Source organism: Haemaphysalis longicornis, unplaced genomic scaffold (genome assembly GCF_048455015.1).
Source record: "Haemaphysalis longicornis isolate Haplotype H1 unplaced genomic scaffold, Haemaphysalis longicornis Haplotype H1 scaffold_10, whole genome shotgun sequence".
NCBI classification, from domain to species: domain Eukaryota; kingdom Metazoa; phylum Arthropoda; class Arachnida; order Ixodida; family Ixodidae; genus Haemaphysalis; species Haemaphysalis longicornis.
This window is the reverse complement of record NW_027526204.1, coordinates 77,994,864-78,066,952: the sequence shown is the minus strand read 5'-3', so window position 1 is coordinate 78,066,952 and position 72,089 is coordinate 77,994,864.

Here is a 72,089-nt window from a genome sequence, read left to right as displayed (position 1 = left end):
GACCCTACCAGATTCTACGAGGTGTTGGCCAACGTACCTACGAAGTGATCGCCGATGGTGACTCCGGCACATCACGACAACGCACGCGGCCTGAAGTCGTCCACGTGGTTCACTTAAAACCATTCTATGGACGATGACGAACTTTTATTTTCATATGTTCGGACTGTCGCTTATGTTAGCATCGGGTCGATGCACTCTTAGAGGGGGGGGGGGTTGGGTAATGCCGCGAACCATACATTGGGTTTGTTTATTTGTGTTTTGCTTTTACTGCCCGGCTGCGCCGGTCTGTCTTATCTCTGCGCCAAGGGAAGCGCGTGTTCCATTCTTTCTTTCTTTGCCGCATGTGTTATATATTGTGATAGGGAGATCATTCCAATCTAATGTGAACAGCCCAGAATTATCTTCTTGGATCTACTATGTTCTCGATGCGAATCGACGTTTCGAGGACCACGCGCGCCAAAAGATAAAAAGCCTGCAGTGCAGACGCCGGGGCATTCGATTCGATGACACTCGCCTGTGCGAGTCACTTTGTTGACCACTGCTTCGGCGCCTCTGTAATTCTTTTGAGTTGTTAGGGGAGCACAAGTTCGCTCCAATAAACGTGTTTCTCATTCAAGACAACTGCATCGTCCTTGTCTCCGTGACAATATGATCCTAACGAGGCAATAATTTGTATGAACCAAACTTGTGTTTTGTCAGCATGGCGCCTTTAAAGGGACACTGTAGTGATTCGTAAACATTGCGGGATTACTAGCGCAAATTGTAGTCCGGAGTCCATAGACCATGTTTCAACCACTCTGAGTGCGTTTACGCGAATTTATTTAGTAGAAAAATCGATTCGAAAATGCTGTCCTCCTCTCTGCATCCTAGCCCATTTTCGGTGGCCTTTTCGTAAGACGTCATGGTGATGCCAGGAGGAAATGACTTGGCTTGACTGACCTACTGCACGGCTCGCTGACCTTCCGACATAGTCAGTCGGCCCAGCGTTTAGTCCGCGGGCCGCCGACGGTTCGTTGCAGTTCTTTTGCTCAGTTGGAACTGCTTCTGTAGTGACAGGAAAGAAGTGCTGTCTGCAATGTGCTTTGATATATACACTATTTTTCCCAGCGCATGTTCTGAGACAACCAATAAGCCACGACACATTTGTGAATGGAAAAATGTGCCTTACTTTGTTAGTTTGTACACTGTATCAAGCTCCAAGTCCAGGTCGCTCCGCACAAGCGCTGCACAAGCGCACATGCGGCGCTTCGCTGACTGGTACGCTAGTAGGAAAATCTAAGGCCATTTGAAGCCGGGAGAAGAGTCAGCGAAGTCAATATAGGCACCGGTCACTGCTCAGAGGGCGCGACGAATAAGTACACCCAGCGCCGCCCCGCGGAACCTTGAGCAAACTCTGGGTCGGTGAGAGCCAGATGGCCGCCGCGCCATCGGTGAGAGCCACAAAGCCGATACAGAACGGAAGGCTACGAACGTGCCTTATATCCTTGACTCATTCAACCGTCGGCCAGAGGTGCGCCCTCTCCCCCGCGTCCTCCTCGCCTTCTCTCCGCTCGCAACGCCCTCTCTCGCCGCGTTCGGTTCGGGCGCACAACAGGTGGGGACGTGCGCAACACCCTCTCTCGCCGCGTTAGGTTCGCGCGCAAGAACAGGTGGGGCGCTCGCATTGCGTTCTCTCGCCGCGGTCGGTTCGCGCTTAAACCACATATGTCGTTCGCGCGCGCTGCGGTCGCTAACATCTGTGGCGTGATCGTGACGTCAGCATCACGCGTTCGCGTGGTGGCGATTTCGGCGCTATAACACCCTCTCGCGAGGGGCATTGGATTGGATTCGATTGGATTGGCTTGGATTGGCTTGGATTTGGATTGGATTGGATTAAAGTGGATTGTGTTGGATTGTGTTGCGTCATAGCCGCGCCACGTTGCGTCATAGCCGCTCCACGTTGCGTCATAGCCGCGGCAGGGGGTTCACGGCACGTTTCACCATCGACTTCATCGACAATGTCTACGCTGGAAGACAACAATTACAACAACAACAACCAATACGTAATCCATACGACTTGCAGGCACGCCCCCCCGCAGAAACGCTCTGCATTTGATCGTGCCCCTCGCGAGGGGGATGTTTTTTTCTTTTTTTTAATTCGGGCTATATAAACGAAGTTGCATGTTGCCAGTAAATTTTGATGGTCGCCTAGCAAATCACTTTTGGCTTGACCAGATTGCCATTTTCTGCGACTTTATTTAGTGCGTTTATTTCATCGTAGCCTCTCCTTTGGTTGTGCGACAGTGATCATGAAAAATGCTGCAGGCACGTGAAGCAAACGTTCGAAGCTGTAACATCATTCAGCGCTAGACAATGGGCAGATGCCCCGCCACAGTAGCGTCGGCAGAATAAAACCACAGCCGTGGTTGCGTGCTGATTAAAGGGGTAACCACATGCAGCTACAGCGACGCGGAGAACGTAAAACGTAACTCAGAGTACAGCATAGAGGGCGATAGTGACGAGGGAAGAAAATCTACATATGGGCCACCGTACCAACCGCAGCGAAGGGCCGTCGCCGTCGCTCGTGTTAGGTTGGCCCGAAGCAGCAAACAAGCGATCGAAACCAACGGAGTGCATTGGCGGGTTGTGTACAGATATTCTTGCTCGTTGCTGTTACATCAGCTGGAGGCTCGCAACTGTGGTGCGAAGCAGCAACGCCGGAAATTGTGCTGGCTCCTGCACTGTTGTCCAACCCAGACACCCGTTAAAGTCCAGCTTACAAACAGAGTGTATGCTCACCTTCCAGTTTGCCCCCTTCTTCCAGTGGGGTATTGCTGGTTGGTATGCACTGGCACTGAGATGTAGGGTGATTGGGCTGCGGAAATGGAGGGCTGGGCGAGTTGGTACACTTTGAAAGGAAAAAGTCAGTGCGAAAACTACCAAACACCAACAAGAGAGAGCGAACGGTCAGTGCACTCTGTTTGCTATTATATCTACGTTGTCGTTGTGTTCTTTTCTTTCATTAAATGTGTAGTAGTTGTTGCACTCCCATAAGGGCTGAGAAATGAATACGGACTTGCTCATGGCCTTCTGGAGGATGCATGTCACAGTGAACACAGGGCAGGCACTCTGAAAGTCTGTTCAGGCATTGTTGGTTTAACAGAGCACCAAGCTGCTGCGACACCACCAGGCACCACAGACATCTGCCACAGTGGCTCAGTGGCTAAAGCATTGCGCTGCTGAGCACAAGGATGCGGGTCCGATTTGCAGTCGCGGTGGCCGCTTTTCTGATGTAGGCAAAAAGCAAAACCTGGCTCAGTGGCTAAGGCACTGCGCTGCTGAGCATAAGGTCGCGGTTTCGATTCTCGGCCTCGGCGGCCGCTTTTCTGATGGAGGTGAAAAGCAAAAACGCCTGTGTGTACGAGATTTTGCCGCACGTTAAAGATCTCCAGGTAATTACAATTATTCCGGAGCCCTCCACTACGGTGCGCCTCGTCGCCTGTGTTGCGTCTGCGCGTTAAACCCTACTATCAATCAATCAATCAATCAAAAACCACCCGTGTGTTCGAGATTTCACCATGTGGTAAAAATAAGGCGCGCCCTCCACTATGGCGCGCCTCATCGCCTATGAAGTGTCAGCACGTTAAGCCAATCAATCAAGCACCAGAGTGGGTGACACTGAGGAATGTCCACCGGCTGTGGGCATAAGGGCTTTTTTTGATCGGCTGTTTTTGAGAAGTCTTTGTCACCTAGAGTATTAGTTTAAACTAGAAATTTCACTTCGTACGACCATCGATCGGTGAACCTGCGAGTAGCAGACGCCGTCATGGTCCCGGCACTTTCGTCAGCGCTGTAAACGTGTTTAGCGCTGCAAAGCCTTTTTCCCTTAATGCCAAGATGATCGCTGAAATAGATCGGACGCGTCGGGGTGAGCTGGTGACCAGGTCAAAAAATAATCGGGAGCGTCGAGCTCATTTTGCTTCTGTCAACACGGGATTCTATGGGACCCGCGCAGCTTTGTACTACCCGGAAGTACTGCCCGGAAGCCGCTTGCGCAGCTCCCCCTGGGCAGCGCAGGAGGCCTATAGCTCCTGATCGGCGCCCATCGGAAACGCTACCCCAGACGCGGAACGCAGGGTACAGCGCAGTGGCGGGCGGGAGCGCCTAGCCATTTATACATGCGAAATGTAAGCACCACGCTCTCGTCCTCTATGTGATTTAAAATGTCTGAGGATCCCACACTGAACGTAGCTACACTCAACGTCAGGGGCTTGTCGGGGAAAAGGAAACAAAGCCAAGTGCACCGATTGATAACGGAGCACGACGTGGATGTGTTAGCAGTTCAAGAAACTAAACTTCACAGGGAGGAAGAGACTGAGAGCAGGGTGCGGCGTTTCACACCAAGGTAAAAACAAAACATAAATAAACAAACCAAATACAAGGTTCGCAACAATATATATATATATATATATATATAAACTCTAGCGTGTAATCGTGGCAACACTTGCGCGGAACGAAAAGACACGTCATAGCCCACAGCCGTTCAAGGTGATGTTCAATGATGATTAGCACTTCCAAAAAAACTGACTATAAGCGTTGCTTACACTTATAGCAACAATGACAGAGTAAGAGTCGTTGCGGCAGTGCAGAAGCAAATCGGTTGGAATCGTAGACTCAACGTTCGTGATGGTCGTGAAGGTTTCGTACAGCTTCGCTACCTTCAAGACTTACCCATTAGTGAGAGCTTCCTTTATTTATCACATACACTGATGTGCAGTATATAAAGGCTCAATTCGCTAACCTTTTTGGGAAAATGGTACGCTTCGATCTCGCACTCAGCTCGGCGTCAAAAGGAGAACTAAAAAATCTGGAAAAATTCAGAGAATAATGCGCAGCATTCTTATGCCACTTGTCGGGAGTGTGAGTTCATTACAGCCAAATATGACTGTATTTTGAATACACACGCTTTCTGACGTTCTTTTGCGGACTTCTTTTGCGTACTGTTCGGTTTTGGGGGAAATGTATAGGATGAATATGTTTGATCTCTTTGGGTAATTTTTGTAAAAAGCTTGTTTTCTGTTTTTTATGTTTTTTCAAAACTCTGTCCGACAGATTATCTCCATTTACGCTATTATAACGATTAGAGGTGGAACTTCCGCCAAAATTTCGTCTTTATATATGGAAATGCAGGGCGTTACATGGTCCTGGCTGTGGAGGCACAGGCCAATTATTAGCAATGTTTTTCGCCCTTTCCTCTGTAGCCAGATGGGCAGGCAGGAACTCAGTAACTGCATGTCTGTTCGCACGAAATTTTTCGTCACTCACAAAATGCCAAGTCCATTTCAGCAGCCCACGACACGTAAAGCGAAAGCGCACTGCTGATAATGCGGTGAGCGTCCGTTCCCTGTCGAACGCCCTCCGACCACTTCTCCGACTGCAGATAATGATGATGATGATCACTATTCATTTCCCTTTTGTAGCGGGATGATGACATGTCATCTTACCAAAAAGGACTAATATACCCATGTTTTACGCTCTTGGTTTAATACTAGCGCTGCTTAGGGCAGGCACAAAAGCTTACTATGCACAAAATACCTTTTTTTCCTGTTACAGGTGGCAACTGTCCTAGGCAATATTCCCCTTTCTGCTTTTCGTCCACCAGCATTCTTATCTTCTTTTCGTCCCCTCGACAGCCTCTGATTTAACTTCCTCTGTGATACCCTTAAATCCTAGGGCTTCTGGAAGCCCAATATTCCCTTCATGTAGATTTGGATGGATACCCTCACATTCTAACACTATGTGCTGCATAGTTTGTTTCTTTTCCGCAGACCACGCATACCCCATCATTTTGTGAATACTTCCCCACAAAACTCTTAGTTCGCAGGCAACGTGCTCTAGCCTAAAAAAGCAAAGCACTGCCCTGGGAATTATCGTAGAAATTTTGCTTTCTGATGTTCAATTTCTCAGCCCTGTACATCTCTATACGTATATCGGTAACTACGATCACTTAAACGCCGCGCCGCGGCTTCCATGGGCAGCACACCAAGGTCTCTTACAGCGTGACGGCGGAGATTCATGACTAGAAAAGCATTGAAGGACTGTGCGTCTAGTCATGAATTCTAGAACTCTAGAATCCAGAGCCATTGTGCCTCCCAGGCTCGGCTGAGAGCATCGCTCTGCCTGTTCGAACTGTCATGTTGTTACCACGCCAAAATGCCACTACCCCTATCAACGCTGTCGTCTGCTCGCCATGCATTATGCAGTTTTCTCGTGGCTCTCTATCGTCTAAACGGAGACAACTCCCCCCGCAAGCCGCTCATTCATCGCGCTATGACTGTATAACGGACGTAGATTTTTTGGGCGCCTTCTGACTATGGAACGCTAAACACAAACACAAAAATCTGTTAGATAAAAGACTAAGTGGGCGAGTTTATTTACCTAAACTATAATACAACAGAGCCCACGCTGTGTCACCAATAGTATTCAGGTGCTGAAGCAACAATCCTCACAAAATACAGCCAAAATAATGTTGAACGCTCGCAGAGGCGCCGATAAAAATGAATTACATCAGCATGATTTGTACGAAATGCCCTCCTATGCGAAACTCATTTATCTCGCTTCGGGCGACATACCGAGTGCGTGCACACAAAAAATGCAATTCACCAAGAGAAATGTAGTACGTCTATATCATTCTCAATGCTATCGGGGGGTTGGGAAATCAGATGCACGGATAAGTGTCACGCGTCAGATAGAACAGTCGCTGACAAAAGAAAAGTAACTATGGAGTGCGAGTTCTGCGTTTCTTCGGAGTGTTCTTTGGGGATTTCTTGTTAAGACGCAGGGGTGAGTGTGAGTTAGGAGAATTTTTTGGGGATTTCTTGTTAAGACGCAGCGGTGAGAGTGAGCACTTCATCGCATCTACCGGGCTCATAAATCGTCTGCTGTCCATCGAAGTCGCGGGTGTGGGGTCCGCGTCTGCCAGCCTCGCGTAGGTGCCGTACTCCTGCGGCAAGTATTGGAAGCAATAGGCCGCAGAATACTGCATTGATGCGATAAGCACAAAGGCAAGGTCCTCACGGTGGATTCGTGTGAGCAATGACAAAAAAAATCCGACTGTACCACCCAACCGAGCGCCTACAAAGGACAAGCACACTGCAACTGCACGAATAGGGGTCGGGAAGAGTTCGATGACGTAGACAATGTTCAGAAATACCGTGGCGTTGGAAGTAGCCTCCGCCAGGACGAGGACGACACTGCCGACGACGTGTAACAATGATACCCAGATGGCGGCGAGCGCAGCAATGCTTCCAAGGAGAGACAGGGTGCCGATGTTCAGGAAGGCTATGGTAATGAGCCTTGTCCTGTCAGTCAAGTTACCAAACTTCAACACGAAGCAGTATGCAAGGCCATTGGCGCACATTGAAGCCCAGTCCATCCACGGAAATACTGTGCTCTTTCTGACTCGTAAAAGAAGCAACGAGCGGTATGCTACGACAACGCAAAACAAAGACAAGAACATGATCGCCGCTCGACGTCGTGCAACTCTTGCCATGTCCGTGGCCCGTGCTGTCCTTACATCCATGCCAATTTCGGTCTTGAGTCTGCGTTCAACCCTTTCCAGAAGGAGAGTGACGCCGTCGCTCTGGACACGATTCAACTCTGCGGCTCTGCGCATGACGCGACCCGCCGCTTCGAGCCTTCGGCTGGCAATAAGCCATCGAGGAGACTCCACCGCGAGAAGTAAAATGACTGTGACGAGAAGGGTGGGTGCCAAAATGAGCAGCTGAATGTGAAACCAGTGAAAGGGCTGTACCCATTTGAGGATAACAATCCAGGTATCGGCCAGCGACTGGCCCATCAGGAGGGCCACGGAATATAAGTTCGATCGTCGTGCACACGAGGCAGCCTCTGCCAGCATGGTACCTGTCACTGCGCAAAGCGAGATGGTGCACCCGGAAAGGAGGAACCTGGTCCCTAAGTACACGGGGTATGACGGTGCAAAACAACTGGCCAGGGTGGCCACCATCAAAACAGTGGCAGAGCCCAGGACTACCGGCAATCGGCCGAAGGTGTCTGCGATGTAGCCCGAAGGCAGAAGGAATACAATGGAACCGGCCATGAATGCCGCGTTGCCGAGCAGCTTCACTGAACGCCGGTTGCACACCATGTTCCACTCACTGACGATACTTGTATGGACCCGTTCGAGGTAGTAGTCCCAAGCATCGCACTCCATGACTTTGGTGTCGTTGGGGTCTCCGGGGTAGGCGTAGACCGTGCATTGGCTGTACCGACCATCCGGCTTGAGGGGAATGGCGATGCTTTTCCACGTATTGGCAGAGAGGTTCCAGCCAGTTGGCTGCCTGCACCAGTGGTCGACATCGGTTGAGATGAGCGGGAAGGCAATTGCGTGGGTAAGCATGACAAAAGTGGCGATGGCTGTGAAGAGTACAATGCGGTTTTGGAAGTGACCCTTTCCGAAGGCCTCTTCGCAGTCAAAACCTTCGCTGGTTTCGATGTCGACGATCATGAAACTCTTCGGGGAAAGGCACGGGAACGGTTTCTTCTCGGTCGGTTGAGGCATATTAGTTCGGGTAGCTAAAAACCAAGGACCATGGGCATACGTTCGTTTTAGTCTGACGCTGCTTCTTCTGTGCGCGTGCCTTACTTGGTGATGATGATGATAATCTTCATGTTTCACCGATGACACATTCTGAACACAGAATACGTCAGTTAGCCTGGTTGTTTGACATAAGTTATGAGTCGACGTTATAGGAACGCCTTACAAAAAGTTAAATGGCCGACTACAGTGATAAGTCGGAAGAGTTAAACGGAGAAAGAAAAGGACTGGTGGCAAGGGAGAAATGCGGGCAAGAAATTCTTCTCTTTCTCTTCCGGCTACACCTCTCACCTAGCAATAATGTCACTAAAAATAGACGAACAGACGTACAGCACAGCAGTTTGGACCCAACCTCCAGCGGAGATATTTGGCAACGGCAGGATGTGCATGATAGAGACCACGCAGTCTGCACCTACCCGCTGCTGTTTCTTTTGCGGGGAGAGTCTGCTTGCACGTAATTCCACGCAAGTGGTGTATAAGAGTTTTAAACCTTACTTTGAATTAGTGTACAAACGCGATTTCAAAGACTAACCGAAGGCCTGACCTAACAAAGCCTGACCTAACGTAAACAGGAAATAAAAAAATCTTGCCTAACCTTTTGTTGTTTGACTCAGCCTTTGCTAAACTAACATTTCCAGAAAGCAAACTTTAAAAACTCCTAAAACTAACCTGAGCCAAGAAAATTGTTTCTATAACTCAAGATAAAAAAATGAAGGTTGCTTAGCCGGCACGAACCACCGGCATTGGCACCTGCAAGTTAAAGGAGAACCTCTGCAACATAACGGCAGACGCTGTGCCCAGTGCTGACAAAGTCTTAAATATTGGGATATCGTAGGACGGCGCCCTAGCTGTGACTCCAGCCCTGAGCTAGAGCCCCGGCGGACAGTACTCTAGACAGTTCTCTTAAAAAAAGCAATTTATTATCAATAGGCGCTTCGGCAGAGTCCTTGGCCATACGACTTCTATGATAAACGTGCGAACTCGTATATACTACAAAGGGAGTCCCCGGAAAGAATATTTGTGCAAGGTTTTGTTAACGTTATAGGTAAATTGAGTTTTACGAACATTTGACTGTGATTCTTTCTTAACGCAAAGAGAAGGAAGCAATAAAGAACTAATTTCATCACCGGTTACAATCATTCATCCTTCGTGTGTACAAGCCACAACGTTCAGTTGGAAGAAGAAGAGGAAGAAGAGAAAGATGAAGAAGTAAGAGGAAAAAGAAGAGAAGGAGGAAGAAGAGTAGAAAAAGTAACGAGGGGAGGAAAAGGGGAAGAAGAAGAAGAGAAAGAAGGAAGAGGAATAAAATGGATGACTTTTATACGAGGGGGCCAATGGCCTTGTTTAGGGACGTGGGAAAAAGGGTTGTGGAAGATGGTTCATATAAAGTCTTTTCACTGCAGTGTGAGCGTTCACTTAGCACGATATGGACAGTTGAAGTTGTGGCGAGGACACTCTAATACGACCATCATCGGGGTATCCAAAAGGAGCCGTTCAGGAGCCACAAAGGGTGTGCTTCTGGGGACATCTAGAGAGTGGGTGAACGATCCACTATCATACTACTTTATAGAGACCTGTTTCGAGACCAAATTCTGTAATTGGCTGTAAAATTTGGCGGTTGTTCCTGAGATGTTGGACATGTTCTTCAGAAGTCGTCGGGCGTACTTGAATTGTAAGTAACTGGTCGCGGTCTGTTGAATAAGATGAACATGCCCAGACGAGGTGGAAAAGCTTCGGTGTATTGTTGCTGCCACAGTAAGGGAACAGATGACTACCAAGGTGCTTATGCGTTGTCCATTTGGAGATGCGTCCGGAGTGTATGCCGAGTCAGGGTAGAGTTTATTGCCAAACATTTCTGCTGTTCTTGGTAGGGACTGCAGAGGAGCAAGAAAACCAAGTGGTAAGGCGTCGGCAAGCCGTTGCTGGCTGAGGTTCTTAATTCGACGGTATTTTAAGTGCAATGCACTTCTTAGGCGACCCTGAACCTGCGTCCACCGGCGATGTCCGCATAACATACCCACGTGGGGTATTGGCAACTTAAGTGCGAATGCACTTCTTAAGCGACCCTGAACCTGCGTCCACCGGCGATGTCCGCATAGCATACCCACGTGGGGGATTGGCCAGGAATCTCCTCGTCTTCCTTGGCAACGGGGGGAGATGGGCGCGCGCTGCCTGGCCGCCGACATGGCACATACCCACGTGGGGGATTGGCCAGGAATCGGGCGTGAGAAGGGCTAATGCACCCGCTTAAAGGAGTACTGACACGAAATTTCAAAGCTGAGATCCGCTCTAGCAATCAAGTACAACGACAACACAAATAGGTGTCTGTGAATAAATGCATCTTTCTTTCTTTGTAGTTGTGTGTGTGTGTGTGTGATCTCTCTTTCGCGAACATTACCGAACCGCGCAAATTCAACTCGTGCATTCGCCTTTCACATTCTTTCCCTCGGGGAAATGCGGGGAAGTTTTTGCTGCTAGTGCAATTCGCGTGCTTGTTTGGGTTAGGTCGTTCTTGGATGGACGTGGGAACCATAGGAGGATTGTTGAAACACTCCCGGGCAGCAATATTCGCCGAATGGTTTGCGTCCCCTCCATGTGTGTGAGCAGTCCAGCCAGACCACTCGTATCTTGAACCCTTCGTGACTGAGGACTCGAATTTTGTAAAGAATATTGGTAGCCATAAAATTGGGCGAGAAGGTCCTGTTCAGTTCCTGTAGAGCTACACGGGAGTCAGTGATGACACGGAACTAGTTGGTGGTAATAAATAATGTCGTACTTTTTATGGTCTGAACGGAGCCGATGATTCTGAAAATTTGACTCCATCAGTGAGACCGTATGTGTTTGTTATGTTGCGAGAGCCATTAAGCTGGGGGATGTCAGGGCAGGTCGAGGCAACTGCTGCTGTTGTGCCGTTCATGGCTTCGTCTGTAAAAATGTCGATTTCATCCGAAGCTGTGTCATTGGCGAGAGTGCGGAAATATTGTCCCCGCATGGCGCGTTTACGGTGAGAAATGGGTCGGCGTCTGAGGTGGCCCAGGGCGGGTCGCTGCCAGGGTGGAACAGCAGGTGGAAGAAGTCAGCATTAAAAGTACTGTTTAATGTGTCCCACTTCAAAATAGATTGTCCTTGAGGTACGTATTCAAGGTTTTTCTGAAAGCGGAGCGTCGCCTCCTCTATAAAGTTAGCGACGGGAGGAAGCGAAACTGCTTCCGATAGTACATGTCTTTTGGTATGCAGCGGAATCCCCGTGATAGTACGGATTACATGTCTTGAATATGTTCAGCTCGTTTAAATGGTGGGGACGCAATTCATAAACGGGGAAGCCATAAGTCAGTCGTCTGTGCGCAGCGGTAGACGTTCGCGTCACGCCCCGGGGGTTCAAAAGAAGGTCCCCTTCTCCCCTTGTAGTCTGAGTGGCGCTGGCTACCACCCTCAAGCGTCAGATACAGTTGTAGTAAATATAAGTACCCCAGAAAGTGAAGGAGAACACAGTCGCCCAGATAGCCGAATTGGTAAGGCATTCGAGATCTAATCGAAAGGCGTGGGTTCGGTCCCCGCTCTGGGCGCGTGTTTTTCTTTCTTTCTTTCTCACGTAACTAATAAAAAATAATGTAACGTCACTAACGGTAAAAAATAGTCTAACCATTCCTCTATGCCTTTTTTGGCGTTGTAGACTGCCGGCATTTCTTTCTGTATTTCCTAACGAGCTTCTCACTTCCAAACCCTATATATATATATACATGCAACTGTGCCTCCTTCTCATTTGCAACTTTCCTCTCTCCCTTCCTCTTTTCTTCCTTTGTCCCCACCTTCTGTATAGTTACGACATGTTTTTGTTACTATCGCGGTCTTTTACTCTCCCCGAGTGTTCTGATTGGCGAGGCTGAGGAGAAAGGGAAGCCCTCGGAGGCAAAGTGTGTAAAAGCGTTTTTCTGTCTATTCTAAGCTAACCCCCGAAGAAAGGTCCGCCTTTCGAAACTGTTGGGAACAATGAACACTGCGGGTTTCGTTTTATTTTTGCTTTCGTGCTCTGTTGTTTTCTGTGTCTTGTGTGTTTTCTCCCACGCGCAACGTTTGCGCTCATTACCGGGATTCGTTCGGCGTTGCTCGCGCGCTCCGGCGAGTGGACGCGTTCTTGTGGTACTGATCATTAAAGACGATAGTCTTTCTTGGGCTACTTAAAGCCTGAAATTTTCGTCTGACTGTATGTCTGTCTGTCTGGCTGTCCGTCCGTCTGTCTGTCTGTAACTCGATTGAGCCACCCGGCCAAAGCAAAATTGATATTGCGCAGTAGTCTTTTGTACTCACAGCTAAATGTAAACGTCGAAGTCCGGTTTATATGTTCATACTTGTCCACTTTGTTGACAAGTATGAACATATAAGCCAAAAAATTAGTACACAAGGGATATTTACAGTGTTCCTTTATTAAAAAATTCATGCATGCTTTGTTTTTCAATAGCAAATGGTATTCTACATTTACGGCAGAGAACCACCGCCTCTTGGCGGCATATGAAAAATCACGCGGCAATAGCAACGGAAGGTTCCACTAGCTAGGTCCCACGTGTTGCTTGGAACACACGTGGATCACGGCCACGTGGTCCTATAAACCTTGTAGTTGGCCGTCTGCATTCACGTGCGTCTCCGCTGTACTTACGCGCTGGCATCGAGGAACCCGGCCTGTAGCAGTGGAACGCGGTAAATTTAAATCGCCTTGCGCAAACCTTTAGTGTGTTTACCTTGGGATGAGCGCAACGGTACAGGAACAGCATGAGAGGGGAGCGGGAAAGGAAGGGGGGCATTTGCTTGGCAAATGTCTACAAAGACTATCGTCTTTTGGCGACATTTGAAACGAAACGCGGCCAAATGTTTTTTCTCCGAACCTGTTTTTGCTACAAGCACGCCGAGCTTTTCTTTCACACTTGCATTTCGACTCTCACATGTGGTTTTGGTTCTGCTTCTCCCTTTGTGTTCCTATAAGCGCCGTAGACATTAACCCGACGACCCGCCGCGGTGGCTCAGTGGCTAAGGCGTTGCGCCTCTTAGCATGTGGTCGCGATTCGATTCCCGGCGGAGGCGGCCGCTTTTCTGATGGAGGCGAAAAGGAAAAACGCCCGTGTGTACGAGATTTCGGCGCACGTTAAAGATTCCCAAGTGGTCAGAATTTTTCCGGAGCCTTTCACTACGGCGCGCCTCATTGCCTGCGTTGCGTCGTGGGTTAAACCCCACAATCAAATCAATCAATACATTAACGGGGAGCAGAATACCGTACTTGCGCGGTTCGAACGCGCCCCAAATCGTAACGCGCGGGTGAGTTCGCGAGTGAAAATTCGAAAAAAAAAACAATTTGACACTGATGGTACTGCGCAGATGAAAAAGACGTGACACCACCTGGAAGAGGGAGATCGTATGCAGCTGTGGAAGCCAAAAATGATTGTGCTTTATAAGGTTGCTCATCGAGCCCCTGCTGAAAATAAAGTTATAGCGGGGCGCATTAAAGCTGTTTGAGATTTCAAGTATTTTGATCTTCATAATTTTAGGTGTTATGGGCTAATTTCAGAAGCACAAAAAAAAAACATGCAACAGCTGACCAAGGTACGCGGCATGCCATTGAGGAGTTAGTGCGGTGAAATTCATTAACATGGTGTTGACGGATTGTTTTTATTGGATTGAGTTTGATTTTGGGGGGACTTTCAGTCCGCCGCATGGCAATGTTGCTGGCCACTTTAAAGCGTATTTTGGTTTTGAGACCAATTATAACACGCACACAAATATTTAGGCTCCCTTTTAGCAAAAGAAGCTGCACATTAGAATCGTGAAAATACGGTAACTCTTTTTCCAGGACCCCTCCTCTTCCCTCACCTAGATTTTTTGAACGGGGTTCATATAAACGCTGGAGGGGTCAAGGTAGCTGAACCCGCCAATCGACTCGACCTTTCCTCGTAGAGTCCATGTATCCGGGGCTGTTGTCTATAGTTAAGCGCTCCGGACGTTTGGCACGTGCGGCGGCCGCGGCGGCCGCTTTTCTGATGGAGGGGAAAAGCAAAAACGCCCGTGTGTACAAGATGTTGGCGCACTTTAAAGATCCCTAGGTGACCAAAATTAATCTGGAGCCCTCCACTACGGCGCGCCTCATCGCCTGCGTTGCGTCGGCGCGTTAAACCGTACAGTAGAATGAGAGACAGCAGGGGAGTTAGAAGGGGTTCATATTCAAAATTTAACTGCGCGAAAGACGGATACAAGAAAGGACACGGATGAGCGCTCGTCCGTGTCCTTTCTTGTATCCGTCTTTCGCGCAGTTAAATTTTGAATATGAAAGCGTACAGTCAGTGAGTCAGTCAGTGAGTCAGTCAGTGAGTCAGTCAGTCAGTCAGTCAGTCAGTCAGTCAGTCATTAAGTTGGTCGGTCGGTCGGTCGGTCGGTCGGTCAGTCAGTCAGTCAGTCAGTCAGTCAGTCAGTCAGACTGGTAATTATCTACAGTTCGGTAAGCGAACACCTAGAATAAACAGATAACACAATGACATTGCCTCCCCCCTGTGAGTCGCTGCACATAATCCTTATAGGAAATCGAAACCAGCTAGCCCCCGCACATGATCTTGGTTTGTGAAATTGTAAAAGGAGCCTAGCAGGATCTACACTTATGTAAATTTTCTTGGTTCTTTGTTTTAATTGTTTGTAACGTGAACGTAACTAATTAAATGTAAATAATCTGCAATTATTTTATGTTCATGGGTGTTCAGTGTGCAAAAAAGCGTGCAGTTTGGAAATGGTCACGCAGTAAAATGATGCCGTGTGGCTTGGTGCTTTTCTGTGAATTGCGGTCGCGAATTTTGTATTTGCACGCTTTTCGGTGCCTTGACTGAAGTTTTAAGACATCTGTCATGTGTTCTGCGTGGGTAAAATTTGGATAAAAAAGACAACGTAAACGTTTGCGTACGCGTGGCGACACAACACGATAGAAAATCATCAAACAACGAAGAAAAAAAAATTCCCTCGCACTTCCCCGAGGGGGAGAGTGTGTAAGTGCGAATGCACGGTTGTTGATTGCGCGATTACGGTGGATATCGTGATCTTACTGAGTAGTCGAGAGATTACACACACGCACACAACTACAAAGAAAGATATTTCACTCGTTATTGCTGGTACCGTTGCCCGGTCCGCCATCATCGTTATCGAGATGCAGGACCAGCGACCGCTCTCGACGACGGCGCGTGCTCGACTAATACCCTCCCGCGCCACGCGGCCGCTACACGAGCGCCCTCACGCGTCGGAATGCGGAGCTCCCGCTACGCGAGCGAGAGCTCTCCCGCCCGAAGTGGAGAGGAGGCGCCCAACACCCGCAGTCACTGAGCGGAGAGAGGAGGAGGAGAGTAGCGCGCGCCCATCTCCCCCCGTTGCTAGGGAAGACGAGGAGCGCGCGCACCCACAGCTGTTGCTATGCGGACGACGGTGGCGGACGATTCAGGCTCGCTTAAGAAGTGCATTCGCACTTAAAAGTACCCGCACGATAGCCTCGATGGCTAAAGCACGGCGCACGCGGTCTGCTCGGTTAGCCAATTTTGATGAAAAAATGAGCAAACAGTAAATACACGACGTAGGTACCTTTCCCATAAAAAGGTTGGTACAGTAATAGCATTATCTACTATTTTTGCAAGAAAAAAGAACTGCTCTCCTCAGAGAGAGAGAGAGAGAGAGAAAGGATCACCTTTTATTGAGCCCAATAAGGTATTGGCTAGTGCACGCAGGCACCGTGTGGGGTGGAACCCTCTGGGATGGCAAGAGCCTCATCGAAGACCTGAAGGTGAAGTATCTTAGTACGGCGCGCGGGCAGTTCCAACTTCCCACTGCCGCAGGATTCAATAAGGGGGACCCGAAAATCCGGAGCTGTACGAGCCCTTTACAACCACAGAACTACTGACGGCCATCGACGAGAGTAACAAAAAAACTAAAACCTCCCCTCGCGGTCACCCCTGTGTAGATGCGACGCATAGGTGGTTCACGTTACAGCGTTGGACAGCGGAGGAACGGCGCTGGAACGATGGAGCGGAGCGGCGCAGGCAGCGCGTTTTATAGCGCGCATAACGGTGAGGGGACGCGCCGGCGCCAGTGCGTCTGCCGCGGCTATGACGCAACACAATCCAACACACTCCACTTTAATCCAATTCAATCCCAATCCAATACAATCCAATCCAATCCAAGACAAGCCAAGCCAAGCCAATCCAATCCAAGCCAATTGAATCGAATCCAATCCAATGCCCCTCGCGAGAGAGTGTTCGCTGTTGGAGAGGAGAGGGGGTGAGTCGCGGAGAGGAGAATGGGGGAGGGGCGGGCGCCGACAACAACGACGCTGACGCCGGATGGAGGGACAAGGCGGGTGAATGAGATTCGTGGCATCTAAAAGAGCGCACCCGGCACGAACGCCTTTACCTACCGATTCCTGAACAACATGAACGACGCGGCGACGCCGAGCTCCTGGAGCACGTCAACCTGGCATGGCAAAGCTCGGAACTACCCATGGAATGGAAGGAAGCGGAAGTGAAATTTATCCCCAAGCAGGGCAAACTGCTGACAATCGAGATCATGCCTCCTATCTCGCTCACGTCTTCCGTGAGCAAGGTTGTGGAATGCATGGTTCTTCAAATACTCCTGGACGGGACGAACCAGATGCCGGCTACTATGTACGGGTTCCACCAGCACCTGTGGACCCAAGACGTCCTCCTCCAGCTAAACAAACTGGTGTTCAAGAAGGGCACGAGACACTCGCCCCGCGGGACACTTGCGTTCGACCTCAAGGGGGCCTTCGACAAGGTGTCCCACGGAAGCGTGCTCGAAAACCTACGCAAGACAGGCTGCGGCCGCAGGACGTACGGCTACGTCGAGAACTTTCTGACCAAGCGTACGGTGACCATAAGTATAGGAGAGGAACGGTCCGACCCGATCGAGCTTGGAGACAGGGGCACACTGCAAGGGTTGCTCTTGTCGCCGCTGCTCTTCAACCTGACCCTCGTGCCCCTGCTCAGGTTACGCCAAGAGATTGAAGGCGTGGACCGAGCGTACCCCGCCGACGATATTATGGTGTGGACGTCCCGAGCAGGTTCCGAAGCCGGGGTGAAATAAACCCTGCAGAGGGCGGCGACGACCGTCCACGAGTACGCCAAGACCTGCAGGCTGAGCTGTACCCCGCAGAAGCCGGAGCTGTTGAGGCCAGTCGGAGCCAGGTAGGCCCAAGAAGGAAGCACCGCCAAACGTGATCGTCACGATCAACGGCAGGAAGATCGAGCCGACGCCGCAGGTCCGCATCTTGGGCCTGTTGCTGCGCGACGACGGCAAGGCCATCGCGGCTACACACAAGATCAAGACCGTCTCCGAACAAATCTCGAGAATGATCAGAAGAGTCACAAACAGGAACCGAGGAATCAAGGAAGAAGACATCCTGAAATTGGTGCAAGCGTTCATCGTGTCCGGCATCGCTTACTCCACCCTGAACCTCCAGCTGACGAAGGCGGACCGTGAGGCCGTGGACACGGTGGGCAGAAAGGCGACGAAGCTCGCCCTGGGAGTGCCGGTGCATTCGTTCACACAGAAACTGCTGGGCATGGGCAGGCCCAACACGGTGGACGAAATGGTAGAGGCCCACCTCTCTAACCAAAGGATCAGACTAAGTCAGACCGAACACGGACGGGCCGTCCAAGTCAGACTGAACACGGAAGGGTCGTCCAGCGCAAGGTGGGACGAAGCATCGAACCGCAAACAGACCCCGAGACATTACCTCCCGAGTGGAGGGACGTCGTAACCACGAAGCCCCTTCCCTGGAACATGCAGCCCGGGAAAAAGGAAGGTAGGCGGTCCGCAAGGGCCATGGCGCTGGCTCGCCAGCTCGAAGAGGACCCCGACGTCCTCTACGTGGACGCGGCGTTTTTTTCCCCCAAGTATGGACCTAAGGCTACGGCTGCGGTCACCACCACAGACACCCTGGTGACCTGCGCATCGGTCCGCACGACCCAATCGATCGAAGCAGAGGAAGTTACCGTGGTCTTCGCGCTAACACATCCGAGGGCCGGCAGTAGAGTCACGGACTCTAAGAAGGCGTATGCCAGCTTCCGAAAAGGGAGGGTGCCCCCGCGGCGCATCCGATATTGTCCAAGCGAAGGCCCCCGAGGCGAGCTTTACTGCTTGTGTGGGTGCCGGCTCACTCGAAGTTGGAAGGAAATGAAAACACCGGCCACCACGCCTGAGAGTTATCCGTCCAGGCCGAGGACGAGCCGGCGTAGCTGCGCCTCGTCACGAGCTATAGATAAATTACTGAAATGTACAGAGAGCGTAGATGCAGCTTTCCCAGGACTCACCCTTTCCTCGGAGACTAACCCGACGCTCGCCTGCCCGCCGCTTTCCGTGGCGAAAAAGCGCTGGGGCGGGGCTTACGACCGCCACCGCATGGTGTTGAAACTAAGTTCCTCACTTGGAGGCGGCCTCTTTTTCCACTACCCAAGTATTCTAGTTCATTCTAGTTCAATGTACCTCAGACAAGTGGAGTCATTGCGCCTAGCAGGCTCGGCTGAGAGCATCGCTCTTCCCGTTCGAACTGTCATGTTATAAGCACGCCAAAATGCCGCTACCCGTATCATCGCTGTCGCCTGCTCGCCATGCCTTATGCAGTTTTCTCTTGGCTTTCTATCGTCTAAACAGAGGCAACTCCTCCTGCAAGCCGCTTGATCATCACGCTATGACTGTATAATGGAGGTAGATTTTTTGGGCGCCTTCCGACAATGGAACGCTAAACACAAACACAAAATTCTTAAATAAAAGACTAACTGAGCGAGTTTAATTCCCTAAAAGATTATACAACAGAGCCCATGCTCTGTCATCAGATGTATTCAGGTGCTGAATCAACAATCCTCACAAAATACACCAAAATTCTGTTGCACGGTCGCCGAGGGGCCGATAAAATGAATTACATCGGCATGATTTGTACGAAATGCCCTCTTATGCTAAAATAATTTATCTCGCTTCGGTGGAGATACCAGTTGCATGCACACGAGAAATGCAACGCACCAAGAGAAATGTAGTACGTCTATATTATTCTCAATGCGCACGGAGTGTTCGGAAGTAAGATGCACGGATAAGTGTCACGCGTCAGATAGAACAGTCGCTGCAAAAATACGAGTAACTATGGAGTGTGAGTTCTGGGTTTCTTCGGAGACTTCGTTCCGGATTTCTTGTTAAGACGCAGTGGCGAGATTGAGCACTTCATCGCATCAACCGGGCTTATATATCGTCTGCTGTCCATCGAAGGCGAAGGTGTGGGGTCGGCGTCTGCCAGCCTCGCGTAGGTGCCGTACTCCCGCGGCAAGTATTGGAAGTAATAGGCCGCAGAATACTCCACTGAGGCGATAAGCGCAAAGGTAAGGTCTTCGTGGTTGATTCCTGTGAGCGATGGCAACAAAAATCCGACAGTGCTGCCCAAACGACCGCCTACATAAGACAAGCACACTGCGACGGCCCGAATTGGGGTAGGGAAGAGTTCGATGACGTAGACAATGTTGAGAAATATCGTGGCGTTGGAAGTGGCCTCCGCCAATATGAGGACGACACTGCTGACAACGTCTAACGATGATACCCAGATGCCGGCCAGCTCAGCGATGCTTCCAAGGAGACACAGGGTGCCGTTGTTCAGGAAGGCTATTGTAATGAGACTTGTCCTGTCAGTCAAGTTGCCAAATTTCAACACGAAGCAGTATGCAAGGACGTTGGCGCTAATTGAAGCCCAGTTCATCCACGGAAAATCTGTGCTCTTTCTGACTCGTAAAAGCAGCAACGAGCGGTAGGCTACAATAACGCAAAACAAAGACCAGAACATGATCGCTGCTCGACGTCGCGCAACTCTTGCCATGTCTGTGGCCCGTGCTGTCCTTACATCCATGCCAATTTCGGCCTTGAGTCTGCGTTCAACCCTTTCCAGAAGGAGAGTGACGCCGTCGCTCTTGACACGATTCAACTCTGCTGCTGTGCGCATGAGGCGACCCGCCGCTTCGAGCCTTCGGCTGGCAATGAGCCACCGAGGAGACTCCGTTGCGAGGAGGAAAAAGACTGGGACAAGAAGCGTGGGTGCCAGAATGGCCAGCTGAAGGTAAAACCAGTGGAAGGGCCGCACCGATTTGAAGATAGCAGCCCAGGTATCGGCCAATGAGTGACCCATCAGGAGGGCTACGGACAATGAGGTCGATCGTCGTGCGCACGAGGTAGTCTCTGCGAGGATGGTACCTGTCACAGCGCAAAGCGAGATGGTGCACCCCGACAGGAGGAATCTGCTCCCCAAGTACACGGGGTATGACGGGGCAAAACAACTAGCCAGGGTGGCCATTATCAAAACAGTGGCAGACGCCAGGACTACCGGCAATCGGCCGAAGGTGTCTGCGATGTAGCCCGAAAGCAGAAGGAATACTATGGAACCGGCCATGAACGCAGCGTTGCCGAGCAGCTTCAGTGAACGCCGGTTGCACACCATGTTCCACTCACTGACGGTACTTGTGTTTACACGTCCGAGGTCGTAGTCCCAAGCATCGCACTCCACGGCTTTGGTGTCATTGGGGTCTCCGGGGTTGGCGTAGACGGTGCATTGGCTGTACCGCCCATCCGGCTTGAGGGGAATGGCGATGCTTTTCCACGTGTTGGCGGAGAGATTCCAGCCAGTGGGCTGCCTGCACCAGTGGTCGATATCTGTCGAGATGAGCGGGAAGGCAATTGCGTGGGTAAGCATGACAAAATTGGCGATGGCTGTGAAGAGGACAATGCGGTTTTGGAAGTGACCGCTTCCGAAGGCCTCTTCGCAGTCAAAACCTTCGCTGGTTTCGATGTCGACCATCATGAAACCCTTCGGGGAAAGGCATGCGAACGGTTTCTTCTCGGTCATTTGAGGCATGGTAGTTCGGGTGGCGAAAATCCAAGGACCATGGGCGCACGTTCGTTCGGGTGGGCCGCTGCTTGTCTATGCGCGTGTCTTACTTGACGATGATGATGATAATCTTCCTGTATCACCAATGACACATTCCGAACACAGAATACGTCAGTTAGCCTGGTTGTTTGACATACGTTATGAGTCGACGTTATAAGAACGCCTTACAAAAAGTTGAATGGCTGACGATAGTGATAAGTCGGAAGAGCTAAACCGAGAAAGAAAAGGACAGGTAGCGTGGGAGAAATATGTTGTTGTTGTTGTTGTTCCTTAATATTGGCGCATACCCAATCAGGGGATCGGCCAAACATCAGTCGTTAATTCGAATGAGATTGCTGCCTAGGTGGATGATTCAAAGAAAATTAGAAAAATTTGGAAGCTTTTTTTTACTTGTGTTGGAGTAATTGAGTTTGGAATTTGGTCAATATTGAAACAATAAAAGGAAATAAATAAATAAATAAATAAATAACTAAATAAAGATAAATAAGAAGAACAAGGAGAAGAAGAAGAAGAAGAAAGGGAGAGGAGGAGGAGAATATTAATAAATGATGATGAATGATGAATAAACTTTATTGGAGACCAGGTGCTGATGTTAGGGCACCCGCCCGGTGGGAGGCTTCCTTAGTCCGGGATGCCTTGGGCTATGCTGGCCATCCGTGCCCTCTCCACCAATCGTCGCTGGTGTGGAAGGTCGGAGCTGGTCAGCAGCTCCACCCACTGCTCATAAGTAGGGTTGGGGTTAGGGGTGAGGGAAGGGGGATTGCTGGCACTCCCAGACAATGTGGTACAGGGTGCCTGGGTGGGGGCAGGAGTTGCATGTGGCAGGGTATTGGGTGGGATACATGGCATGTAGCAGGGTGTTATGTGGGTAGGAGTTTGTCTGTAGGCGCCGGAAGGTAGTAGCATCATCGCGAGAGAGGTTCGGTGGGGAAATGGGTATTTGCGACGCTCGTTCCTGTAGTGGGCGATGGTTCTTAGTGGGACTTAATAAATAAATAATAAAAAACAGAAATGGATGCTTTTGGTGGGCTCAGGTGAGGAGCCAGAATAAGATGCGAATTAGGTTGTAAATCTTTTGGAATTTTCTATGAAACGCAGAAGAGCAGAACAAACACCCCGGCGGCAATATCCCGTTTCTGAAGCCCCAAATGATAAGAGAGAGAAATACGGGCAATAAACTCTTCTTCCTCGTCCGTCTCCACGTCTTATCTAGCAATGTTGTCACTAAAAATATATTAACAGACGTACAGCACAGCAGATTGGACCACCCTTCAGCGGATATGTTTGGCAACGGCAAGACGTGCATGATAGAGATCACGTAGTCTGCGCCTACCCACTGCTGTTTCTTTTGCAGGGAGAGTCTTCTTGCACATAGTTCCGGGGAAGTGGTGTATAACAGTTTAAAACCTTACTTTGAATGAGTGTACCAACGCGATTTCAAAGTCTAACCGAAGGCCTGACCTAACAAAGCCTGACCTAACCTTAACAGGAAATAAAAAAATCTTGCCTAAACTTTCCATATTTGACCAAGCCTTCGCTGAACTAATCTTTCCATAAAGCAAACTTTAAGCACTCTGAAAACTAATCTGAGCCAAGAAACTTGTTTCCCTAAGGTTGCATAGCCGGACTCGAACCACCGGCATTGCCATCTGCAAGTTAAAAGAGAACCTGTGCAACATAACGGCAGACGCTTAGTCCAGTGCTAACAAAGTCTTGAATATTTGAATATCGCAGGACGGCGCTTTAGACACTTCGCTTCAGAAAAGGCAATTTAATATCAACAGGCGCTTCGGCAGAGTCCTTGGCCATAGGGTTCTATGATAAACATGCGAACTCGCATATACTACAAAGGCAGTCCCCGAAAAGTATATTTGTGCAAGGTTTTGGTAAAGTTATAGGTAAATTGAGTTTTACGAATAGTTGACTGTGATCATTATTACTTAAAGAGAAGAAAGCAATGTAGAAATAATGTGATCGGCGGTTTCGATCAATATTTCTTCGTGTGCACAAGCCACAACGTGAAGGTGAAGAAGAAGAGGAAGAAGAGAAGAAGGAAGAATTTAGAGGAAATAGAACAGAAGAAGGAAGAAAATATAAAAAGTAACTTGAAGAAGAAAAGCGGAAGAAGAAGAAGAAGAAGAGGGAGAAGGAAGAGGAATAAAATGCATGACTTTATCATACGAGGAGGCCGATAGGCCTTGTTGCGGGACATGGAAAAAAGGGTAGGGGGAGATGGTTCATATAAAATCTTTCTACTGCAGCGTTCTCTTAGCACGATATGCACAGTGGAAATTGTGCGAGGACTCGCTAATGCAACCATCATGGGGTATCCAAAAGGAGTCGTTCAGGAGCCACAAAGAGTGTTTCGGGAGACATCTAGAGAGGGGGTGAACGATCCGCCACCATACTACTAGCAGAGACCCGTTCTGAGACCGAATACTGTAATTTGCTGTAAAACTTGGGGTTGTTTCTGAAATGTTCTTCAGGAGTCGTGGGTGTTGCGACGTTGTCATCCTACCGCTGACAACCCGGTGCTGCGTACGGGAAGGCCGACCCGAACCGAACTCCGTCGCACGTAGCTCTAGCGCAAGTAGCCGAGCTCCGGCGCACATAGTGGAGGCTTCGCCGCACAGCCGAGGAGTATTGAAACAAAGGCCAGTGGCGTGCTCATATGTAACAGCTTCTCAGCCGGGCCTCCGAGATCCCGATGGATAAAGGTCTTCAACCGTTGTCCGGAGGGATGCTTCCGTAGAGAAGTTATCGCCAGATGATCGACTGCAGTCCTGGACTGTACGACACCGTGCTGGAGCTTCAGCGGGGCCTGACGTTTCGCGGTCTCCCTGCCTATCCGCTCAATGCATTCCGACAGCTCGTCATCGTCAGTCCCAACAGCGAGCATAGCCTGTATCAGCTCTGGCTTTCTCAGAGCGTCCGAAACATCCAAGCGCAACTCTTTCGCAAGCACCAACATCTGCGTTTTTTTCAATGCCTTCAAATTCATGGCCGGTCTAGAGTACTGCTTCCTTACTGCTATAAAAATGTTTTGCGCGAATAACCCCAGCGACAAAATGCACGCCCTACCAGCTATCCTGAGTAGCCTGGTAAATTTTAGTGAAGAAAAGTCCGGCACTCACTCTTGACCGCCGTGAATTCTTCGAAGTCCGAAGCCGCCTTTACGTCCGTGGTGTTGGATCTCGTACCGCTGGCTGCAGGTGTTACGAAGTTGCCATCGGACCGCTGCCAACCAGTTGTTGCGACGTTGTCATTCCACCTTTGACAACCCGTTGCTGCGTACGGGAAGGCCGACCCGAGCTGAGCTCTGTCGCCCTCGACATACGTTTGGAAGCGTGGTTTAAAGCGAGAGGCCAGCCAATGTTGCAGCCGTGAGGAAGTTCAGAAACCGAAGGCAAGACGTAACTTGTTTATTTCATAGCGAGAGATGAGCCGAAGCCAAAAAACAAAGCCCCGACGGGCGAGGTTATAGAACAGAACTCGAGGAGAGTGACAGCATTGATTCACTGCTCAAACAGGAATGAACTAAAACGCTTTGAGGGTTCTTATTTATACCCAAAGCGCCAACGGTCGAAACAAGCGTATCCTCTAGATTGTGCACACGATACGAACGGCACAGACACACACACCACTCTTTCCAGAGTTCGTGAGCAGTCGATAGTGGCGGCGCACACTGAGTCCGAGAGAGGGGAAAGAGGAGGTCTCTGCAGCGTACGCGGGGCTTTTATGTCCTTGGGGCAGGTCTCTACGTGTTGCGTCGGCACGCCATCGAAGGTTGATCACGCCGATAGATAGGCGCAGAGTTCCAGAAAAGTCTAGACGTGCAAGCGTGAGTCAACGACAGGAGGGGCCTGCTCGAAAGGCGCACGTATTGTAGGCTTCGATCACAGCCGAGGAGTATTGAAACAAGGCCCAGCGGCGGGCTCATTCAAAACATTGGGCGTACTTGCGTTGTAAGGAACTGGTCGCGGTGATTTGAATAAGCTGAACATGGCCAGATGAGGTGGAAAATGTTCGGTGTATAATTGCTGCTGCAGTAGGAGCACCGAGGACTAGCCTATGCGTTGTCCATTTGGAGATGACGTCCGGAGTGTTGGCCGAGTAAGCGTAGACTTTATTGGCAAACATTTATCCTGTTCTTAGAAGGGACTGCATAGTGGCAAGAAAACCAAGTGGTGAGGTGTCGCCAAGCCGTTGCCGGCTGAGGTTCTTCATTTTACGGTGTTTTTGCTGCCAGTTGAATTCGCATGTCGGTTGGGGTCAGGTCGTTCCTGGATAGATGCGGAAAGCACGGGAGGATTGTGTAAACAATCCCGGGCAGCAGTATGCGCCGAATGGTTTCCGTCCGCTCCATGTGTGTGTGAGCAGGAGTCCAGCCTGACAACTCGTATCATGAATGCTTCGTGACTGAGGTATCCAATTTTGTAAAGAATGTTGGTGGCTGTAGAATTTTGCGAGAAGGTCCTGTTCAGTTCCCGTAGAGCGACATGGGAGTCAGTGATGACACGGAACTTGTTGGTGGTGATAAATGAGGTCGCACTTTGTATGGTTCGAATTGCGCCGATGACTCCAAAAAGTTCGACTTCATCAGTGAGAGCGTATGTGTTTGTTATGTTGCGAGAGCCATTAGGCTGGGAGATGTCAGAGTAGGTCGAGGCAACCGCTACTGTTATTCCGTTCATGGCTGCGTCAGTGAAAATGTCGATTTCACCCGGAGCTGTGTCGTGGGTGAGAGTGCGGACATATTGTTCCCATAAGGCGGAGTTACGGCGAGAAATGGGTCGGCTTCTGAGGCGGCCCAGGGCAGGTCACTACCAGGGTGGAATAGTAAGTGGAAAAAGTCCACATTAAAAGTACTGTTTAATGTGTCCCACTTCAACATATATTGTCCTTGAGGTACGCATTTAAGGTGATTCTGAAAGCGGAGCGTCGTCTCCTCTACCAAGCTAGCTACGGGAGGAAGCGAAACTGCTGCCGAAAGTACGCCTCTTTTGGTATGGAGTGGAAGCCCGAGATGGTACGGATTAGATGTCTGTCGAGGATGTTCAGCTCGTTTAGATGGCGGGGACGCAATTCATAAACGGGGAAGCCGCAAGAGAGTCATCCATGCGCAACGGCACGAGCAAGCCTAATACATGCATTCTGACGTGATCCCCCCTATTCTCAAGAGATGCGAGTCATCAAGTGTAATGTGGAGCGCAAAGTAGTTCTTAAATGGCGAATCGATGGAGCGTGACTATTACAGCTAGTTATCTGCAAAAGCAGGAGCTTAATAACCCATTTTTAGAGGTAATAACTTGGTTAGCCACTTGAAGTTCAATGTTTTCATCCGGGTTCGTCCCGGATGAAAACAGCACTTCTCGTCCACGCTGAGAAATTCTGTCTTATTACGAGATTATTGCAGATTGAATGTAGCGAGGGGGCGCTCCAAGCTGAACACAACAGCTTGAAGCTCAATTTGCATACTTTCTTTGGAGTCTTGGCCGGTAGCTCCTGTTCACACGACGATATCATCTGCATACATGGCGAAGCAGGCAGCACAGTCTTTTTCGAGTGTGCGAGCAACGCTGTTTATAGCCAGGTTGAATAGTATGGGGTCAGTTGAGGCGTCGAGGCGTGAACGAGTGCCGTAAAAACCCGCGTATATTACGAGAAGTGCGCTGAGTATACTGAACCCCTATATATAGCCTTCATAGATTATGAGAAAGCATTTGACTCGGTCGCAACCCTAGCAGTCATTCAGGCATTACGGAACCAGGGGGTAGATGAGCATTATGTAAGAATACTAGAGGATATCTACAGTGCGTCTACAGCTACCATCATCCTCCATAGGGACAGCAGTAAAATACCTATAAGGAAGGGTGTCAGACAGGGAGACACAATCTCTCCAATGTTATTCACAGCATGCTTACAAGAAGTATTCAGAACGTTGGATTGGGAACAGGTGGGAGTAAGGGCTAATGGAGAATACCTCAGTAACCTCAGATTTGCTCATGACGTTGCCTTGCTAAGTAACTCGGGGGACGAATTGCAAAGCATGCTTTCCGCACTGGGCGAACAGAGTAGAACCGTGGGCCTGAAAATAATATGCAGAAAACTAAAGTAATGATCAATAACCTCGGGACAGCACAGCAGTTTGAGATAGGTGGCGAGGCAGTGGAAGTGGTAAGCGAATATATCTACTTAGGCCAAGTTGTGACCCCAGATCCCAACCATGAGGCAGAGATAATTAGAAGGATCAGAATGGGGTGGGGTGCATTTGGCAGACATTCTCAGATAATGAATAGCAGCCTACCATTGTCGCTGAAGAAGAAAGTGTATGACAGCTGGATCTTACCGGTACTCACCTACGGGGCAGAAACTTGGAGGTTCACTAAGAGGGTTCAACTTAAATTGAGAACGACTCAGCGGGCAATGGAGCGGAAAATGATAGGTGTAACATTAAGGGACAAGAAGAGAGCGGAGTGGGTCAGAGAGCAAACTGGTGTTAAAGACATATTAGTAGAAATTAAGAAGAAGAAATGGACGTGGGCAGGGCATGTAATGCGAAGGCAAGATAACCGCTGGTCATTAAGGGTAATAGAGTGGATCCCTAGAGAAGGCAAGCGTTGCAGGGGGCGGCAGAAAATTAGATGGGCAGATGAGATCAAGAAGTTTGCGGGGATAAATTGGTCACAGTTGGCACAGGACCGACGTAATTGGAGAATAATGGGAGAGGCCTTTGCCCTGCAGTGGGCATAGATAGGCTGGTGATGATGATGATGATGATGAATACGAGGTTTTGTTCCAAATTTTAATATGTAAAATTTGTGCCTCGTATTATATGCGGATCCCAAAGTTTTCAGCCAAAAATTTGCACTTTCGGTTTCGGTTTCATCGGGGGGTGGGCCATCTTGCGGTGGCATTAGCTGGCTGCTGCTTCTCTCAGCCGGCGCCATTTTGACTGTTTTGACCACGCAAAGGATCGGCACGTTCACCGCAAGTCTATCACGATGTCGGTTGCATGAAGGCAGTATTCAGCGGCAATTAAAAGAAAAGGTATTTTATGTGCCGAGACCATCAGGAATTCCGCCGCAGGACGGCAGTTCGGCATCACGGAAGGCAGCATTCGCGGGTGGAGAAAGCAAGTGGTGCTTGACTGGATATGCTCTGTGTGGTGTCGGCGGCCTGGAGCACTGTTGGGGGTTCCCGTCAGTGCTCGTGTCTGAAGCCTTTCGCTGCCACCTGGCTGCTTCCGTGAAGAAGTTGTTGCGCGAACCCCGCATCGAACTCATTGCTATTCCAGGAGGAATGACATCCCAACTGCAACCGCTAGACGTTTGCATCAACAAGCCTTTCAAAGGCTGCATCAGGTCCTGCTACCAAGAGTGGATGAGGTCAGGAGACCCGTAAGTGACAGCTACCGGATGGCTGACGCGAGCTTCTCCAGCGGTGCTTTGTGGCTGGATCGTGAATGCGTGGGCAGCATCCCAGAGGAACTGCTCAGTCGCTCTTTTAAGAAATGCGGCATCCGGAACGCCCTTGATGGCACTGAGGATCATTTTCTGTGGGAAGACATTTCCAACAAGGTGACTTCAGGAGACAGTGGCTGCGAACCTGACAATGGCTGAACGGACGTCGGGAGATAGTGCCAGCGAAAACTGACAATTGCTGAAGGGTAACTGCAGTGCAAATAAATGTTTCCGGTGCTCTTTACCTCGTATTATATGCGGATGAAAACTTTTTTGTGACTTTGCTGTCCCCAAATTACACCTCGTATTATACGCGGGTCCGTATTATACTCGGGTTTTTACGGGTACTGCACATGATCGGTGATTGAATCGAAACAACTTCGTCGAAAAACAAATACTGGTATCTGTTTGCAACGTTTCTCTCACCAGTTAGAAACAAACAATAAAAGGAGTCACATTTGGCAGCTTTGAGTCTCCGGAAAGGTCAGTGTTTCACGACACCAGCGGAGACACTGCAGTGCTTTCGTCGATACATGGCACCATCATCAAAACATTTAGCGCGGGCACCCGGCTAACAAACGAAACTGCCAGTGTAAACAAAACTAATAAAAGTTTGGATTTGAACTTTGATAATGCGCTGAAACCGAATTGTTACACGCTAGCTGGCATGTTTCTGCGCCTTCCTCTTACGGTAGCGTTATGTTTTCCTTTTCTCTCACAAACACAGGATAGGTCGGTCGGCACAGGGCATATTGGCTTTGCCGGCGTTCATGTAGCGCTCAACACTGCTTTTTGCGTGCCAGTTCCCTAGCTCCCTGCTTTGCCACGACACCTCGCGGTGCCTTTCTTTACATACGTCTCTGCAGCTCACAGCGAAGCAATAATGGTTGCTCGAACCTCCCAACCTCTTTTCGTGCATGTCTTAAGTGTTAGAAGAAACAGACGGCCGAAACACATCGAATGCGCACCGTCTTCCCAGAGGCAGCCGTAGGAGAACCCGCGGGCTGCGCCTACTCGATTCGTAAGTGTAACTTCCCTTCCTACCGTTTATAATGGTCGCCCTTTTTGTTCCAGTTTTGGTTTGAAAATAACGTTTTTATCTTCGTGTACGACGCTGCGACGCATATTTGGGCATCTAAATTTTGCAGGTAGCAATTTTAATGTAATGCTACCAGAAAATAGTGGAGTAAAGAGCCGACAATTTTGTTGGAGCAGGCGTTGGTTTTCACTTCGGCTGAGTTGCAATATACCTTGTCTGTGTAGTTAGGGAGTTTTGGATTTCGGACTTTAACCCTCCGGCATTTTGCACATTGATCGTTGACGCTCACACTTTGACTTTCCGACGGTTTTCAGTGCGATCGTTGACGCCTTGACTTCGATTCCAGCGGCTTTGACTATGGCAGTTTGCCATTTGTGTTTCGCACTCAAGTAACCTTCGCAGACAGAAGAGATTTTTACTTTTTGCATGGATATTACAAGTTTCCAATCATTAACAAGCTTGGAGTATTTGTGAATGCTTTTCGGGATTTGCTGATGCCCTAAATCTACACTACATAGTATTGTTTTGGGGTGAATGTTATGCAAAAATTATCTTTTGGGCGCATGTATCGTGTTGTATTTATTTCAGCGCGTTGTATCTTTTTCAGAAGCATTGAAGAGAATATGAAGGCCGGTTCGGCAGGCTGGTTGTCAAATACCGCGGTGCGAATTCTTCGATTTTTCTATATGTGTTCCACTTTCTGTGCCGTCCTCCTTCGTGCTCTCTCTCCTCCTAGGCTTCCAGGGATCACCAGGGGGTGGGGCCACCGTATTATGCTGCTTGCCTGCGGTTGTGATCGGTCCCTGTGGCACAGCGGGGTTCCGCCATCGCCTCTTCTTCCTGCCGCCATATTAGAAAACCTCTGAAGAAGCGTGCCACGCCAGTCTCCGCCGGCTGTGCCATGCGACTTCTTTGTGGACCCCCAGTGCTTGGAACTCCACAGGACTCGTCCAGGTCTCGTGAAGTGGTCGAAATGGACCAGGTGGCTTTCACTCCGCTCTCGTTCAAGAAAAAGCGAACAGCCAGAATTCCTGCTGTGTTTCAATCAGCCGCAGCAGTACGGTCATTGGGGAAAGTAAAACCATCTTGGGCTCCGATGCCATAGCAACCGCGCAGGACCATATCCTAACGCATCGGCGGAACAATACGGCTGCATTATGCTAACCGTATCATCTCTTACTGCTGCGAACCCTTTTCTCCAGACCTTCAGCCTTGCTCGTATAGCCACCGAAGCTCATGTACATCACTCCTGCATGGCGACCTATGGTATAACACAAGGTGTGACCATAGAGTAGACGGACCGGGTCCATGAAAACTACCTAAGCAGTCAACGTGTGATATCTGCCTGTAGACAAGTTTTCTACTTCGGCATGACGACAGCGTTGTGACTGAATGAGGCGGGTGATCTGTGATCTTAGAGTTCTGTGATCTTAGAGTTTAAATATGACTCCCCACTGCCAGAACGAGTGTTTCTTGGTTCTTGCAGTTTCCCGGTGGCAGAATACATCGGATAAGCAACGCAATGTTTTAAACGTCAGAGACATGGACATATCGCGAAGAATTGAAGAGAACGAGTGCATTGTAAAATATGGGCTGGCGCTAATTCCTACAAAGATCCCACCTCTATGACCTAACCTCAATGCGCGAACTGCCGAAGCGCGCAGCCGCGTTCTATAAAGCTTGCCCTAAGAAAGAGGCTGCTACTGTTGCACGCAGTGTCGAGCAAATCCGGGAAAACCTCTCAACTGACGCTTACCGCTGCGAAATACCGAAGTTGTGTTTACACCATTTGCATCCTCATACAAGTAGCCCACCGCTTCAAAGTTCACTACCAGTGAACAGGTCCTATGCAAGAGCCGTTGAAGAACGGACACCACCCAAAAGTTCTCAGAACACGGATTGTCCTCGTCGGGAACATGATAGGACGGCCCACCTGTCCCCCAAACCAGATGTTGTGAGTTTTGTCATAAACATGTTCTTTGCGGCTATCATAGCCCTGCTACGAGCCAACCCCTACCGTGAAAGGTTTCGTGAAGTCCAGACGGTTTTGGCTCTGTTTCCCCTGGTATCATGTTTCTTCAAGGCGTAGGAGCATGAATTTGAGCTGCAACAGTGATTACTGATTTTGCAACCCCCTCCAACAGTGTCTCTAAACGCCAATCTCAACAACTGCAAAATATTTCAAGGTAAGCCCGCGGTTCGCGCTAAAATTAGCATTTTGTTCAATAGCACCGCCTGACCGGAGTTAGTGGAATATTGAATTGTTTTCGCAAAGATGTACAGGCTGCAGCGGTTGTCATCCGGGTCGCTGTCATCCGTGTCTAAGTTCTGGCATCCGTTTTCGTCTTCTGGATTGCGTGCCCCGGCCACGCCGAGTGTACAGATTAGGGCGATGTACAATGCCGCTGCGAGGGCCACAGCAATGGCCGTGAGCTGCAGAAACCACATGGTTATCCTGCGACAGGGAAGAAATGTGACACCAAAATAAAATGCGAAATGTTTGTCTCATTGGCTCTTTCTGGGCTCGAAATCCCGGCATAGAAGAAAGTCCATAGGAATTTAGACCATTCATTAAATCGGCTGTTACACCTCTTTATTCTTGTCGCATTACAAGAATGGCTGCACTGCCATGTTGTTGCCTCACCAACTAAGTGCGTCATCCTCGAGAGTTATCCCAGCAATACATCATTACTTATCGAGGGGAAACTCTAAAAATACTATGATGATTTTCATCTAAACGTACGCGTGAGGAGAGTCATATCTATCGGGGGACTGCGGGCGCTGCAAGTTGTTGGGAAACGGAGCTGCAAAGTCCTGAATTATATAACTGATAATGGCCTGGTGGTTTACGGCAGTAAACCGAGAACTTTAAAATCGGCAAAATCGCAGTGAAAATAAATGAATTCTGAGCAGCGTGCTTTCCCATCTGCTTTGTGTGTCTTTTGCTCCTCTTGGACTTGATTTTGGGAATGTAGCAGCTGGGAAAAAGGATGATACGGAAAAGGCCATGCTTTTATAAAGAAAGAACTGTAGTGGAGCATCATCATCATCTGCTTGTGGTGCCACTATCATCATTATGAACGGCTGCCTACCATCATTATCAGCCGTCTTGGTACTCGCGCGTCAGCATGCCACGCGAGAGAAGATCGAACACGACTGCCCAGCTGGACGGCAGCTCTTCTTCGTCGCTCTCCAGTTCCGGCCGGGCTTGCGGACTCGAATAAATGTATAAGGCCACCTCTCACCGAGTCTACTGCCCCTTTCCTACTCAACAAATCTGCCAGAAGCACCTTAAACTGGTTATATGCACTAATGTGTTAATTTTTCACAGCAAAGCTCTTTAGCAAATCGTAATTTTTTGTGTCTTCAATTTAAAATACGAAGAAATTGCCGAGCGTGGGCAGGTGAGCGTGGGCCTCGCGGCGACCGCTTGGCAGTTACCGAAACCAAGTAAATGCGCAGTGTCCCTGCGTACGTACGTCACGACGACCGCCCAGCGTCCCCTGCGCACATTCGTCAAGCCAAGCATACCCACTGAAAAAGATTGGCTAAGATTGGCCAAAGAAAAACTCTAGCGTTCACTGTATTCGTGGAAAGGCTTCCTCGAAACAAGAAAGACACGTCGTAGCGTACGCCCCTGGAAAGTCATGTTCAGTGATGATTACTTCCAAAATAAAGAAAGAAGCTCACACCTATAGCAAAAATGATGGCGTAATGGTCGTTGTGGCACAAAAAAGCAAATCGGGTGCAATCGTGAATTTAAACGTTCTAATGGTTGTGAAGGTTGCGTACAGCTTCGCTACCTTCAGGTCTTACGCATTAGTCTGAGCTTCCTGCATTTTTTGGGTATGCAACTACTCTAAGAAAATGTCCTTACGGAAACGTGGCCAGCTTTTATATGGAAACAAAGAATGTGCAAAAATTACCTAAGACTGGTTATAGCTACGAATATGAAATCTACTGTGTCCTGCGGGTAGGGATGTGTCTGCGGGTAGGGACACAAGCACCAAGCTCTCCGGGGGTGCTACTACGGTGTCACAGGTGTCTCCTGTCTGTTAGCTCGAGCGCGTTGCGAGTGGCTCATCTGCCGCCTTTACTCTGAAAACATGGTAAGTCGAAAGACATGTAAACGGGCTCAAACAGGTTGAACTAGCAATGTCATCGTGATGATTGCATTCCGAGCAACTTTTTTTTTGTTGAGAATCCCGCTAGCCGACGTTAGCACCACCGCATATTCCGCTCGTTCCTGTGGCTCTGCGTATGCCCAGGCAGTGTTTAGTAATAAAGGCGCGCCCTCTTTTTCTTTGTGTTTTAGTACTTCTGAGAGGTTGCGCTTGCTGGATGATTTATATTTATTATTACTATGTTTCGGTTGTGTACAACGCATGCCTTTTCTTGTAATAGGACATGAAATGTAAGGCTTCCGCATTCAAGACAACACTCCATATTTATGGTATAGTTGACTGTTGTGGACTTAGTATTGCAGCTCATATATTGATCAATATTTTGAGGGAGATATAGATAGATAGAGAAAGAGAAAAATGACTGAAATCAAGGAACGGCTTTATAGAGGTACCTTTATTCAAGGTTCCTTGAGGGAGCGTCGCCTCAAAAAGGCCTTCCCATCAAGCTCAGCGGTCCTTCGAGGCCGGTGCTGGCCAAGGCTCTCTCTGAAAGCACGGTAAGAAGATTCATACCACAAGCATTCAAAATATAGGAAATGGGGACACAGTGCTGTGTATATTAGAGAAACGGAGATGTTCACCGGGCAGCCAAATACCACGATGTACGGCCGCGGTGCAGTTCGATGTTGTGCTTGTCCGTCGGCGCCCTATAGTGTAATAGCGCGTCCTTTCATTGCACTTTGGCACGTGGAGGGCGAGACACATTCGGGAACCTAAGATGTACTTTGACATTCCGGACATTTTCTTCGGTGGATACTATGCTATCTCGTATTCTTCGCCGCCTCTAGGGGTTAGATTAGTGGCGGAAGAGAAACATTTATATGCAGGCTTTTATAGAAAAAAGAGAAAAAACATCTTTATGTGCCCTTCTATAAAGATTATGCATGCTGGGGTTGAGCTGGTGTTATCATCCGCCCGCTTAAGCATCCTTGACGTGTTTGAGGAGGCGTTGCCGGTAATCCTCTTCTGTCAATCTTAATGAGGAGGTGGCCAACTGTCAGACTAAGGATGAGTACCGGCCGTTGCTTTTCGTGCACTTGAAGACAGCAAGTGTGAGCTTGTTTTGGTGGTCCTTTGGGTAGTCGAGCCACTGCGCCCAAGTGCCAGGAGGAGGGGAAAGGAAGTCTGTATGTATGTTTCCTCTCTGTATAATGTCGGTGCAGGCCCATATGTAGTGCTGGTTGTCAGGGTTCCCGTGACCGCAGCGGGGGCAGCGTGGCCAGATTTATTTTTGAAGTAGTGGTAGCGTAAAAGAACGGAGAAAGCAAGGTAACTACACGGCCTAATGCTGTGGGGCTCCTTTTTTCCAGCAGTTCGGGCTGTTTTTAGAAGCACTTCACTTCATCAAAGTTGGTACATTTCGAGAAGTACATGACAAGGTTGCTTTTGGCGTCAACGGTTTGGAAGCTTTCGGGATCTTGGCAAGTGTGTAGGCAGTGGTTCTACACGAAGTGTGGTAGAAAAAGGTCCACTGTAGTTCGCAGGCTCTTGCAGCTAGTGGGTCAAGGAGTAGATCTCCGAACAAGTGTCGGAAAGAGTGGTGAGCCATCTCAACATGCGTTATCATGTATAAATTTGAAAAAAAGAAATATTTTTAAGCTTTTGCTATGAGACCAAGATAACAGCAGGGATGTAATACCATTGGTTTGCCCAGTAATATTTTTTCATGGTCGCGGTGAAATTTCTAAAAATATGCGCGAATGCTTTCGTTTCTGTCGGTTACTTTATTGACGTAACCTGGCTTTTCTAAAGCAGCCAGCTCGGCAGATACCTGTTTTGAATTGGTGATGGTAGTTGCTGAGAGCGCCCGAGATCGTTATCTTTTATTGTCATCTGATTAATTTGGCTATGTTTAAAGACTACCTTTACAAATAAGGAGAGGATTTTTTTGAACGCTCGCGGCAGGCTCTGATATTGAGCGTTGATAACAATGTATTAGCAATCGTGTTATGTGCCAGAGAGTACCGCGGGCGTTCATGATATCGTTTGCCAGTGGGCCTCCTCGATTTTCAGTCCCGGATTGTCCGCGGGCTTTCCGAGATGCGATCCGGTGCTTGATTTTTCCATGAATTCGTATGAGACTACCGGTCCGAGGGCAGTCCTCGAATTGCCGCGGATCATCCAGGACTGGTAAATCGAGCATGCCCAGCATTGCACAGAAGACTGGATTTAAAATTTAAGATGCACTATCATGCGCCGACAAATAACTACTTAGCTCGTTGGTTCTGAAACGTGCACAGAAATCTGGTATACACGACACCTTCATGCCGCTTTGGTGGCAAACACAAACACCACCCTCCACGGTTACTGAGTGGCTAGGTGTTTTACTGCTGAGCCCAAGGACGTGGTTTCGATACCGCCAAAGTGAGCACTTGTAGGATGTATGTCAAAATCGAAAACACCCGTGTGTCAACATTTTGGCGAAGGTTAAAGATCCCCAGTCTGGCCACATTTATCAAGACCCCCTCATTGTGGCGGGTCTCATACCCCGTGTGCAGCTTCGACGGATTAAACACAATAATCAATCAAATACAAACCCCGGCATCGTAATCTAAACCAAACCACGAGTTCATCAGAACTTCCTCTCTGCTGGTGCGGCAGTCAGGCAGTTGCAGGGTGAAAATGTAAATGTAAAAATGAAAATGTAAAAATGATAATGGCCCACACTGGTGAATAAAATTGAATCAGTGCTCGTGCTTGTGTCTGCACCCCTTCCTTTTTGGTGGGCTACTAACGCTACAATCGGTTTATTGATGTTGGGATGGTTTGTTTGGATAGTGTTTTACCCTTGGTGGCGATGCCTGCCGATTGTTTGAAATTATTGGCTTTGCATATCCATTTTTCCATCGGGCTTCCTAAATAGCAGTGGGAGGGCTGAAGAACAAGAGCTAGCGATGATGATTGCTAAATGGCACATACCCAAACAGGGGATCGACCTACATGAAAGGTATTAAAAAGAGATCGTGTTTTTATACCGCTGATGTGTAACCGGTTAGCAAGAGGACGTCGTCACCACCGGTGTCATTGTTCTTTAAGGTTTGGCATATACCACATCAGGTCATCGCCAAATCGAAACAGGATAGCAAAAAGAAAAGGAACGTTTTATTTAATTATGGGCAACCATGAAAATATCTTAGAATGTTTAGAAAGTACTTTGGCTCTATAAGTTTCACACAAAAAACTAAAAATTTAAGGCTAGGGAGACCAATCCTAATTTTTTTGTGCGCCTATCAGAATTTCGAATGAACCGCAATAGGGTAAATGGAAAACATACTGTCTCTTCAGTGAAGTGGTCTGCACTGCTAACGGGAGAGTGGCTGGGGACGACCGAGTTTAGCCAAAGGAATCTTAGTTCCTCCCAGGGGCGACGAGATATTTCTTTTTGATGCTAATTCACATGTTCGAAAACTGTTCCTTAATTAGGAACAAGAGAAGACCAAAGTAAATAGTGTAACAGAAAGCTAGGCTCTATTACAAGAAGTTTTTTTTTAAATTCGTCCTTTCACATTGTATGTAGCAGCCGGAGCTTCAAGATTGTACTTGGCTTTGCTTTAAGTTAACTTTCTGCTGAGAACGCTTACTGAGAGAAGCAGCGCCGTGTTTGTGTGATCTTCCCATTGTGCGATCGTCCTGCTTCTGCGCTGCTTGCAAGTCAGTTATGTACCAACTGGTCCGCCTACAGTGCGTGTTGCAGTCATTTTTTTCTCAGATTTTTCGTGCTACTTCTGAGTGATGATTTCCATTATTTATTTCCGGTGACCTGCCCGTACTGCAAGGACTCTACAGTCAAGCAGGACATTCGGCACTTGCGGTGGAACTATGGGGGCCTCCGGGAACTTCGTGCCCGACACGCCCAACAGGTGCCATCATACGAAGAGTGGACAACGCCCACGAATCCTTGTCACGCCAAGGAGAGATTACTCTCCCTGTGGGAGTTCGCCAAAGAGTCAGGCGTAGCACGAAGAATTTAGGGCCTTCAGGAACCCTGCACCCCCTTCCCAATACCCCCCTTTTCCTTAGGCCACTGGCCACCCCCTTTCTTAATAAAGATTTATACATACATACATTCCCGGTGAGCATACGTACATCAGATTCCATTTCCTTGTGTATACAAACCACGCATTTTCTGCGCGTGCCCAGAACGGTCTACGGTTTCGTTTGGGATCCTCGTATGCTTTATGTTATTTTTTAAACAGGTCCGCTCTTCTGCTACGGTTGCGTACGGGTAAAACCGAGGATTTTGGTACTAACGCCCGTATTCGAGCCCCGGCAACACTGCTATATTTCCAATACACGTAGTTTTTTTCAATTTTTTATGGTTCACTGTTCAGGTCTGCGCAGTTTCCAGTATATACATGTGGTTTGGCATTTTTGAGGTGGTTTGCTTCGGCGCACCTTCAAACCCACCTAGACGACACAAAATCACCCATATTTACGGAAAGAAGGCGCAAAACTGAGCTAAGTGATCCTTTTACAAAACTAAAGAAAATCGCAAGTTCTGAAAAGAAGGCCATTTGCTGGGGCTTAAACCGAGAGCATTAGCTCCAAAAACCGGGATTCTGTTCCTAGGGTTCTGAGGTAGAACATCGGAGTTTTGTTAGCTGTTTTCTCAAAACAATAATATTTTTCTAAGCATACGAGGAGATGTCTCTCGTGCGCAGGAGAAGTGCATGGCTTGTACCCACAGGGGAATGGAATCTCTCCTTTCGAAGCGCAACTCAAGGAAGGCGCCCATCTTCCAGGGATTGTGCTATGAAGAGATACGGCTAAGTTCTGCAGCGATATGCCCAGCTGCGGTTGCTCCATGCAGTGTATTTGCTATAGGAGGGACAAGCTGGAGAGATTGTTTACTCTACCCTCTTGTGGACGACGTCTTTGATATAACTTTTCTAAGGTACAAAAAAACAGAGTGTATGCTCTTTGCGTTGCATAGGAAATTGATTTGATTGTAGGGTTTAACGCGCCGACGCAACGCAGGCGATGAGGCGCGCCGTAGTGGAGGGCTCCGGATTAATTTTGACCACCTGGGGATCTTTATCGTGCGCCGAAATCTCGTACACACGGGCGTTTTTGCTTTTCGCCTCCATCAGAAAAGCGGCCGCCGCTGCCGGGAATCGAACCCGCGACCTCGTGCTCCGCAGCGCAACGCCTTAGCCACTGAGCCATCGCGGCGGGTGCATAGGAAATTGGCGCGTCAGGTTATTTCCATGACTGCAGAAAGAGTGCTAAGGACGATCCTTCCCCATGCACGAGGCAAACTCTACGGCAGTGGCATGGGAAGAATTGGCACAGCTTGTATGAGTGAACAATCGTGTTTCGGTGTGCTTAGTTGTAAGCACCACGTCTTTGGCGCGTGCAATTTTGAGCGACAATGGGAACAAAGGTGCAAAGGCTGGACAACGGAAAGAGTGAGAGACGAGAGGTTAATAAAAAAACAAAAAGTGACCACACAATGTACATTCAATGCATTGAGAGAGCTTTTGCATGCCTACAGGGCACAGGTTAAGCAATGAGAAAACAAATCGACAGCGTACTTTCAAGTTGTTCACGAGATGGAATGCAGCGATTTCAGCGAGGAGGTATGCGGTTGCTTAAACCTGGAGAGAAAACAAACGTTCTCTGATTTATTCTTTACCATAAGTAGGGTCACAAACACACTGAACTAATCCACCAGAACATTCAAGAATTCTGTCTCTATATTTATTCATAAATTTATAACGACCGTAACTTACTCTTCTTGCATCATGGGCATAAAACCATCACGAGGGGCGTGAAAAGAAGCAAATCATTGCAATATCTGTTCAACATATTTCATTGGGTTCGGCTCTGGTGTATCCTTTGTGAACGCATTGCTAAAGTTTCAGTGCACACTCACTCTGACTCACGAGCGTATTTTGTGCAACACCAATTATTATTGACGCTGCAGCCAAGCTCAATACACACCTAATAAATAAAATTGAGAAGGAGGATGCATAAATTCAACCACAAACATCTTTTGATGGACTAAAACCAGCCCTGTCCTTAGAAAGATACTGCAGCAGGGTTTGTAGTTGGGCAAGTATGCACATAACTTTAACAAAACAGCGCGAAGCACGGGACAAAGGGAAGATGAAGACAACACAAGCGCTTAGAAAGCTAAACTTAAAAAAATGTCATTTCGCTATTGGTACGTGTAGGTATGCGGTAATTTATTTTAAGCTATGCCGAAGACTTGGAATGCGTATTAAGCTCGAAATAGGTTACATTCTGTGCTTTGATATGGTGATCAAAATATACGATATTGTTGAAAACAACGAAGGAGATCTTTAAACTTTTAGTACCCTAGGTGGCTCCAGACATTTTAAAATATATTTCCCGAGGTGCCAAGTAGTAATTGATAAAGGCCATCAATAAGCATCTCTGTCACCGAAGTTGCAACGAGAAAGAAAACGTCGGCAGTGCCGTACTGCGCAATCCAGACCGTACTCCGAAGGAGAAGAAAAACCGCAATTCACACATTCATGACCTTCATGCAGCCATGGCTGCTCAATAGATCATCACCTCAACTCCCATGACCCGTCATAACTTGATCCTGCCACCGCTTATCAATACCAATAACAAACACCCGTGCATTCTGTGATTACAGATTTCGGTTCGTAAGCTTTGCCCCTTTTAAATATATGGTAGAATAAAACAGAAATGTGCCACTTAATATCCCTACACCTGCTCCTATTCGCCTAGTAGAAGCACCATGGCATTTAGAACGTTTGGGTTTTCAGCACGGGCGAGAAACCTACTTCGGTGTTCTGTAGTCATGAAGCGACGGGGCATATCTGCCCTATGCTGGTTATTGGCTTTTTTCTTTCCGCACTTATCATCGCATTAGTGCTTGGAAAACAAGGGCATGCGGCAAGTTCATACACCAATTCTATGCTGGCCGCCCGTGTATCCACTAGCCCACTTCATGCAGAAAGAAAGCAAGTCGCCTTAAAACCGGCCCAGGGAACCAGTATGTCGCATCTACTGAAAAAGAAATCATCACGGCACTCGCTCCGATACAAATGAGTGCAGAAACGTACGTTAAAACTAAAACTGAAAAAAACGAAAAAACTAACTTTTTTTTCAAGCAAAATGACAAACATACATAATATATACACGAGGAATGCCCAGGTCACGCAAACTGCAGTGCGACATCCGAAACAAATACAACGAAGTGCTTGTTTATATTGTGAGCCCGAGGGAATACATTTCAGCACCTGTCTTTATTCATGGTTCCGTTGCATTTATTTACTATAAGGGCGTCCTCTTCGTCTTTTTACCGCATTCTTTCATCATGGGTACATCATCTCATACACGTGAGGCGCTTTGTGATCATCATCGTAGTTCGGGGGCTCTTCTGGGGATTGCGGCCGCTCTCCCTCGAATAAGAGCTTCTCGCCTTCAACCAAGCCTGCTGGCCCGAGGTCTTCAATGTGTAGTTAACGCGCGGCCTGTAAAATTTACGCGAATATATTCCAGCGTAGTCATGCTATATTGCGAAGAATTTGATCACCGACGAACATTGTTGTTGAGGCCTACGAAATCATATTCCTAACCATGATTTTTATTATACTAAAGCACCCTTAATATTTTTATGGGCTGAGCTGATTACGTCTGTTTCAGTTCTATCTTTGCACCTTACTCAAAAGGCTATTGCCAAAATAAAAATGTCAGTTGGACATGTCCCACGGGAAAATTTATAAAATAAGCCCAATGCGGTACAATGTGGAAGAAGAAGAGATAAAGGAGTCAGAGGCAGTGGGCAGTCATCCCTCGTGATTCATCCCTTTTCCAGCAACAGCTACAGCTAAGCGGCTGAAGCAAGATGTACGCCCATGCTGCAGACCCTTACGGCTACGGCCGCGATTACTACACGGTTACGCAGGCTTCAGGGGAACCCATGGTGCAGCCCACCTCGCGCCAACCCACCACTCCTCCGACACTGAATTCAAAAAAAGGGTAAGGTGGAAAGACACATTTTCATTTGACTCTTCCTTGGGAAGACATCGTCTTGAAATTACGCACGACATTTCTTTTGGGATCACAAGAGCGTCAGTCCGTTTAATCAAAAAACATGCACCTGGAAGTCAGTGAAGTGGATATTATATGGAAGGGAGAAATGGAGTGTCCAGTGTGCCCTACGACAACGTTCAAATTTTACGACCATGCTGGCGGGCGGCCGAGCGTGTGACGTTGTAGTTTAGAGGTTTCGTCTTACCTTCCTGATACGAAGGGTTGTGTTTCGTGTCCTGCTCTTTCCTGAGTTACAGTTTTGCAGCTCGGAGTTTATTATAACTTTATTGCTTAGGTTAAATCGCGGTGTTTTAATTGAGTGCTTTCTGTTTGTTAGAATATGTTAGCGCACGTTACGTTACGTAAGAGAGAATGAAGTCGTGCCAGGCGTGGGAGGTTTTTGGAAAATCCCGTTGGAAGTCGCATTAGCGAAGGGCCTATAATACCGTCAGAATGTGCTCTAGACAGAGCTATCCAGAAAAGGCGCATTTTGAGCGTACAACTAAGCACGTTGCCCCATCGTATTCCTGCCTTGTATTCTTATGATGTGCCATTTTTTTGCACAGGCCAAAGCTAATCTACATCTGTTCGTTGTCGTTGATGTGCGTCTTCCTGACGATAGCAGCGTACTCTTTCATGCACATCTACGAGATGAACGTGGAGGTCACAGACACCAGCCGATCTGAATCTTCGCGTCCGAAGCGGCGCATGACGGAAAGCACTTCTGAGGTGGTGCACACGGCCCGACGAAACACGTTTGGACGCGGAGAGGAAGAAAAAACTGCTGTGCAAGGACATTACCAGTGAGTGAGTTTGAAAAATGCCGCAGCTTCTGGTTTGTTGCGAAGTCTTGTCACATCCACCTAGCCGTGTCACTAAGTGGAGATGACAAGATTTCGGGTCCTATCAAAGAAGCAGGTTTAGCATTCCCGAAATTGTTTTTACAGGGAGAGTACTCAGGGCCGTGGAACCACCAATGGTATTCAGTATCTTGCCAGAAACTTAGGCTTGCACGATTGCGTCTTCTCTTCGAATGTCTTGGGTCTCATGCGCCAGAGCAATGCCGTAATTAATAGCGAAGGTTTAAAGGTGTTGTTGTATCCGTATCTTTTTGGGGTACGATGAAGTCGCTGTCTGCAAATCTCTCTAGCCCGAAGTTCCTGGAACCATTACACCTGGGTACCACTTCTTGGCGCAGCTGTCAGGATACGCATTGAGCGGTCGTGGTATTTTCGCGAGTATGATAGGGAGAAGCCAATGAAAGGATTTTTAAGGTCGCAAGGATACCTGTTTAAATCGCCTTGAACCGGAGTCGCGTAAATATACTACGGGACTCAGGCATTGCACCGAAATGTCCAACCACGCTTCGTTATGGCTGAAGCCTGGAATGTTCGAGGAAGCCTGGAATGGCCGAGGATTGACAGACACCAAAGCCACGTGTTTGAAATGAGGTTAAACAGTATAACGTGTGCAATACTTTAGTGATACATACAGCATACATACAAGGAAGGGTTAAGAAAAAAACCCTTATATTATTTAGTCTTTTACAGATTCTTTACCTGGCGCGAGTGATTTGGGCACCCTCAGAAGAACATTTCAGAATAACTTGGACAAATATACCCCTTCGAATCACTGGCCAGTTTGCAGCTACCCACGCCTCTTTAAGAAGTGTAACGTGCCATACAAGCGATTTAAACCTAATGTATGGACTTTACATTTGCCCGGGCATTTTTAAAATTAACCAGTAAAGGTCCCAGTGAGCGAAATTAGCGTCGTCTGGCATTCGTGGTCGAAAAACGCCTCCTTCTGGGCCTTCTACTGCACGTAGTTTTCTGCATGACTTGACGTGGAGATGCGGGCCCATATTAAAAAAAGATCGGCTGTGTATCGGTTGACTTAGCTGCAAATGTCGTCGAAAGGCGATAGTCTTCTGCCGGCTCTCCCGCGCAAATGCTTCTCTTTCCGCACACCTCTCGCGCTCTTTCCAGTTTCTTGCGATAAACAGGGTTGCTAAAATCAATTGAATTTTGCCGCGTTCCACTGCGCGCGCCATCTGCCGAAATCTCTTGTTACTTTGGAAAATGGAGCACTGCCACAAGCACTCTTTAGAGTTGGAGGGCAAAGCAGGTGTTCAAGGCGTGTTTTTTATTTCCTATCGCAAACATTATACATAAGCATACCTGAAAAAAAAAGAAGAATTGAAATACTACTTATTTATTAATATCTTGCCTCAAATATGACTATTATTTTCTTTGTGCTTATCAGTCTTGAGAAGCCGGAACATTACCACAATATTTAGCTTTTTATGAATACTTTGTTACATTTAAACGTACGGTTCAAGAATTCCTACAGGTTTTAGCTCGGCCGCTGAATCAAGGTACCGACAGAGAGACATACACATAACAACTGGTGCGTTTTAGTAAGCCGCAAAAGGCTTTAAAAATGCCTTTTTAAAGGGCGTTGTAGACCGCGAGCTTCATCTTGCCAGTAGGTAGAGGGGGTCGTCACAGTCAGCATTGCCCAGATGCAAATGAGGCGAAGGCCGAACAACAAAATTCACCATTGTCCTAACCAACCACAATATACAGCGGCATGGAGGAGCCGTACACATTGCGCAGGCGAGAGATTCCAGCCATTCGAAAGTGTTAACCTGACAGCAATGCAACGCGCCCCTAGCGGCAAAAGTACAAAGCCCTTGCTTCACGCGATGGGAACGAATGCTTCACAGGCGTTCAGTGGGAGATTTGTTCTTCCGCATTTGCAAAAGTGTTCAAAGATAATTTCGTGAAAATAGTTATTTGATAGTAGTAGTAATAGCTTCATTATTATTTTTATTCCTGAATATTATCATCTGCCATTGCCTTGCCCCAGGCGTCCTCGAAACAATTCTGTAGCCTCCGCTCGCTCATTCACGGTCCTTCTTCTTCTCTCAGCTTGCAGAGGAAAGGACCGGGAAGGATGCGAGTGGTGAGGCCTAGAATAGGCCACGACAAAATTCCCCCGTCATTGAACGTGTCCGAGGATTGGCGGGGACGAAGCAGGACCACTCACACTCCTAGGAGGGCAACGAGGGCCAGACGCAAGGCAAGGAAGCCCAGGCGCCGACCGTACATCCCTAGGGCCATCTCTCCGAGAACAACGTCTGGATACACTTCGACAGCAGGAATTGTCCTGAATAGTTCCTTGAAGCGATCGTCGGCTACCGGTACTTTGGTTTTACGCGGCCATCTACTTACTTCAGAATCCCTCACTAGGTCTTCCACTGGACGAAGCACTGAGCGAAACGCCTCCACTGCCCACAACAATTCCTCTGCGACTGCTTACATTGACAGTAAGTGGCATCCGATCATGCCTTTTCCCGAGGAAGAACGGATCAGCACCGAAACGGAAAGCCAGCCTGAACAGACCGAAGGAGGCGTCCGTGTGTTGTGGGACTATAAAGGGGGGCCTTAATAAATGCACAAAGGCATAAAAAGTGTTTGCCGTTGATATTGAAATAAACGTACCTTGTGAAATGTTTTGCACAACAACGTCCGGATAGAGATATTTGACGCCCTTTGAAGATCACTGTAAATATTAAAATGGGCGCTAAAAAGACGAAGATGAAGCAGACACATAGAACACATACAGGCGCCAACATCAAACTGCTTATTCAAGAAAACCACGCACGCTTACACACAGGCCAAAAGTACAGATGAACTTCAAAATTTCTGCCACTGGTTAACACTTGCTGGTGGCTCACACATAAAATAGTGAGCGCACTTGACATGTTCGGACACACGCGCACAACTGGTACTACCGACACGTAATCAACACGGCTAACGCACACTCTAAACATTGAGATTAGAGACTATCTTTATTCAAAGACAGCTCTTTATCAGTAAGTGCTATAATGAGCTGTCTTCCGTTAAAGATATAATGAGCTGTCTTCCAGTAAAGATAGTCTCTAATCTCAATGTTTAGAGTGTGCGCTACTCGTGTTGATTCCGTGTCGGTAGTGTCAGTTGTGCGCCTGTGTGCTGACTCGCCCCGTTCAATTACTATTTTGTCTGTAAGCCATCAGCGAGCTTTAACCCATCACAGAAATTTTCGATTTCATCTGTACTGTTTGCCTGTGTGTAAGACAGCGTAGTTTTCTAATAAACAGTTGGAAGTTGGTGCCTGTATGTGTTCAATGTGTGTACTTCGTTTCCGTCTCTTTAGCTCCCAGTTTATTCGCTACATTTAGCATGAACCAACAAGCTCAAGTTTTGTTACGGTAAAGGCCGAATGTTGTCGCAAATTGATAACCCTAATTACTTCGTGGTAGTTAGCCCAAACGTAGCTTCGGATAAGCTTGAACGTACGCCTAGGAAAATGTTTGGTAAAGGCGGTATCATTCACATTAGAAATTCTATCCTAATACCAATGGGGTCGGGGGGTTACAACATTGGAACGTCGCTGATATTTTCCCCGGAATTATGACAACCCGCTCCTTACAACGGACCACCGCAGTCCCGGCAAACATCAAATGGAATCATTGGATTAAAACCCCGAGGAAATAACACTCCAGTGCATGAGGTCCGCTTCATACGACGGACGCTGACGCAGATAAACCGACATTTCTCTCATATATTACACCGCTTCACCCGACTGTTGTTTATTCTGAACTCCCTTTAAACGAGGCTTGATGTGCAAAGTTTGGCGTGGGGGCGAGACTAGAAATTTCAGGTAATAGTTTGGCGCTAGCAACTGCACCCTGAAATGATGTTGTACAAGCCTACGGAATATTCGTAGAAGTTGCAGGCTTTCGCCATTAATACCATGTTGTAATCTCAGATCAGGAGCATTTTTACTTTCTCGGACTTTGGTGCATGATGTCAGGGCAGTTCTGATGTGGCCTTTGGAGCTGTCTGCTGTCTTCAGATCTTTTGTTACGCTTCAGCGTACAGTTGGTTTACCATCTCGTTCTTCCATCCGGCCATCCAACTTTACCAGCGTATGCGAAGATGCTGCCTTTGCCATTAGCACTCTTACCGACGTTGCACACAGGGAATCCCACATATAATGCACCAAGATTTTGAAAACGCGTAATGGTGTCACACTGAGAAAACCTAGTGCATATTGCTTACACCACAGTGGAGTAGGGGTCAGTATTTTTGTTATGGGATTGAAATAATTTATTTTAAATAAATCTATAACTCGAGAGGTAAAGTCCTAATCCTTAAAGTGTCAAAGAGGCACTTGTAGGTACCCACGTGAGGCATATAACTGCGGTATTTTTAGCGAAGAACTGGTTGCGGACTCATTCCTATCGACTAATAAAGAAACCCTGGGAAATATAAAAAAATACCACGCAACAGCGCTCCCAAGCGTATCGTCATCGTACACCTTGAAGTGGTAATACAACCTGGTATAATTTACGTTACACTGCTTTTGTCCCGCTTTAATTAATAATTTTGCCTGTTTCAAATACGGCGGCTGTAACAAAATCATTTCAATGACACTCTTCTCCAGGTCTGAAATTTGATACATTCGGTGTGGTTCAGCAAAGCCAAAGACGAGGAAAAAGAGGTGGCTACAGTGGCCACCCGCCTTTTCGTTTGTGTACCGTGGCTGAAGCAGGATGGAGGAGTACGGGATGGAAGACCAATCGTACCAAAGCTACTACCCTATGGTAGTGCAGCCGCACTTCCACATACACACCCAAAGTCGCCCTTCCACCCTTCCTATGCCGCCTACCCCCACAGTACAGCAGTACGGCCAACCGCCATCAAGCCACAGCAGCACGTAAGGAGCCTTTGTCATATTCCACGGCCGCGCCCATGCCAGTAAAACCTATTTTTACTCGGAAATAGCTCGAAGCATGTGGAAAGCGTTGGTCTGACGGAAGGATTGCAGTTACTAACTAGTTCGGCTTGCGGAAATCTATGTTAAAAAGATTCCTAATGCGTATCTTCCTATGTTGTTGTGGTAATGTATTGCAGTACAGGGTTTTATAAGAGAATTGGCGTGAGCAAGCTAAATCGTGTCCATAAAAACTCTGTTTCAGCAGTTGGGTGAAACTCCTAAGAGATTAACGGAGGGGGAAGCTTCGACGACTGAACCAAATAATACACAAAAAGGCGAACGGTATCCGCGAAAGGGTACAGGGTTTAATATCAAACGCTTCTTGATACCAGGAATACATCTACCGTAGTATTCAAATACGACATAGGGTAACCTTGAAAACAAAAAGTGGAAATACCCCATGTGGCCGCAAGTGCACACTCTCTGTCTGAACCTAAAGCATAGCAAGATCGATTCTCTTGAATGACATAGTTACGCAAAACTTCACAGGGTGCGTCGTTCCACGGGTAGACCGAGCGAACTCCCAGCTGTCGTTTTTTAGGACCGGACTAGTTATTCCACTTTTATTTTGTCTTTTTTACAGAGCAATGAATAGGTTCATCATGATTATGATTACGTTGCGGATGCAAAAATGCAAGCACGTACATAACAGAAAACCACGTTTTCTAGAATCGAAGCCTACTAAACTGCCAGATAAGTCCACTTTTTGACACACAACTGATACCAAATCTAGAAAAGTCTGGTATCAAGACATTACAAGGGCGGAAAGAAATGCAAACATATTTGTCTTGTTTAAGTCTCCAAAATAGAATGAACGTAGCAGCATCTGCGTGTAACAAATGTATACGATGACGTGCTTTTCCTGACGATGCCTTCCTTTCTAATTCCTTCGAAAACAGGCAGAGCATTGCCATATACGTCTGCGCGGTATCGTTCATGTGCATCTTCGTGGTGGCAATGGTTTACACGGCAATCGACATCAGCGGAAGTATTACGAAACCACCCTGGACGCCACTGCTACCAACCAGTCGCATACCACTCAAAGCACGACAACCAGCACCGCAGTGACGAATCGGCCTCTACTGCGGAGGGGTGAATTTGGACGCCGCGAAAGCGAAGATTACGAGTTCGTACCCTACGACTACCAGTGAGTGAATGCAAAATACTGGGCGTAAAATCTCCTTCAGATTGAACTTTCGTTCTTTTGTTCTCTTTTTCGAGACGTTGGGGTTATGCCGGATAGAACACGGTTTCACAACAACGAATTTTGCTGCCGTAGTTTTTGATTTTAAAATGGCTGACTGCGGGGAAATATCTGAATTAAACAAAACAGGCTGTGTTTATGAAGTAGTTAATCATTACTGGGGCTCGTTCCTCGCAGTACAAATTCATTGTTAATAAATTGAGTGTTCCTAGTGACTGGAATCTTAAAATGAGCCTGAATGAAGAAGGTAGCATGTGTGAGCCCTTATTGCCCAATGTCAATTTGGTGACAGTGTCACTCTAAAAGAGACAAATGACACTGGTGAAGATGAAGGGTTTGTATTACGAGCTCTGTTTATTGGATAAGAACGTGCAAATCACGTTTACCCTTCCTTCATCCCTGCCTGAGTCAAAGAAAAGAGGGATATTACCTTCATTGTTTACAAATTGTAGCGGTCTCTTTTGTAAATGGTCACGTAAAGAAAAATAAAGTGCGTTTTTATGGTGCAGAGATCGTCTCACTAGTGCGGCGATGTAACCGGAGCAGCCTGTTATCAGTAAGCGGACGGTTAAAATGTGCTTTTGGCTAACATTTCCTGTTGGCGCTCTGCCTTTTCAAACAGCTTTTTTGGGGACTTATTTGGACGAAGGTGGGAACCAACGCCAGGCAAGCGGTGGGAGGATGTCTTACCTCGCACGAAGCCAATTCCGAAGAAAACAGAGCCTCCCACAACGACGACGACTCAATCGACACTTGTGACGACTGTAAGCCGTGTGACCATAACACGCACGGAGGAGGGTTCATCATCAAGTGCGGACAATGAGACGACAACCATCTTCAACCAGAGCGATCCATTAAGGGAAACCGTGGTCCGTGCTTTGTTTTCATGGAGGGGATCATTCGGGACAAAACGCATCACACGAGCTTCTATGACTGAGTTTATTGGGCGAAAATATAGCAAAACGACTCCACAATAAGGCCGGCAGGATCTATGCCATACAGATAACTGGCGTCCCATTAAGCCGGAGATGATTCTATCAGAGAAAAATCAACACGGGGAAGCAATGCAACCCATTGGGGGTCATACATATCATTAATTGTTACCTCATGCCTAATAAATGGTATCTCAAGAGCATTAAAATAAGAGAACATGCTGTCTTTGTAAATGATCTTTGGTTACGAGAATCTTCTAATAGCATCATTAATTAATTCCGCTTGAGTTGGGTTCCTTTGTCGAGCAGTGTGGGAGTGAAGTGAGCTTAATGTTGGTACCTATTCCTTCTATTGCATGATGCATTTCATCAGGCAAACCTACCGAGAAAACGGGTGTCGCAAATCTCTGCGTTGTCCGGCATCATTAGGGAAACACGCCTACCTCCACGACATAAAAAGAAACTTGATAGTCATTTTTTTATTCTTGATCAACCTTTATCGCGATAATCTGTTCCGGTCGAGTCAAGGAACCCGGACCAAGGAACTGCAGATTTTCTCTGGTCTGCTTTTTGGCGCTGTAAGTTAATGTAGTCGCGAAACACCTATGGACGCATTTTATACTGATACTTTGACTAGTGGAAGCACAGATCATTGCGGCAGTACTAAAAAGGCTGCCTTCACGCATGTACCGTAATGAAAGGAATCTTGAGGAGAGTCTTGAGCCCACGTTTTCGAATTTTCCTCACCCGTATCTACGCCAAGTCGGTGAAATTGAAGACCAGCTCTGAATTCAACGCACGAAGCTCCTGGAGTCGAGCAGTGATGCCGCATGTGGCTACATTTTTCTGTCAACTAAGAAATCGCATGCGATTTTTAAGTTGCAATCAAATTACTTCCACAGATGATAGAGGGTATGACAAAAGCGTGGTGGGGTTGTTACCAGCACATGTAATACCCTACTTCCACATAACTTCTAAAGGGTTCTCTTCCACCGCGATAAGGAACCTCGTATTCGTTTCCGTCTTACTCGTGAGGCTGCGTGCCTCATTCGGCAGGCTCAAGCCTCCTCACTACCCTACCCTGACATTCTTCACCGCATCTATCGGCGCCCTGGCCATCTTCCCGGGCCACCTGTTCTTCCTACCGATAAATACCTCCTCCGTACTGGGACTGCACCCCGCCATCTCTCGCCCCACCCCTCGCTTCCATCACTTCCTGGGAGCTCTGGCTGTCTCCCCCGCCGACAGTAAACATCCAGGCTGCCCAGGAAGCTCTCGATAAACATGTGGACCGGATCACCACGGGTATCCGGTAGTACTTCGTGGACCCGGTGAATTGAACTCAAATTAGGACATGGCATTAGGTCCTGCATAAAATGAATGTTTGTTCTCTCTTTCTCGTCTTCGTTTAAAATTTCTCTTTCGCTTAAAATTCTTTCTCGTTTTCGATTCGCAAAGAATGCACACTATCAAATGCCTTTTTTATGATGTTAGGTACGTTAGTGGCAAGCAGTAAACTATGTAATGCATAGCGCATGATTGTAAGTGTAAAAGCATGGATTGAGTTGTTCGCAGTAATAAATGTGATTGCATTAGGTGCCAATGTTATTTATTTGGCGATACTTAATTGTTATGGGGACTGAGGGCCGAGGGTTAGTTGGCGTATTCATGGGAGGTTGTGGCCGTTACTACACCAAGGTGGCCAATCCTGCTCTGGTGAGGGAGTGCATTACCGGCAATGGTCGCCGGGGTCAGGCCGCACCCCAAGCCCCTTTGTGCAATTCCATCAATACGCGGATTTTTCTTTTTTTTTTTTTTAATCCGGTGGGAATTGTCCTCCGGCACCGGGATTCGAACCACGGGCCTTCTGCACGCGAGGCGGGTGTTCTACCTCTACGCCATCGCTGCATCCCACGTTGAAGAAGAAAGTGTATGACAGCTGCATCTTACCGGTACTCACCTACGGGGCAGAAACTTGGAGGCTCACTAAGAGGGTTCAACTTAAATTAAGAACGACTCAGCGGGCAATGGAGCGGAAAATGATAGGTGTAACATTAAGGGACAAGAAGAGAGCGGAGTGGGTCAGGGAGCAAACTGGTGTTAAAGACATATTAGTAGAAATTAAGAAGAAGAAATGGACTTGGGCAGGGCATGTAATGCGAAGGCAAGATAACCGCTGGTCATTAAGGGTAACAGAGTGGATCCCTAGAGAAGGCAAGCGCTGCAGGGGGCGGCAGAAAGTTAGATGGGCAGATGAGATAAGAGGTTTGCGGGGATAAATTGGTCACAGTTGGCACAGGACCGAGGTAATTGGAGAATAATGGGAGAGGCCTTTGCCCTGCAGTGGGCGTAGACAGGCTGGTGATGATGATGATGATGATGAATTGTTATGAGTGCCGTTGCTGTGATTACCGATACAAATCGTGTGTCATTAGGCTTCATAGAGTCGTGGTTCTCTTTCTTTTCAGCATGATCAAGATGGCTTGCATGGTATTTTGAAAAATATTCCTCATGCCACTATGACAAATTTATTATCCGTGCTAAACTTGATAATATGTCTTTTCATGTACAATAGATGACTGTACAAGTAATAAAAATAAATTGCTCGATATTGAGGCGGAAATATGCTAAAATGTAAAATTTCCAAACTTCCAGCAGGAAAATTTCTGTTCCGACATTTAAGACCAGCGTTATGATTGCATGGTACCAGAAACGAAAGCCGGGCGCTGTGGTCTAAGCAATAAAGAAAAAAATAGCAGGTATAGAAATAGAACCTTAATGTGTGGCTAAATGACAGGCAAGTCGCCTAAAGGGGTCGTTACGGCAAAATGTATTTGCCTTTGCTTAATTTTGTCTGGTTGAACAATGGTAAATAAATAAAGTTCTCCCCATCTGCAGCGGAAGCTACTGCAATAGCCCTAGCAATGCATACAGCAACGTGCGACTACCTCACAATTATCACGGACTCGCAGCAAGCCTGTCGAAGATACCTCCTTGGAAGAATTCCTCCACCTGCCCTCAAGCTTCTACAAGCCGTAGTATCACCTCCCAACGTGACCATCGTTTGGACCCCAGGTCATGCCTCCCTCCCCGGGAACGAAGCAGCCCATGCTGCGGCCCGCGAACTTCACTTCCGGGCACTCCCGACGAGGCCGGGCGACTTGGACACCCTGACTGACACGCTACAGCCACTACCAGCCACCTACTCCGACATCTTAGCGCACTATCGCCACACCCGCCGAGAATACCCTCCCCCACACCCTGCACTCACCAACGAAGAATCCCGCATCTGGCGACGTCTCCAAACAAATACATTCTACAACGGCACCATCCTCTCCCATATCTCCCCCAGCCGTTTCACCTATAACTGCCGTGACTGCCACACCCCAGACACAACCCCCCACCTCGTATTCTTCTGCCCACACCACCCCTCCCCACTCCCCACACCTACTCTCGAGCAGTGGGAATGCGCGCTGACCAGCTCGGACCTGCAGGACCAGCAAAGCCTGATCCAGCGGGCCACCCGAGCAGCGACAGCACGCGGCTACCTGGACCAAGGCGGCCGCCCATCTGCTCTAAATATGTAAAATAAACGTTTGTTCCTCCTCCTCCAGTTTTTTTTTAATTTTTCGCTTCTGAAATTTAGGAGGCCGCTTTCAAATGCTGCCTTTTCGGCGAATCTGACGCCACCATTAGATACCATTTGTTGCCAGCGCCATTAGCAGTGATGTCATGTTAAATACATAAACAGTTAAACGCCCTTTGTGTACGTTATTTTGTAAAGCTGTAAGCCAGATATTTAAAAATTCCCCCTTCATTCGGTTCCATTAACACTTTTCTCTACACTTTGCAGGCGGCGTGACCGCTGCAGTTACCTGCTAACCGTTGTAGCAGAACTCGGACCTTCTGACGGTTTGCAACAGTTTTCCTGCTGAAGTACACGTCTTTGTGCGGCAGTCTTTTGAAAACTTCGCCTTTGTCGTATCAAAAGGCACAAAGCTGCTGAGGCAAAAAATATGTGAAGACATCTGCGACGCGAAAATGCGGCCACCGCGGCCTGGCTTTTATGGCTGTCAGATACCTTAGCCACTTAATCACAGACGAACAGAGAAGGCGCTGTCAAAAAAAGGAGACATACAAGACGCGTCGTAATTGTAGTCCGGTACTATGGTCTTTTGTTAAGTGCGAATGCACTTCTTAAGCGAGCCTGAATCGTCCGCCGCCGTCGTCCGCATAGCAACAGCTGCGGGTGCGCGCGCTCCTCGCCTTCCCTAGCAACGGGGGGAGATGGGTGCGCGCTACTCTCCTCCTCCTCTCTCCGCTCAGTGACTGCGGCTGTTGGGCGCCTCCTCTCCACTTCGGGCGGGAGAGCTCTCGCTCGCGTAGCGGGCGCTCCGCATTCCGACACGTGAGGGCGCTCGTGTAGCGGCCGCGTGGCGCGGGAGGGTATTAGTCAAGCGCGCGCCATCGTCGAGAGCGGTCGCTGGTCGTGCATCTCGATAACGATGATGGCGGACCGGGCAACGATACCAGCAATAACGAGTGAAATATCTTTCTTTGTAGTTGTGTGCCTGTGTGTAATCTCTCGACTACTCATTAAGATCACGATATCCACCGTAATCGCGCAAACAACAACCGCGCATTCGCACTTACACACTCTCCCCCTCGGGGAAGTGCGAGGAAATTTTTTTATTTCATCATAATCCAGCGAGCGCTTCAATAGCCCAAGGAGTTTTGAATACTTCTGCATTAAGCAAATGACGAGCATATCCAGCTGATGAAGCTACGTGTACAGGATCGTTTCATGCAAGAAATTGATGGAAGGGCGTCATGGTGAGACTTGGTGACGCTTCTCCTCGCTTGTTGTTTTCTCCCTTGCAAAGGCTTAAAATCTGGTTAGATTTGGTTTTCAACTACTGAAAGTTTCTTCGATAAACGTGTTCATGCCTAAATATCCATTTTAGACTATTCGTGTTCACTTTTTCTTTTAATCTCTTCTTTTCCACTCTGTCTTCTGCCCTACTTCTGTTAGGGCCTTTACTCACTTCTCGCCATCCTCGCACAGTAGCATGCAGGCGAGAACATGCCGGCTAACCTCTCTGCTTTCATCAAATGAAGAGCTCTCTCTCTCTCTATTGGGTATTTATCTCGTAAGGTAAGAAAGTTCGTATTCGTGGTCGCGTCACTCCGGTTGCAGAATATGTCACACAGACGTTGGTAAGTTTGATCAAGAGTATCCACTACGATAACGACGGTTATACTGCAACGACACAGTTGAAAATATTTAAAAATACCCTGTGTAACTTTTTGCCTGAGATTGCACTACGGCACAAGAGAAAATTTTCAAACCTGCATAATTGCACCAGTTTCACGGAAAAATTCGATAGAGAATAGTGCTGGGGCCCATATATCCAACGGTTAATATTTGGAGGTCTCCCAGGATGGAGCCTTGAGCCTCGGAGATGTTGCATGCAGATATTTCCAAGAACGAGGCAAGCTAACAACATGTGTTCAACGTCGGGTTGTGATGTAGGAAGCAGAAAGAGCAAACGTCCCGTGGTAGCGGGAAAGTGAAGCGTGTGAGTAGCTGCAGTTCGGATAGCACCACCAGACCTCGATGCCTCCACAACACTAACGACTCCCACCGTGCAAGCCCACTGGGGAGGTCAGTTTCACGCGGTGAAAGTAGAACACACGTTGCGGGACGGAGGTTATCATCTTCCACCAGCAGTTCTTTGGTGCATACTGGAAAAAGTGGTAGTGGCCGTCGGAGTGATCTTTGGTGGCAGGTGTGATGTGATGCACTGCTTCTCGGGCAGGCCGCGAATTCACAACACACGAACAGGGCATGGGTAGGTCTCCATAATCGTGTGACGGCCTTCAACCAGGCTAGTGCACCCGCGCAACGAGACGTAATTCTCGAATCGCCGGCAATGAGTCGGTGGAAAGTTCAAAATTCACCTCACCAGTCAATGTCGATGCGAGAACCTGCAGACCATCGTGAATGGCAGCATGCTAACATGAATGGCATGAATTGGATGAATGGCACCATCCTGCTAACAAGCTAGGTAGAGCACGGAGGGTCTAGTTCACGTAGCTTTGGTTTATGTCAGGGTAAGAGGAACTCGTCAAGGACGTGGTGACGATGGAGCTACAAAAATACGTAATCGTAGAACTTGAATACAAAATTCGCAATGTTCCACGCTCTAGTAACCACTTGCGATGGAGCTGCAAATGCAAAGAAAAAAAAGCGAACACGACTTAGCAGTGATTGTTTTTAATAAAAATATCACGCGAAGTTACACGATTTTAACAGTCGATGCACGTAAGCAGAGTTAGCTGCCACAAAAAGTATTTATTGTACTTGGAGATAAATAAGAATGCCTAGTCAGTCACAAGGTGCCAATGTGAGAAAAACAAATACTTCAAGATTGACGGGGAAGGAAGGCGGTGCTTGTGACTGGCCAGTGGGGCATTTACAGACACTTTCATGTGAAGTACCCAGGAAGCCTCACTGCAAGACACGTACCGACTGCCGGATGGGGCTTCTACAAACCCAGACTTAAAAACATCAGTGCAAGGTGAACGCCCACATTTTAGGGCGCATCCCTTTTTTGCTCGTTACTGGGCTGAGCCGCGTCGCCGTAGTCGTCACCCAGCAAACGATGGCCGAGCCGACGAGTGAAAGAAAAAGCGACTGATGAAAGAAAGCAAAGGAGGAGAGTGTCGCTAAGTTTGGAGGGGACGCTGGTTTACTATGGTGGCGCAAGCCAACGCTCTCCGAAAGTGTGCGGTGGGGGAGGAAAGTGGGCAGTATGCTGTGCCGGCACGAGGCACTCGACGGCGCGCCACTTGGTAAAAACGCGGGGGGGCCGTGCACGCGACTGTGATGTGAGTTCGCTTAAGAAGAAGGTTGCGGTCCCTTCATGAGACACACATCACAACGCCGACGCAGAGGCTCAGTCATCATCGCTGCCGTCGAGAGAACTCACGACTGAGTTCTGCCTCGCCGTACTGATACTGCGCCAAAATATCCCATTAGGGAGTATCATAATCGCCAGCCGATTTCTTGAAACTTGAAATGCAAGCGCCACTCACTGTTTTCTAAGCATGTGATATCAAAATGGGAAGATATAGGAGGACCTCTTTCCCCGCATTTTCCATCGAAAGTTTAACAGCGAAGCTGTTTTGCAAATTGTAATTTTTTGGGCCCGCAGTTAAACATACGAATAAATCGCCGAGGCCTCGCACCTTAGTGCGGGCGTCGTGGCGACCGCCCGGCAGTTAACAAAACAAAGAAAATTCCGAGCGCTCGTGTGTGCATGCGTCGCCGTGAACGCCTTGTGTCCCCGCTGCACGTTTGTCATGCCAAGCATACTCACTTAAGGGGATTAGCCAGGATTGGCCAAAAAAAAAAAACTCCAGTGTTCGCCGTAACCTTGGCAACACTTGCTCGGAACAAGAAAAAGACGTCATAGCGTACGCCCTTCCAAGGTGATGCCTTATATTTATCACCTATAAAAATGAAAGAAGCTTACACTAATACCAGCAATGATGGAGTAAAGGCTCTTCGTGATGGCCGTGATAGAATGTTGCGTACAGTTTCGCTACATTCGTCTTGCGCGTTAATGTGAGCTTTCTTCATTCCTTTTTGTTTCTTATAGTTTTGCTGCTTTATTGCAGGTTACTATAAGACAGGTTATGACGCATAGAACCTCAGGCACGCAAAGAGGTTTGGAACGCCCTCACAGAGGTACAACAATTTCACAGGTTTAGTTGTCAATGCAGCGCGGCAGATGTTTGCTGCTAGACTTTACAAAGAAATGTAACCGTTATAGGCTTTCTTTTTTTATTGCTATAGTATGCCCTTTGGCATAAATACTATGCTACAAGTATAGGTTAACTCCCGTTTCGCGAACAAACGAAAGGAGGGAGCGGTGGTGGGGTCCCCATATCCACCGGTGGAGGTCAGGTGGTCTGCCAGGGTGGAGGCCTGTGCCTCGAAGGTGTCGTGTTCTGGCCGCTTGCAATGAAGGGCACGTCCACAGCAAATGTTCTGTGTCGCATCTTCGGCAGGAGCCGTGCAAAAGGGGCAGTTCTGGTCAAACGGGGCATGGTAGCGTGGTGGCCACTCCCGGGTAACAGCGGGAGAGAGGGCTACACCAACACGAAGTCTTCGCAGCAAGACCTCCTCCCAGCGAGCGAGTAGGCTAGGGAGGTCCGTTCCACATGGTGGAAATAGAGCTCGTGTGGCGCGACGAAGATCTTCTTTCTTTGTAAAACTGTTATGGGGTATCTAATGTCAGTAAAGGCAATGGTCGTGGAACAGATGTAATGTGGGAGGCACCATCCACCGCAATGTGAGCGGGAAGCGTATTTCGCCGGACCCACGAGAGCCGCAGAGGGCCGGGGTACGTATCCAGTATGTCATGAATGTCCCTCGAGATCGCCGAGTTGTTATTCACTCGACGTAAATCACGTATGGCCGCCGTGGAGTCTGTATAAATTTGTAAAGCAGTCCCTCCAGGGCTTGATGAAGAGCAGGAGTTAGTGCTTGCAAGCCGTTTCTGAATTACGTATTTTTCTTGCAACGCGAAAGAAGCCATAAGGTCTTTTTTCTGTACGCAGGATGCGCATATATCGAGAAATATCCTTGTAAGGGCAATATCTGTTTATGAATAAAATCAATATAAGGCGAACAATATTGCACAGGGTAATTAACACGGCTATCTCAGAAACGAAGGAATGTTCAATGTTTTGTTGAGTGCGTTTTTAACTGCCACAAGGAAGTGCGTGCTTATTCCAGCCTTTCCACTTCCCCGAAAAGCATTAAAGTACCTTTTATATTGCGTTTCTCTTCACAGTGACCAAAATACAAAAGTCCCCAACTTTCTATAGCATACCGTTGATCTGAAGGTGGCTGTAAGTAGGTACTGAGCGTTGGGGCATAGATATTACGCATAGGGTTAAGTCACGGGCACTGCATAGCATTGGTGAGTCATATTTTATTGGTAGGCAAGCATAGCTTATGAAAATCCGGTGAGAAACACACAAATCAAGTGCCAGGTAAATGACATCACCCGTTGCGTTGGTGCTGTATACGAAGCCGACATTTGCTGCGGAATGGTGATTTTTCTTGCGCTCACAAAAATGCCACAGTTGAAGGAAGTGTGCAGAGCATAGTTGTTCACGTGAGCTAGAACAATGACGCATTCATGTACATGCGAAGAAGAGCCGGGTACATTTGTACACCGTCAATATCGCTAAAGGAACACAGTTCCTTGGCATTTAATAAAATATTACTGAATGAGGCTTCGCCGACAGCTCGAGCTCAGCTCTTGATACACCTGCCAACAGCTGTCGTTCTGCAGTTCGTTTGTCGTTGAGGCTCCTCCTTGCATTAAGTAACAAATAATGTAATGAAAAAGGGGCCATAATGTGTGTGCTGGTAATTTGAGATTGTTCAAATACTCCTGAAATATGTGGAGGGAAATCTTTTAGGAGGCTTGCGCACTGCGATACATGAAAACAATCTAATGATACTCATGATACTGGCAACACAAATTTTATTTTAATAGCGCTGATAAAAGCCTATAGGCGTGCAAGCTGAATAATGTAAAACGATGTTAAGTTCTTATCAAGGCATATTATGCTTGCCAAAGAAAGATCGCGCTCCCTGAGATCATCGGCATTGTATACGTGGTCAATCTCTTAACCTTCAGCTTCAAGTAGCGCCGAAGAACAAGAAGAAGAAACGCCACAATCACATGCATCTTTAGGTAAGCTGCACTAGAATGTTTTCTTCCAATAACGTAGGCTGCTTGAAGGAATTGAATTTTGATTCACTTGGAACGTCTAGGAAATACTCAGTCATTTACGTGTTTGAATGTCCTCTGCTATATAGACCTTTGTTCGTTTTTGTGGTCGGCCGCAGGGTACATCTCATATAGAGGTTATGACATGAGGCCACCTTCACAGCGCTGTATTAAAAGGTGGGAAAATGACTTGTATCTTCCTAAGATTACTGAAACGCCAATGGTTCAAAACGCATGGACACCACATTCTGCCGCCTTCCGCTTGCTGTATTGGTAACTGCCGATGCCAACGGTTCCTGTTTCTCTTGTGTAAAACTGATTGCTTGGACAGTGGGGGTTACAAATCCACGCTTCTATGTGATATGCGGTGGGAACGAAAGTTATCGAACGTGAAACGTGTTCAATGCCCCAGGCCTCATTGAAGGCGCCAACACGAGAGTGCGAGCACGCAGGCACATACACGCACACACAGACACGCACACAAACAAAACATGTATTTCATGGGATGTTGCTGCACCCTTTGCGGATCAAGATGACTCATGTTACTACCATTTCTAAGGGTATCAAAATTTCAGTGTGCACCGAAGTAATTTGAGTGGGGCTGACTGAGGGAACTGAACGTGATATGGCCAAAATTTTATTAATCGCACGAAATTCAACATATTTGCAAGGTATCAAAATAACGTGTATTCACCAGAAAATGCAAAGTTGAATACAAAAAAAACCAGATATGTCTTTCAGCTTGATACCACCAACTGCACAAAGCAGGCGGTGTGGCAGCTGACAAAACCATGAATGTAGCTATTTGTATGGTTAAATTGACTTGTTTAATTCCTAGCCATAAGAGTCAGATGTAGGCGTTAGGCAGAGCAATTCGTATTTTTATTTTATATTTTCTACTTCAACAGCATAATAGCTAGGAGCCTTATTGACATGCTGATAGAAGCAATGGTTAAAATAATGCCACGAGTCAATACGGAAGTATTGTTAAAGTTATTGTTCCGAAGTCCAAGCAGTGCTGTGCCCGTAGTGGCAGCGGTGTTCCAGCTGTGTATCGTCTTAACCTCGTTTTGCGATTCTTGTACCAAGTGCGTGTTGTGCGTAGCACAATACAGATGAACGACGACGTGGGACGCGACGCGTCAAGAAATCAGCCAAGCTCCAGTGGCTTGGACGGTCATTCAGCAGCCACTACGAGCGAACCGGGGCCGGACACGACACCAGCAGAGAAGATATTGCATGTCTGCGCTGAAGTTCCGGCAACCTGTCCAGCTAAGGCCCACACAGGGAGCGACCTTCAGCGGCCGGACCAGCAACTCGTGTACACTTGCCGCTTTTGCCTGGGCACCGACAATCAAATGAGCATGGTCACGCCTTGCAACTGCAAAGGTACGCTCTCAGAGGGCAAATGCTTTCCTGAATTTAACGGCAGGGTAATGAGGAAAAAGGCAAAAACAGAAAAATTAGTACAGGGAAAAAAGAGAGGACAGCGAGCCAAAACGTCTAGTACTGTATAGAACAAACATTCTAGTGCGCAAAGCGATAATGATACCAACGGGAGCCGAAACAGGTCACGAAGCCGTACGAAGCCTTAGGTTACATGGAGATAATACTACTCTTGTTGTAAATTGGCTTATTATACAGCACCTCTTTGTATACTACCCGCCGCGGTGGCTCAATGGCCAAGGCGTTGTGCTGCTGAGTACGAGGTCGTGGGTTCGATTCCCGGCCGCGGCGGCCGCTTTTCTGATTGAGGCGGAAAGCAAAAACGCCAGTGTGTGTCAGATTTCGGCGCACATTAAAGATCCCCAGGTGGTCAAAATCAATCTGGGGCCCTCCAGTACCGCGTGCCTCATCGCCTACGCGTCGTCGGCGCGTTAAACCCTACAATTATCATCATCATGTTTGTATACTGCTCCTGACAGTTTTATACGTGACATCATGTTCGAGAGCTCCGTGGATAAATCCAGTACTTGTGCAAAAGAAACCATACGAGGAAGTTTCAGGACATGTGTTTTCGAAAAAAGAGTAGCAAGAGAAATTTTATTACTCAAATGAATTTGAGAACTCTCGGGTTAGTTCAAGCACCCTTTTAAAGTTGATGATGCTACTTGGTACATTGTAATTACAAAGCAGTATCATCTGGGGTTGTATGTATCAAAGAGTACCTATTGCCTATCAAAATATCTTAGTCTTATCAATAATTTTTTTGCTGCAAGCCATACCTGGCCCCTTACAGCAATGTGTAGCCTTCATGCCACACAGATAACGTTGTGATTTTTAAGCCGGTCTAAACTTTTTGTAGAAGCTTTGGTTTGGCATGCACGCCCAATGTGACGTTTGGAAATATGTAAAAACATATATTGTGTGCCATATATTCACTATTTTACCCATTCAATTTAAATTTAGCTTACTGTGGCCTTGCTCTGATTGACATGGTCAAGACGAAATTATGCTTATTGATCTGCAATAAGATGACTAAAATTGCATATTTCCGAAAAATATTTTGCTTTAGGGAGACAAATTTGGTTAGGATGTAACTTTTTCATAATGCGGGAGAGTAGCATAAAAATGTTACTTCAGAGAATAAAACCACGGGCATGATTAAGGCATCTTCACCTTTATTCCTCCTGCACATATATCAGCTTTCCGGCTTGTTACATTCCTGGCTGCGTGATACCCATGTATGCCAAAAGGTCTAGATGGCACATATTCAGTAAACTGTGTCGGACAAAAAAATTCCCCGGCATTTCCCCGAGGGGGAGAATGTGAAAGTGCGAATGCACGGTTGTCGGCCCGCTTGCGGCGCTTGCGCTCGGCCCCCGCAGCCCACCGCCTCGCCGCTTTCTCTTCCATCTCTTCCATCGGGTTTGTAGTATCACGTGTACACCACGCAGTTATCAAGCCGCTATAACGCCGCTGAGTCGCCAACGCACGCCGCTGACGACGTAGTTTGAATGCGTTAAAGATATAAGGCGCGTTACTCACACTGATATCAGCGTGGCGACCGTGGCTTAGTCGGTAGAGCGTCGCGCCGCGTCCGCGAAGTCCTCGGATCGAAACCTGGCGCCGGATGCTGTTTCTTTTTTAAATATAGAGGAGCACTGCGGACGCCGACGCCGCCGCCGCCGCCGCCGCCGGCGGTGGATGGTTTGGGGTCGCTTATAAAGTGCATTCGCACTTAAAATACGGCTCTTGCAAGGTGTAAGAAAACACGGGGCATACATCTCGGCTGACTGTTAGTAGTACACTGGCTTTTCAGGTTGAAATAAAAAAAAGGAGTTGCCCTGCCGAATCGATGCAAACATAAATAGCGCGTGAGCGCTATTCCACCGCGGCCAAAACAGCATCCTACTAGCTTTATTGGTTGTTTCGATCACCTCGTGATAAGGGAAACAAACGAAGAAAAACCTTAGACCTAGATTTCAGGTACTAACTTCGGTCACTTTTTCCGAGTTTTTTAATCGTGAGGGCAGTTAGAAAGATGTCATATAGTCAACTATGAAATGTTGCCCAGCCCAACGCAGTGGGCAAGCGTAATTATAATTTATATGTACAGTAGCCAGCAAAAGTTTACGGGATGTGCAGCGCGTGGTCGAGCGGCGGAAAACTGCATTGCTGCTCCATCTGCAGCCAGTGATTGCCGGGTCGAGGCTCAAGGAACTGGCGTACTAGGCTCGCGTTGCGCATGCGTGTCCTTTATTTGTTACCCGGCAACTTTGATTACTAGCTTGCCCATGAGATGTTATCGATATTCGCTGAAGCCTCTGTGACGCCGCGTGAACATCACCGGCGTTCTGCTATTACTGGTGTTACAAAATATGCAGCCCGCGGCTACTGTTCGCGCGGCGGACGACATTGAATAAAGGTTATCTTCCAAAAGATGTAATGCTCGACGACTAGGTTTATTTTACAGGAGCTGTTTATGCTACCTGTGAGAAAGTGCGTGCAGCGATAGGATGCATAGGAACACTCGCGTCGCCAAAATTAATCTTGCGGCATAGCAAACTTTCCTGTGAAGGATCTAGCTCTCAGTCTAATGTACGTATGTAAAAATATCATACTGAAATTGGCCGCGAGGACGACGTCAGCATTACGCCGAATCACATTTACTTGCCATAGTTAGATTAAGGAAAGCTGTACACAATACGAAATTCCCGCGTGCTGTAGTCTAAGGAGGAGGTATGGTTAGAAAAAAAAACAGATGTATCTCTTGTTTTCTCGCAGCTATCCCAAAATAAATTCTGTGATTAGTTGCCGCGGCGACGACTGCAACGTTTTGCGAGCCAGTTTCAGCCCTGTTTTTGTCCTATAGAATGAATCACTTGTCTGTATTACTTCCGCTATGCTGGATAACTAGGAAATAAGCGCATCTGTTACACACAACCTGCTTCTTTCGTGACCTGCTAAGATTCCGCCCAGCTCGGCTTGTAAACCTTCATCTCAGACTGGAAGGGCTCTGAAGTTTCTCACATTTCTTTTTATTTGAAGATAGGTTTGCATCCCACCTATTGCAACCGATGCACCTTCAGGTCGTCACACAAATAACTTTGCATACGAATTGGAGTATTGTTCACCACTCAACCGTTCTGAGTTTATTTTCTGTTATTGCGGAGGTCCGTAAAAGTGCTTCGTACTCGTCCGGGTCTCTAATTTGTTGCCACTTGCACTCACCGAACGAAACATGATTCAATTTCATGTTCCATCATCAGAAAAATGCGAATGCCACCACTGTAATATATGTGCCATCGTGCTTACCCGTTGAATGCACAATCTACGCGCCATCGCGCGTCCATGGCAGCGACAAACGTGACATTACGCACCAACGGTGATTTTGTAGGTGAAGCATTACGAGGGCATTAGCAGATGTAAACAAGAAGCAAACACCAGATAATGAATAAAACATATATTTACAACGAGGTCCTTGCTCAAACAAATTTCTTAGGCTGGCAACCTTATGTGCAAATTAGTAACCGTCCAAGTTGCCTTCTGCAGAGATCCCTTTGGCTATTCTTTGCGGCGTCGACTCGCACAGAGCATATGGAGTTTCATACTAATCTATAGTAGAGCGAAATCTGGCGCCACTGTCTAGTGGAGCCGCGCTTCGGCGAGCGTTTCATCATGTACCGGGCAGGCACGTTCCACTTGTCCTTGGCATGGCTCATGAACAGGCTGAAAAGTTGGCCCTGGCTGCAAAAATGCAACAATATTACTGCAGAAGATTAATCGAATTTGTTTTGTTATTACAAAATTGAACCTCAACCAAGACTAATTTTCAATGATTATGTAACAGCTTCATGCACAATGAATCAGAAAAAAATGGTAGCCTTTTTTGTAAATTTTGGCTTCCAGACAAAAAAGAAGCCATATGGCTAGCTAAGCCAAGTAGGCGAGGAACGTCGCTAGCGGCAATGGCACCGCCCACGGCGGCATGCGACTGCAGCGACAGATTTCCCTCTAGTATATATTAGTATGGAACTCTATGCAGAGCCCTCATAGTCTTAGGCTCAGCGCTTAATGGCGCGCAAACCGTGGCCGCGGGCTACGTATTTTGTAGTACCTGTGATAGCAGAACGACGGCGATGTTCACACGGCGCCACAGTGGCTTCTGTGAATATCGAAAGTATAGCACGGGCAAGCTAGTAATCAGAGATGCCCGGTAACAAATAAAGGACACAAATGCGGAAAGCGCGCCTAGCCCGCCAATTCCTTAAAGACTGACCCAGCGCTCGCTGGCTGTAGATGGCGCAGCAATGCAGTTTTGCGCCGCTCGGCCACGCGCTGCACATTCCGCAAACTTTTGCTTGGGACAGCACGTTACAGCTTCGGCTTATGTGCCTAAGGTCACAAAAAACGTAATGCTGGATGCCCCGGCAACTGCCATGTCGCAATAATGAAGCACGTAGTTCAAATACTACAGCTATTCTTGGTATACACTTCACACGTGTTCTTGAACTCTTTCATTGTTCGTTCACAGAGAAATAGGCATAAGACAAGACAAAAATGGACGCATCTCTACTCCGTGGATGATGACTAGGGTGCGCAGTACGAGGAGTCGAAATGACATCCAAGTTGCGCCCAGAGTGACATCCGATTTGCGCCCCCACCGTCATTCGATTTGAGCCGTGAGTTGCACCTTGATTATTCTCAAAATGAAACTGCTACTCACAGCTCAAATCGAATTTCGCTTGATGTTCGCTTGATGATGGTGCGCGCACGGACGGACGCGGACGGCATTTGGCGGTTCGAAGGTACTCCGCACCGTTACAGGCGAAGGAGTAAGCCGTTTGAGTCTCGGGTACTAACTCATGGTCGTAGCCCAATGTTGTTGAGCCTGCACGCAATCTGGAAAACTAGAAAATCAGTCGACAACGCAGATGCCCATGCCCGGCCGGTAAGGGAAAATTTCATTGAAAGTGTGTGATACATACGCGAAGTCTATCATGCCCAGCATGACCCGCCGGAGTGGACAATCGTGCTTGGTATTCTGGCATGTGTAAAGAAATTCTAGGCACAGCAGAGAACAAATAAGTTGGTGAGGTGTCGTGTGTGTTAGTGTGTGTTTTTTTGTTCTGTACAGTTAACAGGCAATAAAAAAACAAAAATGGTCGTAGCCCAATGGTTAAGACGCCTGACACTAACTCTGTCTGGTGTACCGGATACAGGATCGAACCCTGCCGGTGGCTGTATGATCTTTTTCGATTGTAAATGCTATGCGCACGGACGCGGATGGACATTGTGCGGTCCCAACGTACACCGCTCCTAAAAAATGTATCAGTGCACTTAGGTCTGCTAAAGTGCGTTAAAGGCTAAAGTATCGCAATACGGATGACAACCTTACTGTCACACCCTTTTTGTACCCCTTTCTCCACCGCAGTTTCTTTATCCTTCAATGCGAATTACTTTGACCAGCTCCTTTTCTGCTACACCATGTTTGCATCTCTTTCCTCGGTTTTATTTTTTCATTTTACGGCACGAATCACGTCAGAAAGCAAACTGGCATACGTCACAGCCTACCTAGCGTCTGGTTCTGCGTGGATGGGGGCGCTAGTTCTACTCCCGGGCCATTACTTTAATGTTTAACGCTGCACGCCCTATTGTATTACTTTTGCGTTTCAGAAGAAAAACAGTTGCGCGAAAGTTGAGTAGCTGGGGCATCATCTCGTCAGTGCTCCCGATTCCTTAAAAATCATCCAAGTGTGGAAGCGTTACGATGTAAGAACAACTAATGCAGCGTTTGTCCTACCGGCGGCAACGTGTGGAGATAGCTCAGAGGTAATGCGTCAGATGGAAACTGTGTGGACCCGCGTTGAGATCGCATAAGGTCGCACACATGTGTTTCTATTTACATTGAACAGCGGCGCCATTTTCGTGACCGTGCAACAGCGTTGGGTTTTTTCAGAATGAGACACTAAAGGTTTTCGCCCTTAAAGGAGCCACAAAGACAAAATACACGTTGGGTTTATTAGAAAGACTGCTTAGTCCCGATAACAATGATGCCAATATCATCGCTATCTTCGAACAAATAACGGAGATATTAAAGAAAACGTGTGAAGCAGTCGCGACCCCCCAGCCAATTTCCCGCCACTTTTCTATGACGTCACGGAGCCTTGTTTTTGTGATTGGCGGCCGCCTAACTGACCTGTCGTGACGACACGTGACTGGACGTCTGTAATGGGGCCTCTAGTTTCATGTGACCGCATCACTTGAATGCTAACGTGCAGTTAACGCACTGAAAAGTTTATTTTAGTGTTGGACCGTGTGACGTCATTCTTGCTCATAACACGTCACCGTGGCGCAAAATTTGAAAGTTTTTTAAATACATCATGTTTTGTTTTCGTTAGAAAAACATCTTTTGTGGCTCTATTGGAACTGAGTGAGATACTGAATCCTAGTTCTTTCAAATTAAACGAAGTTGTATTTTCTCTTCATGGCTCCTTTAAGGAGCTGCGCTAAGCTCTGAAGCTTTCTTAAAAGTTGTTACGGTCCACATTCGGTGACACGATTACATGAACTGGCCTAGGGAAGATCACTCTTACTTATTTCTACTGCAAACCGCATCTGTAGTTAGGAGGTGCTTTTGTAAACTATTAGTGGGGGGGGAGAGCGCAAGTTCTAAGAATTGGATCCTGTTCCAACCATTCAGCAATATATGCACTTTTTGTTCGGACGGTATTGTGTAGAACACTATTGCACGGGTTACAAAATTCAACACGACATGTGCTTGTTAAGTGCCCCCAATTGAGACGACTCTACGAGGCTTTAAAGAAGGGAAGTTTTAGCCACTGCACAGCAATGCTTCACGTGCAAAGATGTATAAGTGTAGCTGCTCTCGTACAAAGTTCATTGTGGGTTATCATACCTGAGGACGAGAAACGGAATAAATATTGGTGCTTAACTATCCCGGCGCTAACACACAGCACAGCAAGAGATGCTTACCGACCATTTCCCAGGCCCATGCTAAAATACCTCCTCGGGACACCACCACATAGGAAGTATTTGACCTTACGAGTAATCTGGTCGTACAAAAGTGCCAAAAGCAGTACTAATGTATATGCAAGCATGGGGCCATCTAGCTTATCCTGATATGAAATTCAGCCGGAAGGGCCTGAAAATGCGGATATTACTTTGTCAGCATAAACTTACTTTGAGGTTTTCAAGCGCGGATTTTTATGTTTCAATAATCACGTACCCTGTCGCTATGTAACGCATTGCAGAAAAGCCAATTTTACACCAGGTATTTTGCAAAACGATGATGATGAGCGCTGGAACATCAAGGACTAATTAAAACAGAGAAACGGGCCGGACAAGAAAGAACAGGACGATGGGCGGTTGATTTTCAAAGACACCAGAAACACCGGATTAACGGGACAAGGAAGAACCACAGACGACGAAATGTACCAACAAGCCCAAAGTTTTATCTTGTAGACGCAACCAAAGGTCTTCAGGAAAAAAAAGCTTCTCGTTATTGGAACGGACCGTGGGTCCCTGATGTTATCAAGCTGACGTCAATTTGATTGTGCCATCCCGACACTTTTGGTTTATCTTGGTGTTCTAACAATTTTTCTCTTCAGAAAGGGCTTTAATTTTGTTATAAAGCCCATATATGGGCACGGACAGTTACTTACCGCTCCAAGTCAAGTGAACGTCATTGCGGTGCCTGTACTCGATTTCGACTTGCGGAATAATACGTTCATTTCACTCCCTCTAACGCAGGTGTCTTCAACCGAGCCCACGCCAACTGCGTGGTGTTGCACGTATGCCGGAACGGAGTACAGACTTGCCCGGTCTGCCAGTACGACTTCATCATCCGCTTGGTGTCGAAGAAGGTACAACGGCGAAATTAGTACTGTTAATGCGCCGCGAACGCTCAAGTTACGGAACAAACATGTTTCCAGTTGCGGCATCAAATATGTGCTGATCGAATAAGTACATGTAATTGTTCTCTAATACAGCGGGAATTTTTCTGACCTGAGAATAACCACTAAGAAAACGTAAATTTTGCCAAAATGCGGCGCTGAAGTCCTTCACATCTGACGCGAAAGCTTACGAGACCCATGCACACTCGTGCTCAGTTAATTTCTAAGGCCCGTCCTTTCTTTTTACCACGTAGATGGTTGGTCACCAACTAGTCAAAACGTCTGTGTCCTATTGCTGTGCTCGCCTAAATAAAGAAGCATACCAGCATTCACATGGTAGTGAACTGCCGTAACTCCGTTTGAAAAAAAATCCCTGTTTGCGTAGTCCCTGTCCCTTTGTTTTTATAAATTTTTGACTTCCTTACTTTTTTTATAAACTGCACGAAACAGGCATTTATTATGCCCCCCTCTCCATTCCTTTCTGAAGGTCTACCGCACGGAATCCACACCTCCTACGTGCATCCGGCTTTAGTATTCAAATTTTTATAAGAGCCGTGTTGTGTTTTGTTTTTCACCTTGAACTTTAATGTGTTATGCATCTGATGGGCACTAAGTCGACGTCTTCTCACGCGTTCAGACCTTCAGGGAGTGGCTCAGTGACAGCGACCACTTTCCAGACCACGTCATGTTCCTGCTCAGCGTTCTCTTCGCCCTCAGCGTCATTCTGGTGCTCACTTTTGCATGGCTTCAGGCCGACAAGACTTTGGCGCACTCTTCCTGGATTCTGACTTTGCCACTGTACTTCGTGCTGATTGTACAGAGCTTCACCTGGTTGGGATTCGCCTTTTTCAGCCTCTGGTAAGTTTCTGTGGGGATCTTCTGAGGGAAAATTTAGTGTTTCGGGTTTTTAGAAACATACAGCCTGCAGAAATGCATGTGTATCCCGGTAGCCTTGCACGAACGTTTACCGGAACCTCGAAATTTTTTTCGTGACTGAGGTCTTGTAACCCTGATTGGTTATTGAACATAAAATATCGTGCACAACTATCTGCAAACTCCGTATTTGTTCAACATTTCGCTTCAGTGCAGTAACCAATAGTAAGAACTTTCGCGCAAGTTGTTTTGTAGTGTTGCGACAACGCCGTAATTAAAGAGAAATACATGGTGTTTAGTAGCCTTGTACGAAATAAAGTCGCATAAAATGTACATAGTTTGTTACACTACACGTTTTTATTCACGTTATGGTTATTTTATTACGTATTTTATTACGTTATTTTATTCATGTTATTATTTTATTCGCGTTTTTGGCGCGTGCAGGTGACGCTTGAAAAGTAGCATAAATAATCATTCCCCGGTGTTATTCAAAGATTCATGTAAATTTAGCGACAAGAATAGAGCTCCGGCGCTTTTAAAATCACTGCCCATTGGGTTAATAAAGCCTATAAATGTTAATAAAAATGGTGTTAACACAGCCTGCCTTTCCCGAATAACTTCGTCACAGCTACAAATTCGCTGACAACTCGATAGTACTGTCGCATTTGAAACAAATTTTCATGCGGTGGTATACTCATCTATCATTTTGAACGGGGATTCATCGTTCGACAAATCGCTGTACAGCCAGGCAAGTATAGTGATTTCTGCATATTTGTTTGCCAGATTAAACCTATACTCAGCTTTACTAGCTTGCAAAACCACAGAAAACTGAAATGACCCTAGCAAATAGGTGCAGGTACGGTTGGAATACAAATTCACATCTACCATTTTACGTCTAACATTTCCCGTTTACTTCAATCTAACATTTCTCTCGAGCTGAGCATCAAAAAACCACGCTGTAAACATTCATGTCTTCATATAATAGAGCGCAGTGGCCACTAGTAACGCGGGAACCCTGCTAAATCTAGTGACAGCCTTTAAGCGGCACTGGACAATCGTTTCTAGTTTATTCTTATTGCCCCACTTTAAAAGGGGCATTGTAAAGGAATACAATTATGTTACGACGAAATAATTGCGTTCATAAAGGGTAAGAATGAAGCAAAGCAACGGAACCGTTGGAAAGGGAAGAGTTAGCCGAGAAGCTGGTGGAATATGGAAATGAAAGAGGCTATTGACCAACGAAGAATATCGTCGAGAGAACATAGGGAAGCAAAAAGAACTGGTATAGAACCGGAGGTAGTGAAGCAGAAACGGGATATCTACAGTGGGAAAATCTAGAAGTGCAGAAAATGGTGCAAGCAAAGATCAAGCAGAAAAGCGAACAATGAATGGCATAAATACGGAAGAAGGACAAAAACGCATTCAAGAAGTTTTGGAACCATGTAAAATTACTAAGCTCAAAAAGTTATATCCATCAAAAATTCCTGATTGATGAGGAGGGGGAACATTAAGAAGGAGAACACGCGTTTGCGCATATTCATCGAGTGATTATTGAGAAGTTCAGGGCAGTAGTGGCAGGAAAGCCTTTACCGATAACATCAGCGCCACAGAAGACAGTGGAAAGGAAAATAAGTTTGAGCAACTTTGATTGGAAAGAAGCAGAGCAAAAGGTTTCCCCTCAGACAGCAGTGGGCCCAGACGGAATACCAATGCAACTGATAAATCTGCTTGGACCTAAAACTAATGGATCATTTATGAGGGCAATAGATAAGGTGATAAAAACCAAACAAATACCAGAAGACGGACTACAAAGTA